The sequence below is a fragment of the Emys orbicularis genome, chromosome 2 (genome assembly GCF_028017835.1).
Source record: "Emys orbicularis isolate rEmyOrb1 chromosome 2, rEmyOrb1.hap1, whole genome shotgun sequence".
In the NCBI taxonomy this organism is placed as follows: Eukaryota; Metazoa; Chordata; order Testudines; family Emydidae; genus Emys; species Emys orbicularis.
Window position 1 is genome coordinate 100,699,821 of NC_088684.1, and position 72,089 is coordinate 100,771,909.

General features: G+C 42.5%; 1 protein-coding gene across 1 annotated transcript; it reads right to left on the reverse strand.

Annotated features, from left to right (window-relative positions):
* Positions 1 to 22,684: 22,684 nt before the first annotated feature.
* On the reverse strand, positions 22,685 to 52,828 carry FBXO15 (F-box protein 15). The gene is made up of 9 exons (XM_065399959.1): positions 52,716 to 52,828; positions 50,385 to 50,489; positions 46,886 to 47,128; positions 46,389 to 46,598; positions 41,673 to 41,802; positions 40,574 to 40,656; positions 38,566 to 38,711; positions 28,406 to 28,530; positions 22,685 to 22,954 (listed from the first exon to the last, which is right to left on the reverse strand). Exons 1-9 carry the CDS (start codon positions 52,808 to 52,810, stop codon positions 22,685 to 22,687), a joined length of 1,407 nt encoding a protein of 468 aa, XP_065256031.1. The 5' UTR covers positions 52,811 to 52,828.
* Positions 52,829 to 72,089: the final 19,261 nt, after the last annotated feature.

Genomic DNA, 72,089 nt, shown 5'->3' on the forward strand with positions numbered 1-72,089 from the left:
CCCCACAGCTCAGCACCTAAAAAATAATTTTTCTAGAGTGACAGTCTTTTTACAGCATAGTTTCTCACGAGGACATAATTGGGTTTTCAAAATGACCCATAGCAAGAACACCTCGGATAACCACTTGTGGAAAGCCATAAATCTATTTTCACAACACTGATGGTAGTGCCCAAGTTTCATGGCTTAGTAGTTGCTGGCAATATTATTACACACACGTCTCATAAAAATTTCGGAAGTCTTGGGTTACATTCTGTACAGTGTAAAGCAGAGTACAAACCTGGAAACTAGCTCAACCTTTACCCTACTCTAGTACAGAGCACCCTCATTCTGGCTTAATACTTAAATTCACCTGCCTTTTGGGGGACCTTCTATTACTGCGGCTTTACGTAGGGGAAAACTCACCTATAGCCTTGAGGAGATAAGAAATCATTCTAATGCCTTTATCAGCAGACAAACAGCCCAGGTGCTCCTATGCTCACAGGTGGTGCAAGCTCATAGGGTATGTCTACACTGCAGCTGGGAGAGTGCCTCCCAGCCCAGGTAGTGAGACTTATGCTAATGGCGCTTGAGCTACTGCACTAAAAGTAGCAGTGTGGACATTGTGGCATTGGTGGAGGCTTGGTCCCCAGGGGGTTGGGTGGGTCCGAGCTTGAGTGGCTAGCCCAAGCCTCTGCCGCAACGTCTCACTGCTACTTTTAACATGCTACCTCAATCTGAACCACACACAATCCATAGTGGCCACATGTAGAGAAGCTGCTCTTTGGGCCTGTCCCCAACCTCAGACTCTTAGCCTAACAGCAGGAAATAGAGGTGAGATATCCTGTCAGCTCCCTATGGCTCTGGGCTGGCCCTTTCACCTGTTGTAATGTGGAGCTAGGGTTCCATAAAGGCAATTCAAACACCACCATCTGTTGTTATCTCTCTCCCACAACCTGTCTATCCCAAACTGTTTCTTTCCAGCTAGAAAGCCACTCCCACTTCCATAATCTCCTGGCTAGAGTTAAGGAGCTTTGGTGAGTGAGAAGGAATCAGTCAGCATTTCCACTCAGGGTTCTAACACTTGGTAACAGCATGGGTCAAAGGCACCTGTGCAGTATTGCCAACCCAAAGGATTCCAAAAATATGAGTCAGGCCTCCCCAAAATCATGATATTTAAAGAAAATACATTGGGTGGTTTTTATTTGCCTTCTGGTTTCCAAGTTTTCACAGTTCACTTGGGTCACATTTTCAAGCTTTTCCCCACAAACATGATAGCTAGAAACTTACTTTAAACAAAACAAAAATAAGGCTGAGATTTTACCTGATCACAGGTTTCAGGAACAACATCCAAAATTGCAACATTGCCAGTGTCAGGATAAAAGTGAGCTTAACTTTCTATAAATACAATAAAAACAATGCAGGATCAGTGCCTGTGACGAATCACGTCTCCCTAAGTACTTTGGTTTCGATGGTTTCCTTTTTTGGTAAAATGGAACACCCTCTGGCTAAATCAGATGATTTCCTGCACTGCGTGGGAAAGTTAACAGCTCTAATGCAGTGAGGGTAAAATAATTGTAGATTGTTACGATGTCACTTAAACTTGAATACATGGCAAGTTTCATACTGTAGGTGGGTGAAAAGTTTTAAAATACACAAACGCTTTTGTCTCTGCTCCTTGATCAAAGACCTGCTGGCATAAGAAAAGTATTTCAAAATATTCACTTGATTTCAACTTATTTGGAATTTTTTTTCAACACTAGACATGACGCATAAGAAGAATTATGTCTCTCTCATATTTCATATTCAATTTTAATGTATACATTAGGGTCAAAGTGCAGCCCGCACCTCTATTCACTCTAGAGGCAATGGAAGCCATGTGGTTCCACTGCACAAGGAGTTTGGACCTCTGTGCAGAGCAGAGCTCAATGTGGCAATCTACAGAAGGAGACAGAGTGGGCGGAAGGCTGGATATCAGAAAAAAGGAATTGTGGAGGAGACTGGGACTGGGATAAGGAGGCGGGGGGTCCTGTGTTAAAAATAGTAGATGATTATGTAATTAAAGGCTGTACCATAATGCATATGCACAAGGGGGCTGAATTAAGATTGCACAGTGTGACATTCCCCCGGTGTTATCTGGACCGGTGATCTAATAGATCACTCCAATCCTCAACTCTGGGAGCCAGCTTTACCCTGCTCTGCTGTGAGAACCCCCACTCCCGGGCTGTTCACACACAGCCTCTAGCATGTAAGCTGCTCCCAGCTATGTGAGTGAGCACTTTTGGCCAGCTGCTGCTTGGATTGTGCAACCAGATGACACTAGCCAATATCTCCGGTCCTAGACACAACCCTAGGAACCTCCATCTTGCAGTGTCCAGTTAGGCCCACTGGACACTGCAAGCTTATATGAGTTCGTCAATTTGACAAAGAAATTGATATGCACCAGGCTTGTTATCCCAAGGGGAGTCTCTGACATGCTTCAATCCAAACGCACTGCTTCAGGTAGAATAAACAAACAAATGTATTAACTACAAAGATAGATTTTAAGTGATTATAAGTCAAAGCACAAAGATTTGGTCAAATGAAATAAAAGCAAAACGCATTTTAAGCTGATCTTAACACTTTCATTGCCCTTACAAACTTAGATGCTTCTCACCTCAGGCTGGCTGGTTGCCCTTCAGCCAGGCTCTCCCCTTTGATCAGTGCTTCAGTTGCTTGGTTTGGTATCTGTAGATGGAGGTGGAAGAGAGAGAGCATGGCAAACATCTCTCCCTTTTTATCATGTTTTCTTCCCTCTTAGCTTTGCCCTCCCCCCGCCTTCAGGATCAGGTGAGCATTACCTCATTGTAGTCTCAAACTGACTAAAGGAAGGGAGGTGACTCACTCAAGAGTCCAATAGATCCTTTGTTGCTGCCTAGGCCAGTGTCCTTTGTTCCTGTGAGGCTGGGCTGGGTTTGTCCCATACATGTCCTGATGAGGTGTGAACTTCCCCTCTGCTCCTGGAGAGTTTTGCCTGGGCTTGTTTTAAGCCATGAGGACACATTTTCAGCCTCATAACTATATATATGAAATTACAACCTATAACATTACTATAACAACAATGCTCAGTGCATCATGAGCCTTCCGAAGACACCCAACATGACAAACTTTGCATTGGATACCACACAATCATATTATAAAGATGAACATGGGGGTGCAGGGTGTTCCCCGCGGTACAGAGCGTCACACACAGTCAGCCTGAATTCTGGCATGTCCTAATTTCTGAGTGCTTGACTTTGCAACCGTAATGTTCTTTTAACTGATTTTTGTGTGTGTATGTGTGTGTGTAATAATATATTTACCGTGTCTAGCGCTATGATAACCAGTAATGGTGTCTCAGATCCCACAGGGTGAGTTGCCTCTGCCAGCTAAAGTCTCTCTGGGAGTGTCTATCTTCTAGAGCTAGACCCTAGGCTTCCACTTTTTGCAAGAGGGAGCTCCGCAGCTGCATTACTCCAAGACCAGGCACCAGGGAGTTGGACTAGATGACCTCATGAGGTCCCTTCCAACCCTGATATTCTATGATTCTATGACCACTGTTTTTCACCAGGGCTTCTTCAGAAAGTCCAAACAAACTTGAACTGATGGAGGCTTTACCTTTTGGAAGCAATGCAACCAGCAGCTGTTTGCAGCCTTTTCAATACAAGACAGCATTTTTTAGGCAACTGGAATACAGTGTTTTAAGGTCTTTAGGTTAGAATGGATAAGCAAAGCTTACATGCATGGCCATGCTAGCAGCACAACTTGCCTCTCTGGTCCTAAGAAATCCAGGATTCCATCTCTCCCACTACACCGGGAAGCAGAGTTCTTACTACAGTCTCTATCTCCCATCTCCATCTCCCAGAAAGGCCTACCCCCGCCCCCTGAAGGGCTCTGCATCTCCAGTTCCTGTTTCATCTGAAAATCTCCAACAAGTTCTTCTCCTGACTCCTCCATTCTTTGTTTCAAGCTCTAGACATGCTGATTTCACATGTCCAGCAGTCACTAAAAGTTAATGTCCATTCGTTAGTCTTCCATTATATCTCTCAGGTTACTCCATTCACATGTTGACAGTTCTTGAGAGTTCATTCATACCAAGCCAGGCCTGGCCTACACTAAAAATTTAGATTGACAGAGCTACGTCACTCAGGAGTATTAAAAATTCACACCCTTGAGTGCAGCAGTTATGCCAACCTAACCTCTGGTGTAGACAGAATGCTTCCATCAATCTAGTTACTGCCGCTTGGGGAGGCAGTGTTTCTACAGTGAATGAAAAACCCTTTCCAACGCTGTAGGGTGCATCTATGCTATGGGATTACAGTGTCATAACTATAGCGCTGAAGATATGCCACTGTAGCCCCCTACTCCCAGTGTAGACAAGCCCCCAGACATGCCTACCTGACCAGTTCCCATCTCCTATGCTTCTGTCCCAGAGAACAAATTAACCCCTTCAGTCATAATATATAATACAAAAGTGAGTGGGGAAACTGAGTCATGCATATTTTGTCTTAAAAGTAATGCAGAAATTTCTCATGTTTTCCACACATGGTATTATAAAGTGATTTGAGATCCTCACATGTCGTTACATGGGAAAAAAACAACCACTGAAAATGGAGGGTATGTATGAACAGCCTCATAATACTTCCTTGGACAGTTTCAAAATGGGGGCCAATGGCAAGGGGTGGGATATCATATGAACATTCATCTAGCTGTTCAGACAGCCATAGGAATGGCTGGGCTCCCAAGCCAGCCCAAAAAATCCATTCAACTCCCTTTCAAATTATGTTTCTCAAGTCCAGTGCTTAGAAAATGTACGTTTTGCTTTTTGAGACACACAAAATTATTCCTTTCACAGTAACTTGATCATGAGCCATTAAATGGAGAATGCATTTTACTATTCCAGTATAAAAGTGGTTATTGTAATACTTTCAACCACACAAGAACAGGGTAAGTGATGCAGTGGAGGCAGAGAAAAAGATATTTCATCTGTGTGCATTGTTCAGGAACAAGCTTAAGTAGCTGACTAAACCCTCCCACGAAGACAATGAAGGAGACAGACAAACAAGAATACAAAAAGCAAATGATGTGGCAACAGGACTTTAAGCTTTCCATAGGCAGGTAAGGTAATTTGCTTTACTTTTTTCTGCTTTATTGCTCTTGTGCAAATCCTTTATTTATTTATTTTTAATATCTTAGTTGTGTGTCATATATTGTATTCCCTTTGTGAGCCCATTTCAACAAAGTTATTGGAAGGATGCACTGAAGCCAGTCACTCTACTTTAAATCAAGCTAAGAACCAATTTTTAAAGCAATATCCCAAAGTGCAGACTTTTTAAAGAATATTGTGCTCAAATTTGCACGTTGCCATAAATTAGGTGCTAAAATATTACTTTTGAGCAATTTTCAACTGTAGATGTCTAAGAGTTTTAGAAATCCAGTGCTCCCAGCTTCTTACCAACCTCTCTCAATGTCAACCTTTCATTTTCTCCTAGTTCCTTCCTTTCCATGTATAGACAAACATCTCCCCCAGTCTCAAAAAAACAACTCTAGGCACCGCTTGGTTCTCTGACTACCTTCCTCTCTCTCTTCCTTCCTTTCTCTTTACAGCCAATGTATTAACTTATTCATTGCCATTGCTGGATCCATGCCAATCTAGTCAAACTACTCTCACCCAAGTTTCTAATAATATGTGCCTGACCAGATCTCAAGTGGGTTTTTTTCAATCCACATTCTCATCTGCCTTGACCTTTCTGCTGCCTTCAGCTGCATTATATTTCCCTCTTTATTTTGGTATATAATGTTCACGATATTTTCCTCTTCTGGTGCTCTCCAGCTGCTCTTTTTTGTCTGGTTTTGCTCATTTCCTCCTCTCTGTAGCTGTCCTGCAGTGGTCTCTTCTTGATTCCACATTTTCTCCCTCATCACCTTTTCCATAGATCTCATCCACTTGTTTGGGTTGAATTATCACCTCTGTGCTGTCAGCTCTCAGGTCTACTTCTCCACACCTGATCTCTATCCCATTGTCTCTCCAGCACTTCATCTTGGATAGCTTGCTGTCTTGTCAAACTCAAGATGGCTAAAATAGAGCTCTTGATCTTTCCTTCTAAATCCTCCTCCCTCACCCCACCCAGACCCCATTCTTCATCACAGTTGAGAAAACCTGTCATTCTCCCTAGGCCCAAAACCTAGGGGATCATCTGTGACTCCATACTCACCCTCTACCTAAAGGGATTTAATTCTGTTGCTTCTGCTTCCATAACATCTCTAAAATATATCCTTTCTTCTCTGTCTCTATGGCTAAACTATGTCTCCATGTCCTAAGCATCTCCTGGAATGACTACTGCATACCTCCTTTTCTCTGGTCTTCTTGATACCCTCTAGCCTGCCCATTATATGACCACTGCCAAAAGCCTTTTATTTTTCTCATCTAGTATAGCCATTTCACCTCCAATCTTTGAATCACTTCACTGAAGCTCCATCATTCTGCGTAACAAATTCAAACTTATCCTTCTTTTCAAAGGCCACCTCTTGCTATGTTTCTGACTTATCTGCATTCATCTCCCCCCTCAGAAAGTGCCCCCAAAGAAACCAGCCTTGATACTCCTTTAGTCCTCTCACATACCAATCTTGCATGCTGCCCTCCACTCCTGGCATTCTCTAACCCAGGGGTTCTCAAATTTCATTGCACCGTGACCCCTTTCTGACAATGAAAATTACTACACAACCCCAGGAGGGGGGGGGACCAAAGCCTGAACCCGCTCAAGTCCTGCTGCCCCAGCTGGGGGAGGAGGGCAAAGCCAAAGCTCCATTGCCTCAGGCAGGGGGATCAAAGTCGAAGCCCAGCCTGAGCCTCGCTGCCCAGGGCTGAAGTCCTTGGGCTTTGGCTTCGGCCCTGGGCCCCAGCAAGTCTAAGCCAGCCCTGGCAACCCCATTTAAAATGGGGTCAAGACCCACTTTGGGGTCATGACCCACAGTTTGAGAACCGCTGCTCTAACCAGTCCAAATGATCTTATTTATGTGACACTTTCTTCCCCTTCCTCCCTACACCCAGGTTTGTTCTCTTTGACCCTTATGCTGCTATATCTGAAGTTTAGATTTTCATTTTGAGGCAGGGGCCTTTTCTATTTGTTCTGTTGGGTGTTTAGCACACCTTTTTGTGCACAGTACAAATCATTAACAAAATCCTGCCTCAAGGAGATGGAAATCAACTGGATTTGCAGGTGCTCAGCACTTCTAGGGCTCTCTAATGCAGATGGGATTATACTGCCAACACAGTATACAGGCATATATTTGATGTAATTTTATTTTAAAAAGCCAGAGTTGGAATGCCAGCTTTTCACCTCTACAGTCACTGTTTAAAATGCAAAATTAGCACCTTTCTAGCCAGAGGAATTGAACTGGCATGGGAATTGAGCTATTTTTTCACCCCTCAAGGTTAACACCCCTAGATTTGGAGTTGGTGAACTCTGCTGTCATCCATTTTGTACAAATTCTCTGGAAGGGTCAATTTGTCAATTTGGAGCCTGCCAAGAACCTTAAATTCACTTAAAATGTAAACCAGAAATGTGTCACCTACACAGACTACAGATCCAAATTCTCAAAATTAACCAGTATCAGTATAATTTAGAAAATCCTTATCTATTGAAATGAACTCATTAAGCTACTTTACAAGCTAACTTTTAACTGGCAAAATAATTAGTACAGTAGAACCTCAGAGTTACAAAAACCTTGGGAATGGAGGTTGTTCGTAACTCTGAAATTTTCATAACTCTGAACAAAACATTATGTTTAGTCTTTCAAAAGTTTACAACTGAACAGTCACTTAATACATCTTTGAAACTTTACTATGCAGAAGAAAAATGCTCCTTTTCCTTTATTTTTTAGTAGTTTACGTTTAACACAGTACTGTACTATATTTGCTTTTTTATTTTTATTTTTATTTTTTGTCTCTGCTGCTGCCTAATTGTGTATTTCTGGTTCCAAATGAGGTGTCTAGTTGACTGGTCAGTTCATAACTCTGGTGTTTGTAATTCTGAGGTTCTACTGTTTATGTTTCATACTATTGAATTAGTAAGCTGTAGTAAAGTTTTAACAAAGTACACTTACCACTCTACTCTTCCCCCTTTACTTTTCACTGCAGCGCGTAGCTACACATACCCTACACCCACCGCCAGTGGTGTGTAGTGTTGACATAGCCTTAGTCTCCAAGGATGCTATTCAGTAGCTGTAATGGAGGTTCATATTTACACATCTGTGTGATTTGTCTCACTGTACATCACATTTTCAGAGTAATAAGAGTACATGATTCTGTATGTGAAGGGAAACACTTGTGGTGTGATTGATTTATGATTTAAACTTCTTATAGAATATTAATTTAGTCCCTGTTTCCAGATTACAGGAGACATACATATTGTATGTGATAAAATTTGTATCAATTTATGTCTGTCATGGCCAATGGCTGAAATCTCTTCTGTAATATCATTCCTTTACTCTGCCTGCCACTAAAGGTATTGTGCTAAGATGGGAAGACCTCTGCGGTTTTGCAATTTATACTATGGCTGGGATATTTTTTTCTCCTGTATTACCATCTAATGGGAAGCTAGAGTTATGTTCACTACCAACATTAGGAATCACTCTATGATGCCATTAAATATTCAGTTCTGTACTTAGGGAAAGAGATCAAACCGGATTTATTGGAAGCATTGTGTGTGGTCAGACCATTTGCCCAAGGATGATGAAACTAGGAAAGAAATGCAGCAAGACACAAGAAAAGGTTCTGGCATTTCCCAGCAGCAAACCTGCCAAATGTTCAGTACATGAAAGAACTAGGGGCTCCTCCTCTGATCTATTCCTTGAACGTGGATGGTGATGGGAGGAGAAAGGTCAGAGGGTGCTCATCAAGAGAAAAGGGATAGCAAGAGCTAAGTACGGAATGAAGAATAACAGAAAAATGAGGAAAAAACAGGCAAAGATAATGAAGGCTAAAATATGGGCTAGGGATACTATAGGCTAAGGATTCTGTTTCCATCTTCATCTCCCCTCCTTCCCACATCAAGGCTATTCCAAAATTCTGCTACTAGTGTCCATGACAGCTCTAGGAGGAAGTGGAAGGAATTTAACTGCAACAAAGGATTAGAAGAAACAGAGTGAACCAACTAAGACCATGTCTGCAGTAAGAAAATAACCTATTGTTGACAATGGATGTCAGCCATGGATCTAACCCTTATCCCACACCCAACTAAGGTGGAAAAAATGTGGCCATTAACATTGGCTTGGCCAAACCCCTTTTCAAGAGCTAAATACTGCACCCCTGCTAGACATTCTTGTGCACCAGGGATGAAATTCTGGCTCTACTGAAGTCAAAGGGAATTTTGCCATTGACTTCAATGAAACCAGGATTTCACCCAGTGTCTAGTTCCCTTCTGTTTTCACTGCAGACACTAGTTTGACCAATCTGTTTTCAAGCCCGTTGAGGGCAATGCCATCCAGGGAAGGGGAAAAAGCCCAAGGCTGACTCCTACTGTCAACAACAGGCTGTATTCATCATACAGTTCTTGAGTTCCCAAAAAAGGAGGACATTTCCACAGCTCTCACACCTTTTATTCAATCAGGAATTATATTCACCCTCTCTGCCCAGATCTTGGTTCCTGGATTTGGGGGCTTTAAGGGGAAAGGTTGTATTTAATGAATTGGTCTTCTAACATTCTTTCCATGTTTGCACTCTGACCAAAATACTCCAGAAGACAAGTCAATTTCAAAATAGAAAAGGAGCAGTGGTGAACATTTTGTATGTCTGATGGTTTATAGACTCACCGTTATAGTGTCTAAGCACTCAAACAGGTGAATGCAGAAAACTAATAAAGCAGTGGCTACAGCAATTGCCATATTACAGGCCTCACAATTGAAAAAAAAACTGTTTTAACCAACTGGCGCCAGGAAAATCTGAAAGCCTAACAAATATCTGAGCTGCTGAATACTCACAAATCCAGCTGAAGTCACTGGGAGCTGCATGCTCAGCACCTCTGAAAATTAGACTCACAAGAGATCAACCTCAGTGTATTCTACCACATTGGAAAAGCCTAATTACAGAAGCCAACAGGTTAAAAAAAATACTAAAACTGAGCAAATACTACACAAACAGTATTCAGAATCAGTCACTGAAATAACAACCGCAAATTCACTTCAAGAGTATTTGCAAACCTTTTTATTAATTTTCTATAAACATTTATACAAATGGAGGGGAGGGATTTCTTACAGGAATGTTAATAGAAAGTGCAAGTCTCATGAATACTTATATGAATGTACTTCATGTGACAGACGTGCACCTGAAGTGTTCATGTAGCCATTATTGACACACATGCTTTTCACACCTGTTTATGAAAGTTTTATTCATGTAATAAGAGAGCAGAAACAATGTCATGAGTTAGATGACTAGTCACACACCACAAATAATGAATAGCAAATAATCAATCACAGAGTTCAGTAGAATAATTTGTGAATAACTCATAAGCAGAAATATTTTTACATAATGTGTTTGGCAACAATTATGAACAAATTCATAAAAATAGACAATTATTTATGAGTGGGGGAAAAGAGAGGCTACACTAATCAAGAGAATTCTCTGGATAGTTCACCCCAGCTCCCACCTGTTTTTTTGTGTGGCAGAAGTTGCCCTAAGGAGAGTAAAGGCTTTCACCTACCACACAGTTGAATTTGGGCACCAGTTTCACCTATTTCCCATGTTTGGTCCATCAAAGCTTTAACACATCTCTCTTGAGCTCTGGTATGTTCATACACAAAGCAGTGCCCCTAAGGGTTGGATCCACTTGTTTCTTTAAGTGTGTGTAATATAGGACAAGCGGGCCAAGAAAAGGCTGACTTGTTAAATATGGAACAGCCAAGACCTGGATGCTGCTATTATTTTCAAAGGCTAAGACCTGCCCCAACCCTGCAATTCTTTACCTTCTGCTTAGGCTCAGGGTGCAAAATCCAGTTTAACAAATGGGGGAAACCCAGGACAGTGGGGACCTGAGCAGTACCTTATCCATCAAGCTATCCCACATTATTACTAACAAGGTTTTGTTTTTCACTAAAACAAAAACCTTTATCAAAAGTGTATGTGGTGAGGAAAGGGGGTTATGGGCACAGACTAGAATACAAATAACGGAAATTGTGATTTGCAAGGACAGCTAGACTGCTAGTCATTTTGATGCCTTGGGAGAAAGCAACCAAATAGCAGGAAATAATACTTTACTGAAGATAATCTTATGCAAATTCCAGTCACTAACAGTTCCTTGTATGGGGAAAAATAGGGTGAACAATCACAGTTTATTCAGTCTGTACAAGCTTCTGTTTGTCCAACTCAGCATGTGTCATTTTATATATCATACTGAAATGAGAAGGGAAAATAAAAAGGATGAGGTGATCACTTCACATGCTACCTGTCTGGAATGCCAAATACTCAACAAGGTTTGCAGAAGATTATGTGCACTACCTGGGAGCTGGAAATAAGAATAAAGGATAAAATGAGAAAGCGTCGTGTCTGAAATTTGCTGCAGTGCTTGCGGCATAGGTGTTGGGAAAAGTCAGTGCATTAAAATCCTCTTTGGGTCAGTTTGTTTCCAATTCCATTGTTTCAAAAAGCTTAATCCTTGGAAGACAGTCAAACTGCAAATTTCAAAAGGAGGCAGGGAGTCACAGCGCCAGTCAGTCATCATACATTTTGTGGCTGTGGAAAAATATTATTTTAAGCCTGGATAGTATGTCTGCCTTATAGCCTTATAATTCACTACCATCTCCTAAAGCATTAAGGAAAGAGGATCTAAATCTATTTGCATTACTGTATATAGGGAACATGGCACAACCAGATTACATGCAGTTTCCAATTAGCTTTAGCAGCCATGCATTTGGGGCATGCTTATAAGGCCAGAGAATTGGTTTCAGAACAGATTTGTGGTGAGAGATAGGGATGGAACAACTGCTTGTATCCTAATTCCAAAGCATTAGTTGTAGCCTGAGGTTAATTCATATTTTAATAGTCAAGGCTAACTATCAATATGAATCACAAACTTTAAATCCTCCTCCCTTTGAAATGTAATTTTGCTCAGTTTCACTGCTTGAGAAATCAAGGCAGCATAAGTATAGTTAATGCATTTTATTTAAAAATGACTCCTATCTTGCAAAATGTTACCCGTGAATTAGTACGGTTGGGTGTAGAGTGCTGAGCCTGCTTAGTACCAACTGTGATAGATTGAAGATCCAATTATAATGAAGTACTCCAGAAAGAAAACCCCCAATTGTTTCAATGCACTGAAAAACACACTTCTCGATGGAAGGTCTGAACTGTAGGTGGGCCTCCACCTATATTCTAAATTTACAGACATCTATAGATCAGGAACTTGTGCTCACAGAGATAAAAAATTCCACCTGTGAGAGGGCACTATGACGTAATTTGAATGGAAGGCACCTACACATCTGAGGACAGACTACGTATTTGCATGGAGTAATGCTGGGGAATTTGGGTAAAAGGCTTTTTATTAAGAGCAATCTTCTGTACAAGATCTACTCAGTGATGGGGTTTTTGAGGGGTTTGCAGAGGGGCAGGTGTTGGCACTCTCTCAACCTTTACATTCACATTATTGAGAATGTAGCTAACTGTTTGAAAAGGTATCAAAACAGCTGCGTGTTGCACTGATCTAAGACTGCATGTGGTAAACTGTGGCTTGCCAGTCCAGCCTCAAATCTGTCCCCTACAATGTGCAAAAACACATACAAAAGGTGAACATGAAAATTTACCAAGAAATTGTAAAATCCCATTGTCTCTTCACCAAATCCACTTCCAATATGATGTCACATTAAGATATTATTATTGTATATTTAACGTGTTCATTTTGGTAGTGCCCAAGGGCCAATCAAGACTGGGGGTCCACTGCGCTAGGCGCTGTACAAACACAGAGTACTAGACAGTCCCTGCCCCAAAGAGCTTACAATCTGACAGGCAAGAGAGACGCAGGGTGGGGGAAGGAGTAGAACACACCAGCAGAACAAACAATGCGATGGCAGCAAGCGGCATAATAGTGCCACAGAATAAATAAATAAAACGTTATTTATGAGTTTAGTTAGAAGGGGATAAGCTAGATGGAAAGAAAAGGGAAGGGGGACCAGGCAGGGGACAAGAGGGTAGGAGGGTGTGGCGTGAAGCTGAGGGGGCAAAGACTGTGAAGGAGAAGAGGAGGAGGAGTGTTGGAGCAAACAGCTCATCAGCACAGGGCAGAGGAAGTCCAGTCAAAACTGTAGAAAGTTCTCTGAATATCCAGAGGTCCCTGCTTTGGCTGCTTCTGCCTCGACCAGCTGGAGTCTCTGGCTGGTTCTTCTCTGCAGCCCACATTAGGGGGAGATAGCATCTGGGTCATAGTGCCCCCAGCATGAAGGGATGTGTCTCCTCTGTGCAGTATTGGGTAAAGGGGGATGCTGAGGAGAGGGGTGACCTTGGCTGGGTCCCACTTTACCTCCTTCCTCAGCGCAACATTCCCTGCTTTGGCATATGTAGCTTTATACACTACAAAATCTTCTGCCCCTGTCCCCCACACACATTACAAAATACAGTTAAACATATAAACGGTAAGGTCTGCACCCACTTACATAACCAAAGAACACCAGTATGATGAGCACCTTTTGTAACAGGACAGATTCTGGTTCTATTCCCAAAAGCAATCTTCTGCTCAACACCACACTAACACAGAATTTACGGAACTCTGCCATAGGCTCAGGCTACAGCCTCCTCGTTTCACACTCTGTATTACACATTTAACGAACAATATATGAAATCAGAAATATACATCCAGCCGCACATTTCTATTACAAAGAAAACAAGAGACAAAGCTGTGACTGGGTGGGTGGTGGTCAGGTGAGGTCAAAGTGACAAATGAATGGTTATAAAGCAGTAGGGAATTGACTTCATCCCTTAATTGTTCATTTCCAGATTGTTTTAAACAGTGAGTTTTTCTTAATGTAAATTTATCTTATTTTATTTATTTGCAAAAAACGGGCAGTTATGGTTGGGTGGGGGGTTGTAGAACTCCAATACTACACATATTTGGTCTGAATCGGTTTTGTTTGGAAATAATTAATAAGCACTATACACGGAATTGCTCTCTCAAGGCTACATTGATTTACAGTACTTCAGCTTGCACTGAAAAACAAATTAATAATTTGAATAAAGGAATGTTACTTAGTCAGCTGGTTATTAACCATTTTTCTTGCTCTGATTTTTTTTATTTTAATGAGCTCAGCTGTTTTGACAGATTCTCATCATCAAGAACCCAGAGAAATGAATATAATTGGAAATTATCCAGATGTAGAACAAATGTAACGTTAACCACTGGTATCTGATCAATACTTCTGACTTGTAGTACATGTATTTCCCTCTCATTGGGTCTGCACTTTCAGACTTTGTTAAGCTTTGGTGCTTTGTTCTCTCACAATATACTTTTGAGAGATGAAACAACGTCAATCAAATCCAGGGCCTAAGCTCTTCAGTTCCATCTTCCCTCCGTGTGTTTACAAGCCTTATAGTTTTCTCCTTTTATTATAATCATCTGTGTTGACCAGACCTGCTGTAAGTACAAAGTATCTCTGCTCCTTCTCTGCAGACATTTTAGAAATGGTACAAGATGAGAACAATTCCCAAGGGGATTTGACCAAGTTTGAAAATGAGAAAAGAACAAGTGATGCACTGACATTCAATATATCTTTCCTTATCACAGACAGCTTACTACAAATATCCTTGCTACCACCATTTCCATTTTGATTTATAAGGGAGGTAGAAGAAAGGAAGTTAGCTGATCAAATTTAACAGTTCACAACAGCTATAAAAATAACCACAAACTGTAGTTTAGAAACCCTTCTGTTGTGTTGTCATCCCAATTCTTAGTGATTTGTGGAAAAACTATTTCATCTGTGCAATTTTAGTTCAGCCTTATGTAGGATTGGTGTGAACACATACTAAGCCATTTCAAGTCACCTTATTCCCATTCTTTTAAACATTTCTTCTTTCTGCTCATAACCCTACAAATAACTAATTTTAATCAATAAACAAGACACAGGAATAATCTGTTGCCAGAACTCAAACCATAATTCAACAAAAACAAATTAAATCTGTAGACATTAAACATTTTATTGAATATGTTTATGATTTTCTAACAGTCAAACAAGACTTTTCAGCTTTCTAGTTTTTGCATTCAGATGACTAAAAAGCAAAATATATTCACTTAGTACTCCAAACAGTGAAACTAACATGTTTTATCATCAAAAATAAACATCTCTGTGACAGTCATTTTAAAGTGTGTTTAAGTGCATGAGCTTACCACAATTAGAAATATAATTATGTTTATTTGTTAAAATAACACACAAAATTTAGTCTGATCCTGCAAACGTGTACATAGCTAAGTATTTGAGTAGTTCCAGTAAAATTAAGCACATGCCTGAGTGTCTAAAGAATCAGAGCCAGAAAGATTTTGATTTGCACAGCACAGGAGGAAAAATGTAACAAGATAAACTTATTACAAATGCTATGTACTATTTCCAACAAGCTTACAGTATTGAGAACATTATGCATTGTGGAAGCAGATTTGGCTCTCTCAGTAGCCACTGCAGAAGATGCAGTGGGAGAACATCTCTGGGGTAAGCTGAAGGGAGAACACCTTGGTCCCCAGGCCACACTCCAAAGGTTCCAGTGATCTTCAGCTCCTGTAATAAGCTCTCTGAATGAAAAAATGACTGAACAAAGTACTTAAATGTTCCAGCACCACCTTGATATTTACTGTTAAAATTAAGAGGGACAAATCCTTAGCTGGTGTAAATCTGTATAGCTCCATCTGAGTATGCACTGTTGTTGTAGCTGTGTCAGTACCAGATATTAGAGAGACAAGGTGGGTGAGGTAATATCTTTTATTGGACCAACTTCTGTTGCTGAGAGAGACAAGCTTTCAAACTACACAGAGCTCTTCCTCAGGTCTAGAGTTCTGTGTAGCTCACAAGCTTGTCTCTCTCACTAACAGAAGTTGGTTCAATAAAAGGTATTACCGCACCCACCTTGTGTCTCTAGCTCCATTTAAGTCAATGGAGTTACACTATTTTATACCAGCTGAGGATATGGCACAAGAGAATTTATACATTATTCATTAAAAGAACTACAAATCAAGGAGGACATTCTGCAGCAAAATGTACAAAAAACCAAGATCATAGGAAACAAATAAAGTAATTTATTTAAGCAGTAGGCCACCAATGACAACAGCAGGGTTTACATTTTGATGTAGCTTTCTTTAAAAAAGACAAATTTCTGCATTGCTTCAGTCGTTTTGGGGGAAAGGCCCTTTGGTTAAATCACTCTTTCATACCCATCGATCCCTTTTCAAGGCAATTTAAGCTCATTACATTAAATGAACACTATTATACATGTAATAAAATAAACATAACTACTGTTTTTATGCTTGCCTACCAGGTAAATTACCCTTTTAAAAGTTCTGTCGCATAGTAGTTAAATATACACATTTAAAATTGTTGGCAGTTTCTCTTTTTCACTTAGATGAGTTTGTCTTCGAAAATGTATAAAAACAGAAAGCTTTCTTCATTTTTGGATTTGCTTTTACTTACTAGTAGCAATATGTCATAGAGATTGCCACAGCAGATCAGACTAGTTGTCCATCTAATCTAAACCAAAAGCACAACTCCAGTACCAGATGCCTTAGAGCAGTGGTTCCCAAACTTGTTCCACCGCTTGTGCAGGGAAAGCCCCTGGCGGGCCAGGCCGGTTTGTTTACCTGCCACGTCCGCAAGTTCGGCCAATCGCGGCTCCCAGTGGCCACGGTTCACTGCTCCAGACCAATGGGAGCTGCTGAAAGTGGCGGCCAGCACATCCCTCAGCCCGCGCCGCTCTGCCAGCCACTCCGCTTCACTCCACTCCACCAGCCGTCCCGTGAGCCCCTCCAACCATCCCACAAACTGCTCCGCTCTGCAAGCAGCTTAGCAATATATCTTCAGCCCCCCCCCCCCCCCCATTAGTTAACACAGCACTCAGTAATTTTAGCTCTTTAGTGATTTCAGCTTGTAGTAGGGGAGCCCCAGTGCTGGTGGCCCAAATTGAATTCAGCTCAGCAGCCTGTAACTAGATTCCTAATGGAATCAAAATTAGGTCTGATATTCAACAGGGGAGAGAGGAGGAGGTGCAATTGGTGTTTCAGGCCCTCAAAAGGGGCCCAACACCACCAAGTACCTGTCCCCAGCCTCTCTCAATTCACTGGGTTTTGGAACCCATGTCCCTTGTCTAGCGAGTGCTACTTAGTTGATGGCGAGTCCCTCTATCATAAAACAGTTCCACTGGCCTTGATTCACATAATCAGGGTAACAACATTTTATTCTTCCTGCCCCAATAACAGACAAACTGGGGATCCCATAGCAGCCAAAGTGACCATTTGAGCTGCTGTGGGATCATGCTCTGGGCTCATGCTAGGCAGGCTATGCAAACAAGTTCAGCCCCTGAAGTTCTTTTGCACAACTCGCCACAATTCACCACCAGATGTCAAGGTAGAGCTCACCCTGACTCTGCTTTTACATCTACAACCATACGAGGAACTGAAAAACATGCAAGCTCCTATCAGGCAATACATACATCATTATAGGATCCAGTTCATGCAAGCTGGGTTTGATTCTGCTGCCAAATAAATCAAGAGTAACTCCACTGAAGTCCATAGTTACAGCAGTGTAAAACAGATGTAAAGAGAATCAGGCCAACCACGGGCCTATTAATAGAAGGGCATATGGAACCTCAATCTTTGTTTCCAGACAGAGTAAGGTCATCAGCCATTCACTAGAAATTGACACTCCGAAAATGTACAAAAAATAGTTTGATGACCATGTATATCCATGTTTCTTTAGAAGGTGTCAAAACTATTGTTTGTATAATATGCACTTTTTAAATATTAAAAACAAAGTAGAAATATCTTGAGATGAATTTTATTATTCATAATATCACATTCTAGGATGCATATCCAATTTATCAATAAATCTATGCTTAAAGTAAATATTTAGGAATAACTATGATTCTGTATTTTTGGACAGACAAAATCCAGCAATGTATTGCTGCCACATCTAGGAGTGACTGAGATATTTATTATGACTGTTATGCAGCCACCTCTTTGTGAACTTTAAGTTGAGTTTGTCTCATACTGCTAAGAATCAAGATCCCCAACTTGTCCTTTTCTTTGAAGTGAAGAGGCAAACCAGCGAGGTCTGTCATACCAGCCTCCTTTTTCCTTCAGGCTCTCCTCTCCCTTGGTGCTGTTTATAGCTTTCCTATCCACCATCAGAGTGAAATCAAGATGATCCTGGTCAGTTTTGCTGCTATCTACAAGGTTCTGAATAGCAGAGGCAGAAATGGAAATGAGTGTGTTAATTTAATAATGTTGCTAACTCATAAGCAGGGCCATTCCTAGACATTTTGGTGCCCTACGCAGCCTCCGCAGGAGGGGGTGGGGGCTGGCCCCAGGCCACCGCGGGCGGGGGGCAGGGAGGAAACTCCCCCCCAGCACGAGCCAGCAGAGCAGAGAGGGTTGGGGCCGGGTCGCTCCACTTCCTGCAGCCCAGTGAGTGCAGGGCAGGCCCAACCCTGCACTCACGGGGTGGCAGAAAGTGGAGTGACCCTGCCCCAGCCCGCTCCGCTCTGCTCCCCTGGCTCCCAGCCTTGGGACTGGGGAGGCAGGGGGGAATGGCCGCACTCACTGGTGGCGCAACTGGGAGCCGGCGGCACGGAGCAGGCTGGGGCCGGGTCGCTCCGCTTCCCACCGCCTGGTGAGTGCAGGGCATGCCCAATCCCTGCTGCAGTCCCCCGAGACATTGCTCAGGGGATGGGGTGGAGTGGGGGCGGGGCTGGGGTGGAGCAGGGACGGGAAGAATGCTAAAAATGAAGGTTTCTGTTTTGTTTTTTAAGTCAAAAACACTACCAATGAGGATATGACACTCATGCTTTGAAATGATCATTTAACCTATTATTGGCAAACTTGCTTTTTTTCCCTCCAAGAGTTATACAGACTCAAAGACTTTAAGGCCAGAAGGGACCATCATGATCATCTAGTCTGACCTTCTGCACATTGTTGGCCACAGAACTTCACCCACTCACTCTTGTAATAGACCCACAACTTCTGGCTGAATAACTGAAGTCCTTAAATCATGATTTAAAGACTTCAAGTTACAGAGAACCCACCATTTACACTAGTTTAAACCTGCAAGTGACCTGTGTCCCATGCTGTAGAAAACGGCGAAAAAAAGCCCAGGGTCTCTGCCAACCTGACCTGGGGGAAATTCCTTCCCAACCCCAAATATGGTGATCAGTTAGACCCTAAGCATGTGGGCAAGACCCACCAGCCAGACACCTGGGAAAGAATTCTCTGTAGTAACTCAGAGCCCTCCCCATCTAGTGTCCCATCACTGGGATATTTGCTGGTGATATTTGCTGCTAGTAGTCGCAGATCAGCTACATGCCATTGTAAGCAGTCTCATGCCCTCCATACATTTATCATGCTCAAACTTGAAGCCAGTTAGGTTTTTGCCCCCTGCCACTACCCCTAACCTCTTTGTTACTCTTATTAAAAACTGAGGCAAAGTATTTGTTTAGGCATTGGGCTATGCCTAGATTATCTTTAATCTCCACCCCATCCTCAGTGGTCCCACTTCTTCTTTCCTTGGTTTCTTTTTATTTATATGGCTATAGAACCTTTTGCTGTTGGTTTTAATTTCCTTTGCAAGATCCAACTCTGCTTGGCTTTTGGCAGCTCTCGCTTTATCCCTATACTTTCTGACCTCCAAGAAGTAGCTTTCTTTGCTGATCCATCCCATCTTCCATTCCTGGAATGCTTTCTGCTTTCTCTTAATCACCAGTTTGAGATTTGCTCATCCATCTTGGTCTGCAACTCTTCCCTATGAATTTTTTCCCCTTGCTTGGGATGCAGGCTTCAGATAGTTTCTGCAAAGCATGTTTTTCAGCAACAAAGAGTTGGATTAATCAGGATAACTTCCTTTCCTAACCCAATTCATGCAGAAAATGACTTCAGAATATGACAAAGATTCCTGGCTGGACCCTCATATTTGTGATTTCTTATGGTCAGGTGCCCACTGTGTGATAAGATACATTTTGTGGTACATGATAGTCTGAAAAGTCTCACTTCTCAAAGATACCTCATGCTATAGAGCCAAATGCTCTATTTTTAAACTAAAACAGAGAATTAAATATTTCTTTCAATATAATTTAATTTTTATATTTCAGTGCAATTTCATACAGTACCTTAAAGAAACTTTTCTTTGTACTGAAGAAGTAAATGACTGTTTAGCCAGACAGACAACCCATTGGTGTGAGATTGGAACATTTTTCGAGGAAATGAAGTTTCATCAAAGCTGAAATGTTTTGTGAAGATGTACCCATTTCAACATACCATATTTATCGGGTGGCGGGAGTGGTGTGGTGTGGGGGAGAGAGAAGGCTCCCCGTCTTCAAGGGCGTGCGCAGGGATTTAAATGTGACTACTTTTGGGGTCGGCACTTTAAACACTAGCCCCTCACTCAATGCCTCCAGGCCCTGCTGTTTCCCCTACCCCCCTGGCTCCTGCTGCCTCCCCAGGTTCCCCACCTATCCCCAGGTGCCCCACTGCCTCTCCCCTCCCCCTCATTGTCCCAGGCTCCAAATACTTACTGGAGGCTGCGGGCTAGGAAGGGACAGAGCTCAGCAGGCTTCCCAGGCCCCCTCTCACAGAACTCTGCTGCCAGCCCAGCTTCCCTGCTCTGGGCGCCATCTAGTGGGGCTCAGCGGGAGCATTAGCTGGAGTGCCTTTCCCAGGCACATCTCTTCAGCGGAGCTCAGACCGACTCCCACCCTGGAGGGGCTTGGGGGAGGGAATCCCAGGGCGGCGGCCAGGGCAGAAGCTGCGGACGGTGGCAGAGATGATTATTGGGGAGTCCCATGCTCCTGCTTGCACCCCTTGCGCACGCCCCTGCCCATCATTATAAAATAGCCAGGAAGGGCAATGGCAGGGGAGTGGGATGGGGAGGGGGAAGGAGAATAAGGATGTGGCAGGGTCTGAAGCAGAGAAGCAGAAATAATGTTTACTGGCCACTAAAAATGTGCAGACATTTTGTTTCTTGATTAGGCGAGGTTACACAGACGTCAAACTGTAAACATATTGCTGAACCAGACCAGCTTTTCTATTTTCTTTACTTAGTACCTTTGAATTCAAAGGAAACAGTAAACAAGTTTAAAAATTAAATTAACAAAAAGAATCACTATATCTGTAGTACAAAGGACAAATACTTAAACTCAGCGATTGTTTAAATATTTGGCTCATATATGCAGGTTAATATAGAGACAGGAGACAAATAAACACATATTAAAGCAAATCACAATTTGCCACATTTAAAAACAAGTCACAGAAGACAACAAATAAGTAATTATGGTCGGACAACCTTATCTGTAATAGGAAGCACTTAGAAACAACACAAAATGTATCTATTTGTAACAAACTACACATGAACGTTATCCACATTACTAAAAAGACACAATTGTGGCCAGTGCCACATATCTCCCTCAGGCAAAACTCCCAACGGATTTCAAGTAAAGCATACAGGATTGGACTCCAAAAGGTACAACCAAGTAGCCTGAAACATATAAAACACAATTTTCAAACAAGTGCCTACAGATAGATACTAAAAGTCATATTTTAGGTATCCATCATTTCTACTTAAGTAACTGAATCTTAACTATGTCAATAGGAGCTGATGACACTCAGCTCCTCTGGGGGGAAAAAATCAGACCCCTTATTTAGGGGCCAACATATCACTTTCAGTTCCTAACTAAAGGCTTCAATGTTTTCAGACATGGACCACAATACATGCAACCAAATTAAAACAACTGCGTTTTTCCCTCTGACCCAACAGCAGCTTTAACTGTCAACTTTTAAGAAAAGGGTCTATAGAAGTCTTTCCCTTGGCAAAAGCCTTCTTCCCCACATTGGTCATCCCTGTGCCTTTCAATCTAAATTCTTAAAGCCCCTACCACAATGAATTTTAAATGATAAATTATGATTAAAAATACCTCCTCTGCATAAGTTTGGTCATTTAGCAATAGTTTCTCATCATTATCTAAAGGACAATTATCTAGAGGCTCACTCAATAACACTCTGGCACCGTTTTGTTACTTCAGACTTCATGGAGTTGAGTTTTTCAAGGTGGTTTTTAAGTTCTTAGAAACAGTATAGAACATACAAATATGGAGAGAGAACACAGTCATGTTTACAATAGCTGTTTCAGAAGCAGCATTACATATCTGACTATGCCAGATAAGATTGTATTGAGTGACACTGATCTTTTTACCCTTATCATGCCCAGTACTTGCAACAGAGACTAGCACACATCATGGTGCTTCACAGGAAAGCTATTACTTTTTATGTTTAAACTTCTCTCCCCAATAACAAAAGTGAAAACAATAATAAAAATAAATAAGTGACTACACTTCCGAGTTTTCAGTAAATAAAGCACAAAACAACTCATAGCACCTGGATTGTGGGGTTCATTTCAACCTTAATCCCCGCCCCCTCCCAAAAAATCAACTAAATACCAGCAGGGAAAGTAACTGCTCAAATTATTAGAATCAGTATTTTGTTCCAAACCAGCGGTTAACTTTTTCAGTGCTTAGATAAAGAACCAGATTGACTATATAGTATTCCTTGGTTTCTTCTATCCAAACCAGCTCAACGTGGACTTTACCCTCTGAATCCACATAGTTTAAGTCATAGTTGTGGCCCATATAGTCATAAAGGCAGGATGCCTTGGAAGAAAGTTTCATGTAGACTGGGGCACTGAAACACCAGAAGGGTTTTTCGGTTTCATCCAAGAGGGTCACATCCATTACGTAACAGTTCTAAAAACATAAGGAAAAAACATTATCTTTCTATGTGCAACATATATCATAATTACCATAGGGCTACATCTCATAGTCCTTGCACAGTTAGGCAGAATTACCACTGATGTTAGGGGGAATTCTCCCTGATTTAGGGCTGTACAGACTGCAAGATTTGGCACATAGGTAGATAGTCAAAGTAAAATTCACAGCACTTCAACGGCCACTGTAAAAGGACTGCAATCTATTTAACTGAAAAGGTTTCCAACCAATAGGATTATAGTCTACGCATGCCATTGGTAGCCTCCCACCAAGCACATGGTGATACCAGCCAATACCATAAGCAATGTTTTAAACATTTTTTTAAAAATATTTAAAACTATATCTATAAATAAGCACAATTAGTGTGCTATTAGTTAAAATAGTAAGATGTCCACCATTATGAGCAAACATGGGGAGTTTAATCTTTGGCCCAGGACTTCCATGGACCAGGCAATATCCCAAAACAGGCACAAAGAGTTCCATGACTGTAGAAAAATAAATAGAGACGTGCACAAAACAGAGATCAGCCTTTAAACTAAAAATACTGCAAGACATCCCCCTGCTTAACCTTCTAGGAATGGGCAGAGGCTGTAGAGGTCTTTGATTCCCAAAGGGACAAATACGATATTTTAATCTTCCTTTTAAATTATATACTAAAATTAAATAAAATACTTAAAAATGATTCTTTAAAACAATGTATGAAAATATTACACAAAACTATAAAATATCAAGGTGTACATCAGTCAACATATAGAATTCTTGGGTGTTTTGATGCAAGAAGTATTTACAGGCTTGTACATTATCATTCTTCAAGGTATACAAATACTTAGCAGACATACACAGCAGGTGATGTGTTCAGCAATGAGTTCAGAATTGTTAAAACTACTCCTGGACTCTGAACAAGGATATACATTTTCACTTTTATGGGTCACACCATATTAATTATGTTGTGTAGACAAACTATCTGATGTTTCTCAGCCAAACGTACAAAGTAAAAAACAAAGCAATTAAAAAGGCGATTTTTCAAAATATAAGAGAAATATCTGGTTCACACTTGTTTATTCATAGTATAATCAAGTCAGCACAACGTTTCACATACAAGATATACACCTACACCTACCTCATAGAACTGGAAGGGACCCTGAAAGGTCATTGAGTCCAGCCCCCTGCCTTCACTATCAGTGACCAAGTACTGATTTTGCCCCAGATCCCCAAGTGGCCCCCTCAAGGATTGAACTCACAACCCTGGGAAGATGTCATGAGGGAAGTCAGCAAATTTTCCTTTCTCATGCCCTTGATTTTTAACCCTTCTTAGTGACAAAATCCTTGTCTTTCATTACTGATTTTGTTGTTCAATTACAGTGATGTTACATTTAGATACAAAGAGATTAATACTACCTTCAAATTAGTCCGGACTTAGGATGTACTATTTTACTGATATATCATGACACATTAGGCACTCAAGATTATTTATTCTTTAAATCAAACATCTGTGTATAACATAACACTGATGTCTTTTGAAATACATTAACTTTGTATTGTCACTTAACCTGCAAATATGATATCCCATATCATAAAACAATCCAAGAGTTAATGAAATGTTAAGGTGGAGAAATAAAGCATTCAGAAGTCAGGAAATACAGATCAGTGATGTAAACTCAATCTTAACTATGTCCCTTATGAGTATGCCTTAAAATATGGTCTCTCTTCAGATCATATTATTTTATCATATAATATATAGTACAGAGGAGACTAAATTATAGAACCTTACATCCAAGATGTTATAATACAGTACATACAATCTTCAGAATTAGCTTTCTTTGTAGATCTTGATGAGACTTAAAATACAAGCCAAGTTTGAAGAAAACCAGTTCCGTAAATTCAAGGGTCATAGATTTTAAGGGTGTTATCTTCTTGTCTGATCTCTTGCATAACATAGGCCTGCTATGAAAGTTCAAATCTGAACAGCCTAGACTTTGATGTCTGTCTGCCTGCCCCACCCTCCAAATATTAGGGCTTCCATAATTACTACTTGAAGAGCAGAGATAATTTTTCTAAATGGATGTCTAAGTAAGTTGCAAATGGAGATTCTTTTTATGTTTCAGTAATAATGGCTGGACTGCTTTTGCACTGTGTGCATAACATCTCATTATTTTCCAATCAAAATTTATGCACATCGACCCAATTGCTGGAGATAGAAATAAATTTAGCTTATATCTTAAATATCAATGAAATCATCAAAACATGTGAAGGTTGAAGAAAATCACCCACAGCACCACTTTTTCCTGTAACATTGTATATATAAAAAACGTCAGTTGATATATTACACCTCTACCCCGATATAACGCAACCCGATATAACGCGAATTCGGATATAACGCGGTAAAGCAGCACTCCGGGGGGGGGGGGGTTGCGTGCTGCGGCAGATCAAAGCAAGTTCGATATAACACGGTTTCACCTATAACGCAGTAAGATTTTTTGGCTCCCGAGGACAGCGTTATATCGGGGTAGAGGTGTATTTGTAAAAAATAAACGTATGTGAAGATGTGAAAATAAACCTTTTACATCATAGGTACAATGAGGCAGAGTTCAGATGGTTTCACCCTTAGTTCTCTATTTCTTTTGAGAGCTTAATTTCTCATCCTTTGATGTTACATTAATAATTGTTTGCATGAAATACATTTTTAAAAAAAGAAAGGATAACAGAGTACCAGTTAGGTGTAAGTTCCATAGTTTTATGGTCTTTAGCTTGACACTTCCTGAACCCAGTACATTTTTAAGCAAGACCTCCTAAGATCATCTTCCATCAAGACCTTTTTGCCCTGATTCAGTAAATCACGTAAGCATGTGCTTTCGTCCCATTGACCTAAAGCACATGAATAATTTCATGAAGTTAATGGGACTTATACACATGCTTAGGAATTCTACATAAACAGGGTATAAACTCAAGAGCCAACACAAACTTTTAAAAAGCCTCAAAGAAGTTTAAAAGTAATCTACTCTGCATAACATTTCTGACTTAAAATAATCATAGCTCTCGAACTCTCAAATATGGCTATTTCTAGATTCAGCTATTTTCAGTTTTCCAACCACAACATTTCTGATTGATTGATACAAATGGGAAAAATGTATTTTTCATATATACAAAACTTAAAAAAAAAAAAAAAAAAAAAGCTCAGCTGATCTTGCAGATACTAGAACAGGGGTCAGCAACCTTTCAGAAGTGGTGTGCCGAGTCTTCATTTATTCACTCTAATTTAAGGTTTCGCATGCCAGTAATACATTTTAATGTTTTTAGAAGGTCTCTTTCTATAAGTCTATAATATATAACTAAACTATTGTTGTATGTAAAGTAAATAAACATTTTAAAAACCTTAAGAAGCTTCATTTAAAATTAAATTAAAATGCAGAGCCCCCTGGACCAGTGGCCATGACCCGGGCAGTGTGAGTGCCACTGAAAATCAGCTTGCGTGCCGCCTTCGGCACACATGCCATAGGTTGCCTACCCCTGTACTAGAAGAAGAAATCTCACCTCTCTTTAGGGTTGCCAGGCATCCGGTTTTCAACCAGAACGCCCAGTCAAAAAGGGACCCCGGCGGCTCTGGACAGCACAGCTGACCAAGCTGTTAAAAGTCCGGTCGGCGGAGCAGCAGGGCTAAGGCAGACTCTCTGCCTGCCCTGGCTCCGCACAGCTCCCAAAAGCGGGTGGCATGTCCCTGCGCCCCCTAGGTGGAAGAGAGGCCAGAGAAGCTTCATGTGCTGCCCTCACCTCGAGCACCGGCTCTGCAGCTCACATTGGCTGGGAACCGTGGCCACTGGGAGCTGCAAGGGCGGCGCCTGCAGGCCTGGGCAGCACGCAGCACACAACGGGCAGAGCCCTCTGGCCTCTCCTCCTAGGAGCCAGACATGCCGGCCACTTCCAGGAACAGCATGGAGCCTGGGCAGGCAGGGAGTCTGCCTTAGCCCTGCTGCGCTGCTGACTGGGAGCCACCGGAGGTAAGGGCTGACCAGCCGGAGCCTGCACCCCAACCTCCTACCTGAGGTCAGAACCCCCTCCCTCACCCAAACTCCCTCCCAGAGCCCAAACCCCCTCCCGCACCCTTACCCCAGCCCTGAGCCCCCTCCCGCACCCAAACTTCCTCCCGGAGCCTGCACCCCAATCCCCTACCCCAGCCCTGAGCCCCCTCCCACACTCCAAACCCCTCAGCTCCAGCCCAGAGCCCCCTCCTGCACCCTAAACTCCTCATCATTGGTCCCACCCCAGAGTCCACACCCCCAGCCGGAGCCTGCATCCCCGCCCCTGCCCCAGCCCTGAGCACACTCCTGCACTCCAAACCCATCATCCCCAGCCCCACCCCAGAGTCTGCACCCCCAGCCGGAGTAATCACCCGCTCTCATACCCCAACCCCCGCCCCAGCCTGGAGCCCCCTCCCACACCCTGAAACCCTCATTTCTGGCCCCACCTGGGAGCCCGCACCCCAACCCCCTGCCCCAGCCCAGTGAAAATGAGTGAGGGTGGGGGAGAGCGAGCGACATAGGGAGGGCGGCTGGAGTGAGTGGTGGTGGTGGGAGTGGGGCCTCAGAGAAGGGGCATGGCCTTGGGTATGGGACAAGGAAGAGGACGGGACAAGGGTGTTTGGTTTTGTGCAATTAGAAAATTGGCAACCCTACATCTGGGCAAAGACCAAGCGTAAGAAATTTCAGTCAGAAAGGAATTTGAGAATGTTATAAACAATTGAAGAGTGAGGACTCAATGGAAGTTATAATTCAATCTTAACTGTAGTGGGTATTGCCAACAGCAGCTGCAGTAAATCACTAAAAATTAAGCTGAATTTTACACTCACTGTTGCCCAGAACAACTGATTAACACTGTAAAGCACAATGCAGGTAGTTTAACATGTAGGAACCAAATATTAACTCACTCATCATACAGTACATCTTTCTGCTCAGCCTGCCTAACTGCAAAATCGCAACTCCTATTAATTGTATTTGTTTATGTTAAAATAATATTATCAAAATGTCAAATTCAAGCATAAACTCTTTAGTATATATTCATTTTTAGGACTGTTTGAAAGACTGGTGCACAGATTACTTCAAATGTGTACTCATTTAAAGGTTTCCAATCTACAAAAGTTAAGTATGTTAAAAATGTATTTTTAAACACTGTTGCAGTATATTACTTCAATCTCCTTATTAAAAATATGCATGTTTGTAGTTTTTGGACAGCTCTCTTTTAGGAATTTAATACAACAGAGTCCTAGGCAGGCATTTCTCAAGAACAGCATTAGCTTCACAACCTCCATAACATCTGGATTTTATGAGATTTTTACAAGTTAAACTACCCAAAACAACTTTGTAACATATTTAGCATGCATATGTCATTCTTTTTTTTTAAATAAGTATTTCCAGAAACAAAACATTAGTGATTTACCTGTACATTGCCTTCAAACACATCAGTTCTCCAGAAGAAGCCAACTTTCCCAGCAAGAGGCAAATGTTGTGAATTATTTTTTAAACTTATAACTGTAAGCCTCAAGTATCCATTTCGAATGTAATCTGAAAAGAGTAACAATATATGCATAGTTACAGCACAACAAATCAAACTAGGTCAGCCACTCAGGGAATGTTCTTACCTCTACATTTCCTTTCTCTAAACTCTCTATTCACCTCCTGCACATTAATAGGATACTTTCCTCAAGAGCCAATAATTCTTCATACCCAACCAGCTGAAAAATTCAAGCCAGCATGTCTCAAAGATGCAAAGGATTAGTTTATTTTCTGAGGTGACAAAAGATGGGGTGGAGTTGGGATTTTCATTTTATTCAAATACAGAAATCTGAGGCCAACCAAGTAGAGTTAAAAAGAATGCAAATAAAGAGTCCCAAATTAAATGTTTCAATCCCTTCGAATATAACAAAAACATCAGGCTTAACGTCAGAGAAGAAGACTAGTGGTGCTTCATTATCACTCTTTTGTCCACTTTGTCTGATGCATGGTATCATGCTGCACCAATATCGATTCCAGGGTGCATTTATTTATATCAGCAAGTGGAAAACCTTGATTTAAATAAAAGATTTATGTTTCTTGCTTGTCCTGTTTTTCCCCCAAAGAAAGATTCATTTTCATTGGTTAGTACAACCATTAAAACATATTGTTTTGATTACTTACAATTAAATATAGCCTTTTTATTGGATTTGGTACGTCTTTTTGCTAAGAGGGAAAGAATTCCTGGGTATTTTTCCCCCAAATGGGAAGTTTCCTTTCTAATGGACATGGAATATTCAGTGGCGAATTCTGAGGCCTGATTATATTATGGTGTTTATCTTAATAATCCATAGATATCTTACAAGGACAAACTATCACTTCATGAGATAAGTGAACTTCTTCATAGGACACACACCATAAAACTAGATCCCCTTGAAGAAGAGATACTAAGGCTGATAAATCACCATGAGCAAGAAGGGAGGAGGGAGTGTCATTGGAGTTCTTTACCATACTGATGAAGGAAAAGGAAACATCAGGTCTAGCCCTCCATAGATTATCTCAATTACTGACGAATACAGGGTTGGAGTCACTCGTGCTGGCACAAAAGGTGGTGTAAATTATCCTCCCTGCATGGGCCTGACTCCACTACACCAGGAGGGTAGGTGTTTATAGTACTGGCTATCTCCCTGAAGGTTGTTGCTAGTGAAGGGAAAGTGGGAACAGGTTTAAATTCCCCCAGTGTTTCCACAGGACACCACCTTTCACAAACACAGCAGGGAAGTGCTGAGGCAGTGCAGCCATCCTAGCCATATCATCTCTATAACCTAGCTGAACACTTTTGGGGGCTCCGATACCTACCTGCAAAACCCACACACGCCTGAATCTAACTCACAGTATTTCCACCAATAGTTTAGCAAACTGTGGAACTATATATACAGTATGTTACCCAAATGCCAGAAGTGCAAGGAAAATCTCACTATGGTTTGGGTGTAGTAGCGGAATTCACCCACAAAATAATTAAATGGCTAGCACATCGGTGTACCACTACTCTTTACTGGACATGAAAAGAACTGCTTGACTTTGGCATGGGCCCTATGCTGAGAGTAACAGAGATTTTGCATGAGCTCAGGTGGTAGGGGTCTGCTTTAGGTTTAGGAGCAAAATTATTTGACTTCTATCATAGGTGCTGGAATTAGGGGTGCTGAGGGTACCGCCACACCCCCTGGCTTGAAGTAGTTTCCATTATATACAGGGTTTACAATTTGGTTCAATGGCTCTCAGCACCCCCACTATAAAAACTGTTCCAGCATTCCTGACTTCTATCCTCAATGTCACAGTGCAGTTCCAAATGGCTGTGGTGCACAGTATAGTGACAACCAAAGATTTCACAGATGGGAAAGGATTTGCTATAGTACTCAGGAGCTGGGAGTCCTGGTGCCACAGGTGAAGAACACGGACCACACAATCCTCACTCTGAAAGCTAGAACCATGCTGGAGAGAACCCTGAAGGATGCCATCCGCTGCCAGTATGTGGAAAACCTGAAGCGCAAGCCAGACCAGGGCAAGGGGTTTGAGGTGACCTGCAAGTGGGACGCCAGCAACCACTTCCTCCCCGGGGGCAGTTTCACCCGATTTGCTGACTGGAGGTTCATCCACAGGGGCCGGATCAACTGCCTTCCGCTGAACGGAGCTGTCTGCTACGGGAATCGGGACAAGCGATGTAGGACGTGTGGCTATGCTAACAAGACACTACCCCATGTCTTGTGTATCTGCAAGCCTCATTCCAGAGCCTGGCAGCTGCGACACAATGCCATCCAAGATCGCCTGGCCAGAGCCATCCCACCACCCATAGGGAAGATTGCCGTGAACTCCACCATCCCCGGAACCGACAGCCAACTGCGACCGGACATCGTCATCACCAACAAGGACCGGAAGAAGATCATCATGATGGACGTCACAGTGCCCTTCGAGAACAGGACCCCGGCCTTCCAGGATGCCCGAGTTCAAAAGGTGGAGAAATACACCCCTCTGGCTGAAACCTTGAGAGCTAGGGTTACCAAGTTCAGATCATCAGAGCCCTGGGCGCATGGGACCCCAGTAACGAGTGAGTGGTGCGGGAATGTGGAATCATTCAGTGCTACGCTCGGCTGATATGGCAACTCATGGTGTTGGACGCCATCGGGTGGTCGAGGGACATCTACATAGAGCACATCACCGGACATCGGCAAAACCAGGAGGGATAAGCTAGAGTGCCAATGAGAAGTGCAGTCAGGAAAGTAATTGAAATACTTTCTTCATGGATTGTATTTTCTAAATGGACAACCTATCCTAAATGCTCAATTACTGAGGGACAATCTTCACTCATTGATATATTTTGCTTTCCACAACTAAATCTTTGTACAACTTTTCATGAATGATGTACCTGAATACTTGGATGCTAATATCTAAACTGTATTCTTAAATGTATTCACCTAAATTTGGGTTTTTGTTGATTATGTACTATGTGTATCATATGACTTTTAAAAACAAACTTTGTATTTGTGGATAATCTAAGCACTATACCCAGATGTACATACACTTTTCTCAACCTATGTATTATATAATTTTTTTAACATTAGCTTTAATAAAATTGTTAAATTTGTTTTTAAACACTGCTGTTCTCTCCATCCACCCATATCCCAACAAAGTTGAAAACAAACTGATTTAATGTACTGCATGACTGTCTGGCAAGCTACCAAAATTCACATTTGTACTGGCTCACATCTAAAACTTTATGCCAACAAAATCCTCAGTGAGAAGCATATGGTATGCAGAAATAGAGCAGTGAGAGACAGAGGGGGGAAGTTCTCTCCCCCCATTTACAAATGCTTGTAAAGTGCTTTGCGAACCTTAATTGAAAACAGTTTAAATTAAAGAGACCAAGTATTATTACATACAATTTTTAACAAATTATACTCTAGCTCTACTATAGAACAAAATAAAATACCAATTCCTTATGTACAATGGCCAAAATTTTTAAACTTTGGTGCCTAAAGCTATGTGCAATAATACAAAATTAAACTGCTTACCTTTAGGCACCATTTGAAAATTTTGGTCTATAATGTGATGCCTCATGGAATCTGGGGGACACTTGAGAATATTATGAATATGAATATTGTAAAATTGTAATGAGTTATGCCAGATATACCGTGTGAGGTATCTGCAAAAAATGTTATCATTTGCCAGATATGATAATCTCATTTATGTGTTTGTATCACCTTTGTATTATGAGTTATAGATATGTATGTATGTCTGTATTGCAAACTTGTGCTATGCTTCTGGGTGGCACTCCCAGATAGTTTGGCATCAGCACTGCCTAGCCTGCTTGATGGCCCATTAAGGAACATCAGCTATACAATAGACTCATTGAGAGAAGGCAGATACACCTTATGACTCAACAAGGCATGCAGGGGCATGCCTATAGACAGAACTCTAAGGATTTCAAGCCATGTGCGGGTCCGTTTGTGTTTGAAACAAAAGGAAGCACAGGCCGCATGGCAAAAGACTACAAAAGGCAGTTGCATCTTCTCCATTTTGTCTTCAATCCTACTTCTTACCTCTGGAGGAACCTTTGCTACAAACTGAAGCTCTGAACAAAGGACTGAATGACCCATCCAAGCTGTGGATGTATTCCAGAGGGACTTTCAAGCCAGCAAACTCACCAATACTCCTAGGAACCTGAAGTCTTTGTATGTATGTGACTGTTTTATCATTTAACATCTCTCTTCTTGATCTTTCTTTTTTCTTTTTAATAAACCTTTAGTTTTAGATGCTAAAGGATTGGCTGGCAGCGTGGTATTTTGGGTAAGGTCCAAACCTATACTGACCTCGTAATGTGGCTGACCCTTCGGGGTCAGAAGAACATTTGGTATATGTGAGCAGAGTTTTTTAAATAACTTCTCACTGTAGTGGACCTAGGTGCTGATTGGGAGCCAGAGAACTGGAATGCAATAAAGGGGGATGTGTGATTTCTTTTTTTTTTTTTGCTTCTTGATAACCAGTGTGGGGAGTTTAACTTCAGTGTTACCCACCATTCCTGGGAGTATCTGCTCTCCCTTTTGCAGCCTGCCGTGACATTTCTATGATGTGTTATACTATGAAAAAGTTTTCATTTATGGTTAACAATTTTGCTGCTTTTTAAAAACATCATACATTAAGCCAGGCTGAAGGTAACTTATCTAAGGATTTTACTTCGTTTCTCTAGATCTGAAAGGCTAATGGATATTTGAAGAGGTCAAATTCCAAACCTAGGTAATATAAATCCAATACAACAGAGTTTAGATCAGGATAAATACCTACCGTTAGCACAGAGAAAACATTAAGAGTTTCCATTTGAAGCTAAGCTTTTGCAAATGGGACTTTAAAAGACAAAATTGGTTAATAAGCATTTTCCCCAAAGGAATGATATTCACTTATCCACAAGTCAGACTCTATAATGGAATGACTATTTCTACTCTCATAACCCACTCAGGATCAATCACATTTTAATGGAAATAAAATAAAGCAACTGACAGAACCATGCCATCAATAAAGAACGAACATCCAGGACACCAAAGTTATTACAGGATATTAATAAAAGGAATCCCCACATCCTTGATGGACCACTTGGGGAAGCTATTCTGCATGTAATACATTTTCTCTTGGAACTACTTCTCTACTCTCTAAGCTAGAACTGATAAAAGGAGATCTCATGCTTTAAACACTCCTTAAGTGTGCATGCATGCATGAGAAAAATTAAGCTTTACACTATCCTGGAGGCTATAAATGCATCTTTGCACTAGAATGCTGCATAAGGAATACTTCACCCATCACCTGGAACAGTGAGGTCCAGCGAACAATTGAAGAAAAATTTAAACCAAATACCTTATCGTGGTATTCGGTTACTGCATGTCTTTTTACATATCAAACTTTTACCCTCCTCCTGGGGGAAGTTCTGGCTACAGACACTGCACTTAAATTCCAAGGACTCGGCAGCTCTTTTTTTAATTTACAGGACTTTGTAGAGCTCTGAACATTTCTCTGACCTTTTCACGAACACCAGTTGAATCATTTGATGCAAATAAAAGCCACTGAGAATTTATGCTTTTAAAAAATGAACTCGTCATTCATGAATAAATCAATTCATTAATCATCCAGATCTACCTTTTCCACTTCTTCCTTCATTATGGAGACCCCAAGACACACACACAGATTTATAGAACTGTTAGCATTTTAGATGTGTACAGCCAAGCTAGAAAATCCCTGTGCTGATGCTACTGTCATTGACCAGAAAAGGCACACCTCCAAATCCAGACATATTCCCATTCCCAATACATCAAAATTCTGTCTCTCCCCTCGAAATGGATTCCATGTGTCCAAATCTAAACAATTATGCAACCTCCTCCCCACCCTTTTCAGGGCTACTTCCCCATCTCCTCCCAGGTGTGCAGAAAACCTTTGGGCCACCCCGCTTATTGCATCCTCATCCCTCCTGTAGTTCACAGAATTCATGATCTGCTCCTCATTCCCCTCCGATGAGGAATACAGCAGCTCCCCCCTCACTTTGTTGCCCACCCCACCTCCACTCCTCAAAAGAATCAGTGGTACTTCTTCTGCTTTGTCCCGTAGCTCCCTCCTCCTCCCAACAGAAGGAAATAATGGTTACCCAACTCTACCCACACTTGCGCAAGCAATATTTCCATTTGCTCTAGGTGAAGAATAAGTGTGTTTTTCAAGCCTCGATATATAGACAGACTGGAAAAATTCTTACTGCCCAGAAGCTCAGGACAAGCAGAAGTACTATGTAGACAAGTGTACGTTTTTTTGCCTTCCAGATAAGGAAAACAGGAGGCGCGGCGGCCATAGCAGCTGACTGAAGGATATCTGCACAACATCTGGGCACGGCAGTTGAGGGGTTGAAAGGGAGTGAAGCAAAGAGCACTGGTAGGGAGCAGAAGGAGGAGGGGCAGTAGAGCTGAACTGCCAATCAAAGGGATGGATATGGTTGATGTCAGCCATACAAGTAACTCTTTAGGAGAATGGGGGTTCGGTGCCAAGTGCACTGCTCAGCATATCTGAAGTTGAAACTCTGAATGTGACCTCTGCTAGTGCAATGACTGGGGAAGCGAGAGACTGGGCTGGGGCTTTTCAGCTACAGATGGGTTATTCAAAGGGAACTGTTTTGCTATATACACAAATGATGCATTAATTAGTCAACCAAGCCAGAGTAGCCTTTGTTGTAAAATAAACCATCATTTGATTACTTGCTGCTGAAAAACACAACTAGATGTGATTTTAGCACAGAGCTGCTCTCTTTAATGCTTTATTTCAGCTTTGCAAGATTAGCTATTGCTGCCAGAGTCTGTCAGCTTAATTTGCAAACCAATCCTCTATTTGCACACAAGTGTGTTTCAAATAGCTGGTGTAAAAATTATTTACAATGAACTTGGTTAATTTAAAAATACATACCTGAAAAGGGTCTGGAACATATGGAACCACCCTGTTAGGATTCTTGGGTTAGAAAAACAAACATAAAACCAAAACACATATCAACCTGAATCAACAGAGAGCAGTGCTAAAGAGTCCTGGGCCAAGTAAGCAAAAAGCATATGGCACAGGAGAGTATGTTAAAGGAACATGTGAAATCCACAAGTAAATACTATCCAGAATTCAAAGAAAGCTAGATATCCATGGAAACAAAAATGTAGATTATTTTATCCTCCAATAAAACAATCCATCAAGTTATAGTACACAGCCAGCTGCCTGAATAGGGATTAGGGGCCATCAAAATAAAGCTTTGTATGTTGTTGTTCTCAGTTCAAATGGCATTCTTGGGGGTTACCAAATACACGTGCTGAATTAAGATTTCATAACTTTTGGCCAACTCTGCTCTAAGAGCTGCACAAACTTTAAGTCTGAAGCCAATAGTGCTCTCTACTGTCTTCACCAAAAAAAAAGTGCTTCTACTACATTGAATAGAAGCTGTTACCTATCAGGTCTGTGTTCTTGGAGAATCAGGGCGCAGTACCCAGCCTCTCTGACTCACAAAAGACCTTCCCCGGCTCCCCCAGCCTCTGCTTGAACCAAAGCCGATCAGAAGAAAGACTTACAAAAAGCAATGCAAAGGCAGTGGAAGACACACCTAAACCCCTCCAGACAAGGGTGAAAGGATTAAGGAAACTCCCCTAGCCTCATCTGCATCAAGGATGGGACAGAGAGGCATCCCCATTAGCATACAAAATAGAGAACAGAGATTCCAAGACAAGAACCGCACTGAACTCTGGGGGATCTCTGCTCCAGATGTTAATGAACCCACGCCTTCACACACCCAGCTCAGTAGTTATCAGACCAATTCTAGTAATAAATTCTTTATTTGTATCCAATATACTGAAGCTGTCTAATTGCATTGTGAGCTCCCTCGAAGGAACACCACTCATAGCCGGGAATGAGCAGTTCCTAATGTTTAGCTTGAACAAAACAACTTTGGTATACTCCCTTGAGCCATCAGTTTACCCAAAAATAAATCTAGTGTTCTCCCTTGAACCATTGTTCTTTCCCTACAAAAACCCTTACCCACGCTCAAGTAAGTGCTCTGATGCCTGGATCCAAAATCTGCATCAGTTCCATTGGGACTTCATCTTCTCCTGAATGATCGTGCTGGTGGCTCTGCCTGTCTCCACCACTCCGGACCCTCAGCTACCACCACCACCCTGGGAACCCCAATTGATTCAAGCTTCCCGGAGTGGTGAGAACCCATCTCTCTCTCTCTCTAAGTATAGCCTTCTGACCCTGACTTTTGTGATCAGTTATAGTTTTCTAAACCTGACTTATAATCAAATTTAAGTTAGATTTAATATGATCACTGTTTTGTTTGTTTGGCTCCCCTTGTATGATTATTACCTGGCAATAAATAACTTTCATGGTTAAGCTAGTTGCTTCTCTCTCCCTCTCCCTCCCCTTCCCCCCCATGGGTGTTTTTTGGCTTCCCCATTTGCTCTGCAGCAGTGCTCCTCGTACCTAAGCTAAAGATCCCTGCAGCACCCAAAAATCCTGTGGGGTTTCCTCATCAAGTGGGTTACTACCAGAACACTTGTAACGTGAAAGTGGGGATAGGTACATACTGAACCTGGGGCATATGAGGGTGACAGCTTGGAAGTGCTGCTCGACCCAGCCTACTGAGTCCAGGGACATATACGAGGTCAGCTTGGGAGTGCTAATTAACCCGGTCCTCTCAGACGCACTCTCTTAATGTGTGTGTGTCTGTCTGTCTGTCTGATTCTGGAGCTGGAAGAACCCAGCCCTGGGGAACCTAGGTCCTGGAGGATAGCTCCATTGGGAGGGAACTTGCAGAAGGGAGAAGTAGAGCTCCGTATGAGAACACAAATGACACAAGCAGTACATTGATAGAATTACAGAACACCAGCCACCAGAAGAGTAACTCTAATAAATGAGCGTACCCCAAAGTAACGGGAAAATTTGGTAACAAAGCATCAACATTAGCCATTTATTGGAAAAATAATATGAAGCAGTAATAATTGCTTACCTCATTTTTTAAAAAACAACTGTTCATAGGGTACAGATTTTGTTCTCTCTCTCTCTCTCACACACACACTCTCTATTTTTAAATATGTATGTGTGTGTGTGTGATTTTTAAAATTTAAAAAAAGTTTCCTTACCTCCTGCATCCAACATAAAAAGGAATGCATATTTTTCATCATGTAATTTGAGAGGGACTCGGGGGGTGGGGGGGTGAGACGGATGGGGGAGAAAACAGGATTTTCTGATTTTATTTGTTGTCTGGGGAAATTGTTATCTGAGTTTAATTATTTAATGCTGCCAGCTGGCAGCATTTATTTGTATATTATTATTTAATGCTGCTGGGTTGTTATTATTATAAATTTCATTATTATTAGGACACTCAGAGCTTCTGCATGGGCATGCTTTACTGTTAAGCCCAAGGAAATAAATAAAGTAAATAAATATTATTGTAAATTATTTACAAACACTTACACAATTTCTCACAACTTTGTATTGATTGCCATAACAATAATATATCTCAATCTAGAGAAGTAGACCAAACAATTATACTTGGTCTGAATCACAGTATGCTTATTAAGTTGCATTGTATCTGAACAATAAAGCTTTGTTAAAAATCACATCTAGTCAAAGCAAACTTAAGTAATTGCAGAAGAGCAGTAAATTAAAAATAAAACCACACTGAAATCAAGTCTTGGTTATTACATTTGTTTAATACATTATAAAATTAATTCTGTTTTTGGAAATGCTTTGTTTGTTACCAAGATGCTTTATCCTAATTTCAGCCTTGAAACGTAGAGAACAGTTTTATTCTTAATCCAGAAGCCTGCATTTTTTTCAAAGAAACAACAGACATTACAATATCTAGACTGTCAATTTGCCAGCAGTAGCCATCAAAAGAATTCCACAACAAAAATTCAAGAAAGAAAAAACTAGTTTATCCTAAAAGCCAATTTTATTTTCTCCCTTGAACAGAAAGAAGTTGAATACAAATGGGGGGAAATGAACCCAGGAACCATTTTTAAAGGAACATCTAAATTCCATTAACTCTACCTTTTCTGCAGAACAGATTGCGAAATGTACCACACATATAAGTTTGTCCTCCACTGTGCATATCAATATGTAGTTGGTAGCCATGCAGTCCATATTCTCGGTCAACATCATCCAGTATAGGTTTATGAGGGGGCAGGATATATTGTCTTAAATAAAATCAAGATAAATCAGGTGGGGAAAAAACAATTTAGCATGGCAAGAAATGCTGAGTAGTTTCAGCAGAGGAGGTATTTTAAAAAGATTCGGAAAAGGGCAAATGCAATTAGCAGTCAAGGTTTTCTACTTTCCTACTTAAATTTCTGAAGCTCTAAGTTTCACAATAGTTTACCATATTCATTACAAGGTTTATTAATGTGCAGTAAAGACTAGTCAAAGGCAGCTAACTAAATTTACCACTAAATACACCTAAAGTGTGTACATGTAAAACTTCAATAGATGGACGTGTATGCATTACTCTGAATCTAACACCCATCTGGCCATCTGCTTTTTCTAACACAGTGGTTCTCAACATATTACACATTGTGGGCGCATATGTGTGGGCTGCCGCCCCCGGACCTCGAGGCCAGCCGGCTGCCCCAACACCGGGACCCCCGCCACTCAGGGCAGGTCAGCTGCCCCATCCCCCCAACCCCCAGCCGCATGGCTGCCCCAACTGGCCACCCCGGTCCCCTGCCACGTGGCTGCCCCAGCCCCCAGAGCTCACAGGACCAGGCAGCTGCCCCAGACCCCGGACCCTGCGGGGTGGGTTGGCTGCCCTGGACCCCGGAACTGGCGGGGCCAGCCGGCTGCCCCGGACCCCAGAGCTCACGACCCCCTGGGGCCACCAGGGAGCCCCGGAGCCCGATCCCCTCACAATAGGGGGAGGGGGAGCCCGGACCCTTCTCCCCAGGCAGCTGGGAACCTGGAACCCGGGGCACATCCGTGGTCTTTAGCACACAGCTGACCTGGGCCACAGCTGTGTTCTAATTGGGCCACATATGGCCCGCGTGCCACGGGTTGAGAACCACTGCTCTAACAGCAGGCAGGGAAATAGTCTCCCTGTGCCTGAACCCTAGTGGAAGGAGCAGAGTATTGAATCACTGATGTGGGGTAACATTTTCAGAAGCACCTAAGTGACATAAGTCCCAATGAAGGTCAATGAGACAGACTCTTAAGTCACTTACGCTTAACAAACTAAGTCACTTAAACATATTGGAAATTTTTACCCATATAAATGACTGTCCCCGTGGAGTGAAAGTTATTAGATATTCTGTGTGTGAAGAGAATCCCAATGAAGGGGGTTGGGAGAGGGGGAGAGAAAGAGAGCATATTTAGGCCAGATAAAATGCTCCTTCAGCCTAGGAGGAAAGGGTATGAAGAAGAAGAAAAAAGAGCTGCTCATGGAGGCTCGTTGACATAGTAATCATTGTAACCATTATTTTGGCTATTTTAACATGTGTGAGAAAAAGCTCACGCATTAATATATTGCATTAATATACAATGTTATATATACCTATTTAAAGGACATTGTCTACTAGAAATCTAATAACTTTTCCAATAAGATTTAAAAGTAGATTCAGGTTCTAAATTAAATCACCCTGTCACTTTTTTTGGCTTTACAATGACATTTTCCTATTTTTTAAAAATGTCCCTCTTCCCTGTGGGTCTGTCACACATCAGGAGAAAGTGATTAAAATAAACTGAAAGAAAAAAAAAAACCAGAAAAATTTCTAATCTCTTTCAGCTACAGTGAAAGGTTTCAGATACACGTGTAATTAAGTTTAGTGTCTCTTTAATGTATTACTTCACCGCAGTACATTTTAGCATGGAAAACATAGGCCTCTTCCACATCATTTGGTAAACCAGTTGTTGCAACTCTAGTGCACAACAGAGTTCTTATTCTTGGTTAGAGGGAATTACGATTGTTACTGAACTTTCTTTATCACCCATCAATTTTAATTTTCAAACTCAATGCTTTATTTAAAAGATCATCTCTAGCATCCACAGGCAAAGAGAAACCAGTACTTACATAGTGGCAGAGCCCAAAGTGCTTCTCTCAATAAGTTGATGATGATGAAGACTCGCCGTAACAAAAGCAATTCCATTTCCTTTCTGAAAAGTTAATTACAATGAATACATTTCTCACCTGGAAGTATTGTGCATTAAAGCCCACAGATAAATGCTTCTTCTTTTGCTGCTGCAAGAGTACAATTTTAAGAGTAGTTATATGTGGGCCACTATTCACATAGAATGCTACCATACACATTGTCCCAGCACAAGAATACATAAAGCACCACTGGATAGCTACCCAGATAGGAAGTATCAGCAACAATTCATTAATCTTATTTTTCTACCTTATAATTAGCACTCTTAAAAAGGTGAGCAAAAAAGGGGCGAAAAAACAACCCAAACCTTTTTCTGAGCTACTAAATACCCAAACAAACTTAATCAGGCAAATTTAGATACTTAATAAACAGCTAGGGCCATGGTGAGTGGGACTAGCTGAGGAGTTCGGTGCTACTCAGTATCAGTCTAATAGCGGTAGAGCCACAGGATTCCACCCAGAGAAGGATGAAATTAGTGATGCCAGACACCTGAGGAGAGCACTCATAAAGGACTGTAAAGGGGTCTAAGGCACCTCGTGCCCTGTAACTGTGACAGTACAGTGAGAATAAGTGGTGGTGTAGCCTGGTGATCCAGTCTAAAGTGGGGGGAACCACAGAGTAGCACTCTGGGAGAAGTGCAGATCAGGGCCTGTCTCGTGGGAAGAGTGCCAACCGAAAGTCTGGGGGAGAGATCACAGGTGCAGCTTGCCCTTGAACTGTGACACTATGTCAATTAAAAAAATCCCTGGCACATCAAAAACTGGAAGAGAAAAATAAACTGTACAATGCACATCTGAATGTCACATTGAAATAATTAGAAATCTATATTTTTTTAAAGCATAAATAGTACAGGGAGCCTTGACTGTGGATTCCTATTAGGCTATGGAAGTAATTTGCATGCATCTTCTTTATCTGCATATATATGTCTGAACTTTACAAAAGAAAAAAAAACGAAAGATGGAGGAAGCTGTGCCTTGCAGGCTACCATAATGAACAACATACTGTAGCTGAATGTAATCTTACCTTCCAGAGACCCACCAGGAGTCCTGGGTTCAAACAGAAAAGTTGCACAAGCCTGTCAGAGCCAATCATTGTTGTCACTTTAGTGAGGTTAGTAAGGTTGAACTCAGCAATTAAGGAACGTCGCCGAGGTCTTTGACGAGTCATAGCAGAGTAAAGAAAGACACGAGTGCGCCATTATTAATATGAAAGTTCAGCCACTTTTCATTTTCTCCCTGGGCACTAAAACAAATTGTTCTGAAACTGTGCAGTATGAGAAGCAGTAAAAAGTCTAACTAGCAGCTTACCAGCAGGATTGCAAAGCCTAGTGGGAAGAGAATCTCCAATAAGTGTGTCTACCAAAATCTATCACAGGCTGATATAACATATCCACTGTACAGTTCAACAAGAGGAACTGATATGCTCACTAAATTTCTTAAATCCCAGAGGGTTCTTTTATTAACAAATGTGTTATTATAAAGAACATGCTTCCATAGCAAAGGGAATCATGAAATATTCATCAACATGAAGCAGGCAACTTAGGAAGGTAAAGCTTTCTTGGAACAAGTGAAATTTGAACAGAAAGATCATTTACTAGTGAATACAGTTGTATTTTTCAGGTTTTTTTGTACCCTACCAATCTGGGATCAAAAATTGGTGTAGAATCACAATGGTAATATATATTTAATACCATTGACTGCTGCCTTGTTTGCTGTTTGCAGGAATGTATGTAGTGGCTCTTTAGTGTGTTCAATCCTTTCCATCAGAGAAGTCTGGCAATTGCTCATTCTCCACAAAGACCCTTGTAAAGATCCATAATGTCACTCTTCCCATTATTGTTTGTTTGTTTGTTTTAAAAAAAGCAGGATGCCATCAGCAAGAGATTGCAGCTGCAAACACGTCCCAATCACAGCAATATGCTTGTAATACTCAGTTCTTCATTCCTAGAACTTCAACAGTATAATTTTTAGGATATAAGACTACACGTCCTTTTACTGAAATTCAGATTCTGCAGGCTCAGTAACTCTCCCAGTGTGTGACCAAGAACAAGGATCTGATGAAAATGAACAAGCAGCAACTCATCCAAATAAGGAAGAAGGGATGCTTGTGGGCAAGAGAGACATTTAGGAGGAACAGGCAGTAGGAGCAAAGAGTCTGTATTATTGATTGAGGAGAACTAACTTCTGCTAAAATAGTTCACTGCTTCAGGATCCTAATTAGATCCAAAACTGTTCCTGGATTTCCTGATAGTAGCAGTATTACCTTTCTTCATCTAGCAATACAACAGTAGGTGAAGAAAGGTGAACCTTACAACAGTTACTCACACCTCTGCAACCTCCAGCTTCCCTACTGCAATGGTCCACCTACGGCTTCCTATGATGTCCACTCTGAAACTCCAGGAAGCTAGGGAAGAAAAAAAAGACTTCCCATCTCAGGCTGCTGTGAACATAAAAGACCTCCTTTTAATCTCTGTACTGGTTCTCAGTTTGCTTCTGGGACTCGTTCAAGATGTATGGATCATCATCAAAAGGTCTAGGACCTAGTTATTTGAGAGTCTCTCTCTCTCTCTCTCATATGTTAGCACATCACAAAAGTTAAGCAGAGATGGGGAAACATCAAAATCAAAATGGCCAACCAATTCCAAGACCTGAGGGCTTGCACCTCTGGAATTTGCTATCTTTGCAGCCTACAAGAGCCAACACACAGAAACCTCCAGTGCAAGAAACCCTTAGTGCATGGTTTAAAAAACAAAAACAAAAAAACCCACACACAGCAAAGTAGTGAAGACCTTTTTAGTATTCATTATCGTATAATTTTGACAGGTTTCCATGCCCCTACTTGCTTTATGTCCCACCCTCTGGCCTCATTTTTGGAAGTGTATACTTTTTGATATGGCAGGCATTTTGAAAAAAATAATGTTTTAGTTTTTCTTTTATGGGGTGCATTAGGACTGCTTCTGTGTGTTTTTTCACACATTAACGTTAGATTTTCAGAAGAAAACAGGTTTTTACACATTTTAAATAAAGTTTAGTAAATAGAGATTAGGCCCTTTTTCAACAATTTACAAAAGAAAGTGGATTATTGCAAAGTGAGAAAAAGGAAAAAAGAGAAAGTTTTAAAACTGCAGGAAAGGAAAATACAGAACGTTTTAAAATGGCAAGAAAGGAAAAAAAGAAAGAGAAAGGTTCAAAACAGCAGAAAGGGGTAAATAACACTTCCTTATTCACTTTCTCCACAACATGCATGATTTTATAGACCCCTATCATATGCCCTCTTAGCTGTCTCTTTTCTAAGCTGAACACTGGAGTCTTTTTAGTCTCTCCTCACATAGTAGCTGTTCCATACCGCTAATCATTTTTGTTGCCTTTCTCTGTACTTTTTTCCAATTCTAATATATCTTTCTTGACATGGGGCGACCAGAACTGCAATGCAGTATTCAGAATGTGGGTGTACCATGGATTTATAAAGTGGCATAATGGTATTTTCTGCCTTATTTTCTCTCCCTTTCCTAATGATTCCTAATATTCTGTTAGCTTTTTTGACTGCATCTGCACATTGAGCAGATGTTTTCAGAAAACTATCCACAACTCCATGATCTCTTTCTTGAATGCTAACAGCTAATTTAGACCCCATCATTTTATATGTATAGTTGAGATTATGTTTTCTAATGAACATTACTTTGCATTTATCAACATTGAATTTCATCTGCCATTTTGTTGCCCAGTTTTGTGAGATCCTTTTGTAACTCTTCGCAGTCTACTTTGGACTTAACTATCTTGAGTAATTTTGAATTGTCTGCAAAGTTTGCCACCTCACTGTTTTCCCCTTTTTCCAGATCATTTATAAATATGTCGAACAGCACAGGTCCCAGCACAGATCTTTGGGATATCCCACTATTTACCTTTCTCCACTATGAAAACTGACCATTTATTCGTACCTTTTGTTTCCTATCTTTTAACCGGTTGCTGATCCAAGAAGGGACCGTCCCTATTATCCCTTGACTGCTTACTTTGCTTAAGAGCCTTTGGTAATGGAACTTGTCAAAGGCTTTCTGAAAATCCAAGTACATTATATCCACGGGATCACCCTTGTCCATATGCTTGTTGACCCCCTCAAAGAATTCTAATAGATTCGTGAGGCATGATTTCCCTTTACAAAGATCACATTGATTCTTTCCCAGCATATCATATTAGCCAGGATGGGTAAGGAATGGTGTCCCTAGCCTCTGTTTGTAAGAGGGTGGAGATGGGTGGCAGGAGAGAGATCACTTGATCATTACCTGTTAGGTTCACTCCCTCTGGGGCACCTGGCATTGGCCACTATCGGTAGACAGGATACTGGGCTAGATGGACCTTTGGTCTGACCCAGTATGGCCGTTCTTATGTTTACTCTTTTATGTTTTTGGCTTCCCCCATTTACATAAGAACATAGCAATGATCAAGTGATCTCTCTCCTGCCATCCATCTCCATCCTCTGACAAACAGTGGCTAGGGACACTATTCTTTACCCATCCTGGCTAATAGCCATTAATGGACTTAACCACCATGAATTTATCCAGTTCTCTTTTAAATGCTGTTATAGTCCTAGTCTTCACAACCTCCTCAGGTAAGGAGTTCCACAAGTTGACTGTGCGCTGCATGAAGAAGAACTTCCTTGTATTTGTTTTAAACCTGCTGCCTATTAATTTCATTTGGTGACCCCTAGTTCTTGTATTATGGGAATAAGTAAATAACTTTTCCTTATCCACTTTCTCCACCTCTTGATGGCTACGGCTAATAAACTAAAAGTGTAAGATCCTAGGACTACAAACATACCGCCTTCCCTAATAAACCAGATTGTGTAGGACAGGCTCAAAAAGTCTTCTTTCCAGACATAAGAAAATTTACTTTGTAAACTATTTCAGTTAACAGATCAAAAAGAGTTAGATCACCAATTTTAAAAAGTACATGAGGTTGTAGGGAGTAAGAAAGTTAATGGGCATATTACCAATAACATCAAAGAATTTAAATATACATGTATATAATTTTCTCTTCTCCACGTACATCACTCACTCTTCCTGGACAATGACACTAGACCAACACGTTTGTGTTCCGGGTTTTATGCACTACCATACTGTTGTGTGCAGTTTCACAACGTCACACATTTAAATTACTGACTAACACTCTCAAGCCCTTCCACTTACACCAAAGAAATCCTTTCATGGGTTTTTTTAAAGATTTTATTAAAACCTCCCTTTTATTCATATTAGGTTTTCTAAACATACACATTTGTTTTAAACAAAAAACATTCAGATTAAAATATATTTTAACAACATTTCCTTACTTGTGTCTTAGATTTATATATATGATTAAATAGAGACAAAGAATTGTTCTCACTGGATTTTAATTACAAGTTTTCCATGGGTCTGGATTTACCATTCTGTCTTATTTATATCTATGCTTAGACTGTCAGTTTTCCAAGGCAGGAAGTGTCTTTATTTTTCTGTATTGCACATGGCCAATCACTATATCATACTGGCTCAGTTCATAAAATAATGTGATAATAAATAAATAATATATGATTTTGTTAAATTCTCTATTCTCCCTGGAGCCATTGAAGGACAAGAAATAGATTTCCTAGGATAGGCTGTAGAAGGAATAAAAATAATTCACTGGTTGGGTCAGTTTTAGGTCAGGCAATTTCCACACAGACAAATCCAACAATATTTAATTGTATAAAAATACTTTAATTTAAACTCACCCATTCTTGGTGGAAACTTTACATTGGTCAAGAAGCAATGGTGTCACTCCACATAATTCCAGCGTTGACAAAGTGTCTAAACATGGCCAGTTTGTACCATACCAAAATACAGTAATAGATGTGTCATTATAAGAGATGTCCACCTGCTCCATTACATGTTCCTTTCCATTTCTGTCCTTCAGTACAATCACCCAACTCAAACTATATGTTCTGTTATTGAGGAAGTAAAAACAATAAAAAAGTTTTTAAAACAACCTGTCAGAAGTGACAAGAACAATGTATGGAACTTTAGAAAGTCAGTCAGCAATGTCCCTTTTATTTTCATTAAGTTTTACCTTGTGACTAAATCACATTAATCAGATCGTGAGAGCATCTCCCCATCATGATCAGAATTCACAACTCTATTTCGCCATACACAGATACCATATAAAACCACTAGGCCAACATTCTGAATGTAGCTTGGGAGTAAACACACTTTATGACAAGACAATACTTACTTGATAGCTTCTTTGGTTTTAAGTGGAAGGCCAGTGTAAGGGTTTATAGGTTTCAGAAGCTGAATTATTCTAGTTTTGCCAGTTGCTATTTGTTTCATGATATATTCATTCTTCCAATATCCCGATTCTCTGTCCTGAATCATAGCATGGCTTAGTAAGACAGCTGTTCTTTCAACAGATTTAGTTTTCCAATTTGTTCTTTTAGGTGGAAAAAAACTGGAGTAAATTTTGAACCAGATCACACTGGAAAAAACATTCAAGAGAAAAACAAAGTAAATCCCATAAAGAGTTATTACCAGTGAGGGCACAGACCAGTAAAGAACAGACCCACCACCATCAGAATTAAAATATACAGTTACATGTGCATCTCAGGCATTATTGAGAATCTTATTAAGAAAAAATATATTATCCAACTTTAAGAACAAGTTGGGTTTGTTTGATTTAGGTGGAGAAAGGGAATACAAATCATTTCTAGAAAGTCCCAACATCTAGGTTTTGCCTCAATGGCTGATGTCCTTCTGTATTCATAATTTCCCCTTCTTTCAGTTTGTTGTTAAACCCTATATTCTGTATTAGTGTGGATATGCTAGAATTTAGATTGCTGGGGGAAAGACGAGTCACATAATGAGAACCAAAGAGCATTTATACACATCTTGATATTTTTATTGGATATAAAAAGTTTTACCTGACATCATAATACATAAGATACATCCTATTTGTTACTCATTACCTTCTCAATCAATTCTCACTGAGATCCGTGGGAATGTCTGAGCAAAGATTGAGTAAGGACATCATAATCATAACCAACAGGGAGATGCAAAAGTGCCATTTGTGCTGCACTCCCCAACCTGTCCTCAGCCAACACCATGCCAGGGCAGTCACCTGGTACAAATTAGAAGGATGCTTTAAATTGTGCTGGCTGTTAATGTCCCCAAGGGCTAATCCAGCAGCTAGGCCATACTAGGGATGTACTGAACATGCCCTTTTTGTCCCAAGCCACATCCCTTGCATCATGGCTAGAAGAGGGTGGCATCAAAGCTGCTACAGTGGTTCCTCAACACCCAAGAGTCGCCACTTTTCCACATCAAGAGTGTTTTATAAGTGTTATCTAGTTAATCCCCACTATACCCCAGGGAGGTAGATAAGTATCACTTACGTATGGGGAAAATGAGACAGCAAGGTTAAAGGATTGCCCAGTGCCTAAAAAAGTCAGTTTCAGGGCCAGAATAAGCTCAGGACTTCCCAATCCCTAGTCTTGTGCTGCAGCACTAGACAACATCTCTCTCTCTTTCTCATGCATTTTTGTATTCATTTAAAAAGCATCCTTCCTTCCTCATGTTCTAATTCTTTTCCTCTGGGGCTGTACTTTCCTCATTAAAACATGTTAAAATCATACAAATTAGAGACGATGGGAAGGGAGAGGGGGACAGTATGCAGTAAATATGTTACCATTTATCCTTTGAATACAATTTTACAAATGATGAACAGGATGTGCTACCACATATCAACCACACAATCCATAGTAATTATACCAAAGACACATTATGGTGTTTTATTTCTCACTTAGAAATTAGCCTCACCACAGGATTTTCACATCCACTGGCCAGCCAGGTCTTCCTTACCAATCCCTGCTTTTTCCCAGATTAAAACTATGTTATCTTGCTCTAGTATGTTTCTCTGGGTCTTTTCCCATAAAATATTCAGGGCTTAGATGGCTCCCAGGCTGACCTCTGTCCAAGAAAACAGTCAGTCTCTCTCATAGCAGCCTGTTTCCCATGCCCTCAGTGGCTGATGTAAGTCACTACACATCACTAACACCAAGCTCTCTCTTCTTATGAGTACATAATTCCTTTTGTAGGGGCTTCTCTGGGAAATCAACATTAGTCTGATGGTCTAATTCATGTAAGATTTATGTGACGCTTCCTCTCTTCAACTCTTTGAGCTGAGGCTGTGTAAGGCACACAGCCTGGGAGGCACAACTGGGGAGCTGCAGAGAGGCCCCCTGAAAGAGGTTGCAAAGATCATACCACCAACAGCCCAAGCTTTCAAGTCTCCTCCTCTCCCCTCCCCCTCCTAGATTCTGATTTGAAAAAGGAATTCAGGATGGAGAAGTTAGATTTCAGAGAAAATCCCAGAGAAGCAGGATAGAGAGCTGAAAATGTTTAGCACTGGAGGCTGAGATGGGAAAGGAGACCTTGTTCTCAGAAAGGTCCAAAACATCCCTGAGGCATCAAGTACAGCATTTACCAACTAGGAGGGAGGCATGCACCAGACTAAGCTATTGCAATCTCTCCCACTGGCAGTAGTTGCAGTCATTCATGGTGTGAGCAGAAGAAAGTAGCTGGGAAAAGACAAAGGAGTTATTACGGGCCACAAGCTCCCTAAACCAAGGGTGCCCCCTTGCATTTATGTGGCCTGTGTGATATAATCACATTTTAAAATGAAATGAAATCTGAGGTTATTTACAAAGTATATTTCTCGCCCTCATGGTTGCAAAGTAAATCTACCATATGTAAACCAAATGCAATCAATGCAGTGAATGTCAGCAGATGCAAGCAGACATTTCAGACCGTAACTCAGAGGTGTGGATTTCCCTGACTCCTTAATCTCACTGGAGTGTCCGCTCCAAAGCCCAGTGATGACACTTCAATGACAACAGTAACAATTTCAGTGCATATCATTTTAGCAGATGGGGTGGGAAATGGAATGGGAGAAACTGGAGAAATAGTGGTGGGTCTAAAGGCAAGCAGATTCTCTCCCTAGTGATGCTAAATACAACAATACGGTACTGAAAAAATGATACCTAAACATTTTAATTACTACACAGAGGTTGACCTCTCCACTTGATCCATCTGCAAAGCTCCCAATGACATCAGTAGGAGATCACTATGAATTGAGTCTTAAATTTATACTCTGACCCATGGACCATAATTAAACATGGAATTTAGCCCTTTGAACTGATACCCCTGCGATAAACCTTTTTCTATTTGTTTTTTCCTCCTGTTTTTATCAAAAATAAATTCATTGCATTGTGACAAATGAAAGCAGCTGAAACCACCACCAGAACTGCCTGCCTACGTAAACCCCCTGCAATAAAGCAGGAGAAAAACTGGAATGAAAAAGGAGGAACCTGAAAGGAAGGTGTGAAAATCCCTGCCTGTGAGGAGGGAGCTCCGCAGCCTGTGCTGGTTTATCTAAATCAGAAAGAAAAGTACAAATGGATCTTATAAAGCAATAAATGCAAACGGGTAAGTTTTCAAAGCAGTGTGCTTGGTTTTAGCCATGTAAGTCCCATTAACTTTAATGGAACTCACACAGCTAAAACTGCATGCAATATATTGAAAATTTACCACACAGATTACAATACAACAGAAAAATAGCTGCTGGGTACTTACATCAATTCCCTGGCATCAATGAAACTAAATTAAAAAGTCTCATATAACTCAGGTTAACTTGACTGCTGTGAGATTGAGATTACTATGTTTCCCCCCTTCCTTACTTGTCATTGGCCAGATGATAGAAGCGTTTATTCGCACAACCGATACACAACAGGGATACAGCATCCAAATAAGAAAATATCTTCAGTAGTATCTCTGATGGCATACTGAAAACAAAAAGGAAGGGAAAATATTACTGGATTTATGTGCAAAATAGAGTTGACAAGTGGCTAAAACCTTTAACCCCTCAGCACAGGAAAGTGAACAGAAGAGAGAGAAGCCACCACTTCATAAATCCACATGTCAAACCTGTCTTTGTAAAACGTTGTGTTCTCACCTAAAGCATTAACCTGCAGCCTTATCAGTTTTGATTTGTTGCTCTGATCTAAAGCCTTTGCTTACTGCACTTCACAACAGCCTACTGAAGTGGCACAAGATGTTAACTGCAAGCTTAGTTCCTCATGCATTCATGTTACTTTTTTTGAGCTTTAAGCCAATTTAGTTGTGAAAAGTAACAGAGAATTCATTCAAATTATGTGAAATTATTCTGTTCACCCCTCCTCACCCCTCTCACCCCCCGAGGTTCACACTCTTTTTCATATCATGGCTCCACATTCAGTCACTCACCACTAATACTTCTCAAATGTATCCCAGAATCTTGTGTGTTCATTATCACCTTTCAAGTGTCAGGTCCCAAGATACTTTACCAACAGTGCCTACTCCAAGCCAAACTTTGGTGGGATGCTGTATCTCTCCTCAGCTCCATGTGTACTTATAAAAGGTCTAATCTAACTGCCATTAAAGTCAACGGAAAGACTACCGCTAACTTCAACAGGACTTGCAGGCACCCTTGGGGCACTTCTGAAAGCGCAAATCTGTCTTCCACTGTGGCTGTCAGGCTGTTCAGTGAAGGGCAGGTGCCTTCCCTGAAATCCCATTGCTGCTGCTGCTTTGCAGTCACCTGCCGGAATGTGCAAACCATAGCCTGGGGCATGAATTCTTTGTCTAGACTCTAGGGGTTGGAAGCCCCAGGCCATTAGATTAACATTTGCGCATGGTACAAAAATTTGAAATAAACTTATTCTATTGTCCTCATTTTTCTGAGTTTTGCAGTACCCTGGTGTCAGATCTGCCACTGAACAAAGGAGGTACTGTGGGAATCAGCAACCTTAATGTCTTTCCTGACGTCTATGTCCATTTGCAAGTGACCGAGCAAATCAATTGTGGGTCAGAGCAAGTCAGCTGTGGTTCTTATGAAGAAGCTGGAGGTTTAATACTACCGTTTACTCCAGCAATTTGTGATCTTCCAAACACAGGTTGATAAATACCACTAAATACTAAGGGAAATATGTTAAAAATTCAACATCTAAGGGTATGGCCACTTGCAATCCCGGAATCTGATTGAAACTCATGCTCACTTTAATCTAGCTAGTTCAGATACTGAAGCAGTAAAGCCCATGGCAGCATGGGCTCCAACATGGGCTAGCCACCCCAGTAATTACTTGGGGTCCCAATACAACTTCATACCTAGTAAGATACAAAAATAGTATCAAGTAATTCCCTTGCTCTAGAGTCCCATCCACCAGTTTTGGATTTTATAACTACATTTCCCCCCCCCCCCTTTTTTTTTTTTTTTTTTAGAAAACGCTTTTCCCTCTTGCTGTGTGAAAGACCCACACAGACAACAGGGAAAAGTGATTAAATAATTAGCTACATATGGAAATTAGGAAAATGGCTGCACACAAAGTGCTATTAAATGTACAAACTAAGCAAAATCAAAGAAGTTTCTCTAATCTTCCAGTTATAATAATCTCAGATGTTACTTGTAACAGGAGGTACAAGATTTTTCAGAGAGAAATGTGATTTTTATGTTGAGGGTGTCCCTGTAAGATTACCAGACACAGCGGTACAGTTCCATCTTCAAGACCTAGTCTGAAGGAAGAGGCCATCCATTTTACACACCCCATCATTCTAAAATTCCCTGTGCTAAATATACTTCTCACCATGAAAAGTATTTAAAAGTTTAATTACAAACTGTCATTTATTAAACTAATGCTGTAACAACCTTGATTTTAAGAAGCGATATAGTTCATTCATCAAGACCATGGGGTTGCACACAGGTAACTGAGGGACTAACATGGCCTGCAGAACCTTCATTAAAGGGCGAAAATGCACGAGAAAAGACACAGTTTAATACTCAGGGCCCAATTTGAAGCTTCAAGGTAGGCTGGTAAAAACCACTCTATTCACTTTTATACTAAGAATATTTGGTATAGAAATCACTGAGATACAAACATGGAACTCCACTAGGCTATTTTTAAACATGATTATATTTCAGCGCAGAACAGCCCTTTAAAATTTGATTATCACATTGAAGCCACAGACATACTCACCTCTCAATGCATAGGCAAAATTTTGATTTCATAAAAGTCTTCTGATAAGGCCTTTGAATGCAAATATTTTGGGTTTCAGGTAGTTTCGCAGACATGGCAGTGAAGATTCCTGACCTCTTACTACAGACACAAAGATAAGGCTGTTAATAGTCACATGATCATTAACTGGAAAAAAAAATATGTATCAATGTGTACTATGCATCACAACAGAAACAAGATTCAGAAGGACATGTTATATGGCCAATATTTCACTTCATAATCAGCACTTAAGTAATGTGAAATAATTAAGCTGATGGGAGGAAATGGGGCTGGAACATATGGCCCTGCTATGACCACTCAGGTCAATCTCTACTGACACTCAGAGATGAATGATGCCACGACAATACCCAATCAGTTTTACCAATGAAGACAATCCATTCACCTTGTTACAAAGAGCAACTCCACCATGGCCATACTCCAAAAGAGACTGCTAAGGACTCAAGCTGCTCAGACTGTAAACAGAGGTTTAACACCAAGACATAGGACATTTTTGTTGACCCACCTAATGCTGGTATGTTAATAAAAATAAAAATCAGTGTAACTTATGCTTTGAATTTGTCAGAGCCCAAGAAAAATTTCATAAAGCTATAAATCTGGATCATATCTAAAATGTGCAAGTATATTACCACTTCAGATCTGCTTTTGTGTAACGGTATATATTTTGCAGTCATAGGAGTACTAAATCACTAGATAGGTGGATTTTGCTGCTGTTTTTATGTATTTAGTTTTTAACATGTGCTGGAAGTGTGAGACAAATTGCTGTTTCTTCCCACAAAACAAAAAAGTAGCATGCTTGTGCCAAGTGAAAATAAAGCCACATACCTTAACCTGCCACACATTTTATACCCAAGTTTCCAAAACAGTAAGTATATTTGAAACTATCTATATATTCATAATATTCTTAATCATCATCAAACCCCACAAAAACTCTGGAAGAAATAGCAGAATATGTAGATGGAGCCTCAGAAACCTAATCAGACTCTGACAACCAAGCACCCTGTAATGCCATAGAGTAGAGCTTCCTATATTCTCTCTGTTAACGCTCCAGAGTTTGGATTGCCAGCTGGCATTCAAATATCTGGTCAATCCAACTCTCTGTACCTAGGCAACCAACTGATGCTGGGGATGCTTAAAAAGAAATCTAATTTGGATGGACACGGATCAGCAGAACATTTAATACACATGGGTAATAAATAAAGAACATTTTATGGTCATGGAGCAGAAATAAAACTTAGATAAGGAACAAAAATTAACTTTGACCTCATTACATACTGTGCTACCTTCACAAATTACTATCCCATCATAGTAGAAATCCCTAAGATCCCATTGGGCACCATTAGAAGCATATTTCCTTCTGATCTAAAAGTCATACAGTTCACACTTCAGAAGCCAATCCTCTAATGCAGTGATTCTCAACCTTTCCAGACTACTGTACACCTTTCAGGGGTCTGATTTGTCTTGTGTATCCCAAGTTTCACCTCACTTAAAAACTACTTGCTTACCAAATCAGACATAAAAATACAAACATGTCACAGCACACTATTACTGAAACATTGCTTACTTTCTTCTTTTTATCATATAATTATAAAATAAATTGATGGGAATATAAATATTGCACTTGCATTTCTGTGTGATACTTGAGCCTGTTTTTCACTTGTGAGCCTTGTCATTCCGGGAGGCAGTGAAGCAACACCAACAATTATGTTTTTCTCCATATTGAGTCTATTCCTGTAAACTGTTGTAAAACTAGGCAAATACTGTAACTAGATGAGTTGACGTACCCTCTGGAAGACGTCTGTGTATCCCCAGGGTTATGTGTACCCCTGGTTGAGAACCACTACTCTAATGGACCAGCACGATCAGTAATAACATTTCTAAATGTATGTCACATATGATCCTGAAGGTCAGTTGTATGTGTGACTATGTCTACTACTGTTAATAGGTAATTTTGGATCAAAGCTGACATTTTTGATTGTGAAAGGGAAAAATGTCACTTTGCATTTTTCAGTAAAACTGCTCAGCAACTGGAACACAAAACTCCACCCTTAACAGGTTAAAGAAAACACCAGTCTTTAGCTGTGCACAGGTTAGCAATACTGCTGTCTAGAAAAAGGGATGAAATTACATCATCTTGGATGAAGCAATGTCATTACAATTTCTGTGTTCTGAGGGAGGTTTTCAAAACCGCTCAAGGGATTTAGGAACATACATCCATTTTAAAGCCAATGGGATGTGTTCCTAAATCCCAAAGGTGCTTTTGAAAATCTTCCACTCTACTTCTACACCTTTCTTAAGTCTTTGTTTTTAAAAACTTGTATTCCATTTATTATTTTTCATCTTTCAAAACAAAAAGTCCACAGTTCCCTAATTCATCAACTAATTCAATCACTTTCCCATGCACTGTGTGCACGAGGATAAGAAATCAGTCCAAATACTAGAAAAACTTTCATGACAAAATAGATAAGGCTGGCCTGACACTTAAAATCTAAATGCCAGATGTTAATCCCACACACTTTTTTTTAGAAGTGTCACATATCATTATATTAAGAGGCTCGAGCTCAAAGGCACAACAGCCTCAATGGTTGATTCAATAGCTGTTCAATTTGTGGCACTCAGTTTTGTAGCTGTATTTTCACCTCAATAACCTGTAGTATATGCAAAGTGGAGACAACCTTTTTTTAGAGAAGGAGTAATCTAGTCTGTTTCAAAGAACATAGCAAGTTGTAATTAAAGTTGTGACAATATTGATTGTTTCCAAAATTTTAAAATATATCTAGTCATAAACAAAGACAATAATAATTTAAATGGCTATTCCTCATGTCATCTGATGATATCCAAGTGCTTTACAAGGGGAGGGGGTATTACTAACCCTCTCTTAGAGGTGGAGAAACTGAGGTGAAGAATGGATAAGAAACTTGCCAAAAGTCACACAACAGAAGGGTTGAGAACACAACACAAGTCTTCTGACCTTGCTACTAGGCCAGCATTTCTCAAACCTTTGGAAGCTGAACCCCACTCCAGAAAAATGAAACCTGACACACCCCCACACTGCAATCACAGAAAGTGTATAAATTATATTCCTGGGGGAATTCTGCACCACTGCGCATGCGTAGAATTTATATCCCCCACAGATTTCTTTGCTTCCCCTCAGAAAAATGACTTTCTGACAGAGAAACAAAGGGAAGCCACAAGGGCGGTCATGCGACCATCCCCAGCAGTATGTTTTGGGGGCCCAGGGCAGCCAGCAGAGGCCAGGAGGAGGGACTGGGGAAGACCCGGCTGGTGGCTCCTACCCTGCGCCGGGCTCAGCTGCTAGTCCCAGCTGGGCTGGGGAGGACGGGACTTCCTCTTCCCTTGCACAGCATCCAGGGCCGGGTCAGACCCACTCCCAGATTTCTCCCCCGGCTGAAGGAAGTTCTGAAAACTCCCCCTCTGCCCCCCCCCCCCACTGACTGCACCCATTGCTCCTCAGCTGCAGGGGGAGGGACCCTCTACAGGGAGCTTCTCCCCCATCCGTGCAACCCCTGTGCATCCAGACTCCCTTATATCCAGACACTCCCGCCGAGCCTCCCCCTCCCGCACCCCTCTCCCTCAATGAGCCCCGCTCCCCCTGCACCTGGACCACCCCGATGAGCCACCCGCACCCAGATCTACACCCCACTGAGCCCCAACCAGCTGCATCTGGACCCCCCCACTGAGCCCTCACACCCAGACTCCCCGCCGAGCTCTATCCCCCATACCCAGACCCCCACCACTGAGCCCCAACCACCTTCACCTGGACCCCCTGCTGAGTCCCATTACCGTTGCACCCAGAACCCTCCAGCAAGACTCTGTGCATCCAGATCCTCCCTGCACCTAGATCCCCCACTGAGCCACCCGCACCCAGATTGCCCCACACAGAACCCTCTCAACCCACACCTGGATCCCCCCACACTTGGATCCTGCCTTGCTGAGCATGCCTGCTGACACCTGGTACACCTGGCGCAGAGGGGAATAACTATATAAATCAATCAATCAATCAATGTGGAGGCTCCAGCATGGCAGTAGGGAACACAAGCCACTGGCTGCACGGAGGTGGGAGATCACCCTGCAGTCCCCTCCCTCCCCTACCCTCCACCCCAGACACGGACTCAGTGGTGAGGCTTGACCCGACCCTGACACAGTGCAAGAGCTGGGATTGCCCCAGAAACATCCCAGGCTAGGTCTACACTACCCGCCTGAATCGGCGGGTAGAAATCGATCTCTTGGGGATCGACTTATCGCGTCTCGTCAGGACGCGACAATCGATCCCCGAATCGACGCGCTTACTCCACCAGCGGAGGTGGGAGCAAGCGCCGTCGACTGGGAGCCGCGGCAGTCGATTTTGCCGCCGTCCTCACAACAGGGTAAGTCGGATCTGATACGTCGAATTCAGCTACGCGTATCTTAAATCGACCCCCAGGGTCCTGCCCCTCCATGCCCGGTGCACCAAGATAGCAAGTGAAAGGGACAAAGTCTCACATGTATGCCCAGCCCTGACCCCCAATCCAGGTGTGAGGCAAGCAGGCTCTGGGTGGCAGGATCCAATTTTGGAGGGACTTAGTGTGGGGGGGATCCAGGTGTGGGGTGAGAAGGTTCTGTGTGGGGCAATCTGGAGCAGAATTCCCCCAGGAGTATCCTTTGCATGCACACTCTTACCTATGCCCATAACACTTTTGGAAATGCTGGTGTAGATATTCGTAATGTCATGCTTCCTCTCCTTTCTTACATGTACTTTCATGAACAGTGAAATAACTAGTTAATAACATTCTCAACTATTACTTAGTCCTGCCTTGAGTGCAGGGGACTGGACTAGATGACCTTCTGAGGTCCCTTTCAGTCCTACACTGCTGTGAGTCTATGATTTAGAGCAGTGTTTCTCAAATGCAGCCACAAGGGGCTTTTTGTGCGGCCACAACAGCCTCCTGGGCAGTGATGGGGGGACGAAATATCGGCATCTCCCCCTCCCTCCCTCCCTGTTCTTCCTGGATGCGCTGCCCTACACCACCTCTGAAGACAGGTGGGGCACAGTGCTGCAGGAGCAGGATGAGTTCTCAACCCACCTGGGGGTGGGGGCCAGCAGTGGGGCTTGGGCTTCAGCCCTGGGATGGTTATGCGGCAGGCTCCAGCGGCAGGACTTCAGGAGCCAGGCCGCGGGGCTATGGGTTCTGGCCCCCAGCTCCAAATGCTGGCCCCCAGCTCCAGTCCCGAGCTCCAGCCACGTGGTAGCGGGAGCTGGCCCTGGTGCTGACCCCTGGCCCAACCCGTGTGGCAGCAGGTTCCAACCCCTAGCTTCAGCCTCGTGGCTCTCAGCTCTGACCATGCAACTCCAACCACCTCCCAACACCCCAGTCCCCCACTGCCTTCCCCATCCATTACCCAATCGCCCTGGGCACCCACTGCCTCCCACCAGCCCCACATCCACCCCCACATTGCCCCTGGCCTCCACTGCCTCCCCCTCTAACTCCCCCATCTAGGACTTAATTCGTCCTGGTGCTTGCTGAGAAAAGTGATATTAACAAACATGCAAGTATCAATTTTCACAGCAGACTTACTAGTTAGCTGGGAGGCTGTGATACAGTGATACCTGTATGTTTGTTAATATCACTTATCACAGCCTCCCAGCTAGCTACTAAGTGTGTTCTGAAAAGTGATATTAATGAGCATACAAATATCACTTTTCACAGCATTATTTTTATTACTGTGTCTGGAGAAAAAAAAAAAAAAAACCTACGTAAAATACAATGATTTGGATGGATGGATATGCATATTTATCTGTTTTTCCTAAAGCTAATTAAATATTTTAGGAAAAAGTGTCAGTGCGGCTACCAGTGAGAGTTGGTGGCTGCACGCAGAGGCTGCAAATTTTGTTGTGAGAACCCTGAGTATTATCACTGCTATTCAGAGATAGCACTTATTGAAATGAATGGCCCAGTTCATGGCTCAGAACTATTGTTTCAAGCTCAGTGCAAATTTGTCTTTGCATCAGCCATCATCACGCCTTGTTTTTGAAGGTTTTCCTCACAACCATAACAGCTAGAGAGACATCCTTTTTCTCTCTTTCTTTTTTTAAATGAAAGCGGAGACCCTGGAGAACAACTGTCCACATTCCGATAGCTAGTCCTTTGCATTCCCGAGACCTGTGCCTCACACTTTGGGAAAAACTGCACAAGACCATGCCACTTCCCTACCATTAGATCGGATCTTCTTCTCTGAAGCACTTTTGAATTTGCTGCATTCCAAATGTCAAAAGCTATAGTGAAACCAAAGTGCCTTTAGTCAGTTCAGTCCTTTTCTTATCATTCAAGTCAGCAGCTGCAGAAGAAGAATACCAAGCTTCCGTACTAGTGCTTTACCAGCACCTCCTGGCATTTGACATTTACCAGGATCACCAGTTGCCAGAGACAGCTGTCCTAAACATGCAAGATGATGATGGAGGAGAAAGGGTGGGGAAAAGTCTCATCTGGTTAAGATGTATTTTAGACAGGTAAACTATATCCCAGTCCTAATGGATGATTAATATATAAACCTGGGATTTTCAAAGAAGCCTTAGGGATTAGGCACTCAGTTCCCTTAGAACTTTAACAGAGTTGGGCATCAAAATCTCTTAGGCTCCTTTGAAAATTCCAGGTTTAAACAGCTCCTAAACAGACAGGCAAACACCCAAGAATGTTGTGTGACAGTTATTTCATAATCTGTACAATCATTTCACCCCAACACATTCTCCATAATCTGCCAGATAAATTTATTACTTCACTGAAGCTTGTTTTCCTTTTCATGGCTCCTTTTTAGTCCCTTACAGTCCATTAAACCATCCCCACTACACAGCCACAGACTTTGGCCTTGTCTACACTAACGCTAATTACGCTAGGTAAGTTACGTAAATTACATAATTTAACTCAACGAAATTTACACTGACTGAAAGCGGTGTTTACACCACACTATGTTGATGGGACAGCTTCTGCCTCTCATTGAGGAAGAGTACTGAAGTTGACGGTGTGACAATATGCCTTGGAGGCACGTCCTGTAACCCCCATATTCCTCATTTATAGATAATTGTGATATTGCATATAAAGCAGGCTGTGTGAGGCATCAGGGGAAAGGTTATGATCTGCTGAAAGTCACTGTTCCATCTAAATATGTATATCATTAATGCATATGAAGTTATGAGAATTGTGTTGTATGGTTGTCATTAAAATATGCTGTGGATTTGGGAAGCGCCCAGATACTAGCTCTCCAGAGACAATGCCAAGGAAAGTAACCAACACCCAGATGGGTGTCAAACAACCATCAACAGCCATTGTCCTGCAAGGGAGCTACAGCTCAATGCAGGGATCGGCAACCTTTGACACGCGGCCTGCCAGGGTAAGCACCCTGGTAGGCCGGGCCGGTTTGTTTACCTGCCTCGTCCGCAGGTTTGGCCCTCGGCACGCGCCGCTTCCCACCACCCCTATTGGCCTGGGACGGCGAATCGTGGCCAGTGGGAGCCGTGATCGGCCGAACCTGCAGACATGGCAGGTAAACAAACCGGCCCGGCCCACCAGGGTGCTTACCCTGGCGGGCCGCGGGCCAAAGGTTGCCGATCCCTGGTTCAATGACTCAGCTGCACAAGGCCACACCAGGGGAATTGCTCAACCTTTCCTGGTAACTCAGCAATGCCCACCAGACATTCCTGGACTTGTGTTCTCCAAGCTCATTGGACTGAGGGTTTAAAATAAAACACAGAGGTCCCATGCTCCGCCTTTCTCCTGCCCCCACCTATGCTATTCCCTGCTTCCTTATCTTAGCAATCATGCAACTGGTTGAACTTGGCAAACCTCAATTTTATAAATGTCACAGAATGTGAATGTTATATGCAATAAGGGACTAGATATTAATTTTGGAGATTCCTGTATTCGATGTTTGGCGTTTACCTTCATTAGAAATGGGGAAGGAATGGGTGGCAGCATGTCTGTTAGCAATTATTATGAGAAATCTTGTTTAACTGTCTCATATTTTTTTCCTTTGTTTCCCACACTTCCATTGGTGAATACCAGTTAAGCTTCTGTTCGCTCAGATTTCTCTTTCCCATTCTTTTCCTGTACAGTTCATTCAGTAATGCCACAATCTATCTTTTGTGACAAATTTCATGGAGATGGCCTCCGATGTCAAACACACTGAATTCTGTCATTGCTGAATGAATCAGGCCAAACGGAAAGGAGAAAGCTTGTCCCAAATATTTCAGCAAATAACACTTTGGAAAAAAAAAATACCGAAGAAATAAATAAAATTTAATAGAATTTTATCCAGTTATGATTTACACGTCCAGACTTCGTAATTTTAACTGTGCAACTTTACTGCTGCATAACAAGTTCAGTGCAGTTTTGGTATTTCATTTTTTTTTTAGAAGTGCCATTGACTTTAAGTCTTGTTTAATATTAAGCATCCTGACAATTGTCACTCACACATTTGCCCCTGTTGTCATTCTTTCACTCTTGCCAGCTGAAATGTCATAAGCAGTGATGCAGGAAATGAGAAGCTCACTTTTTCTGACTACTAGAATTTACTTCCAGGGCTTTGGCATAGGTAGTCTCCCCTACTCCCCCTTCTGGATCTCTTGCCTCCACTATGCCTCTGAGCCCTGATCTTCACTACAAGTTTAGGTCGAATTTAGCAGCGTTAGATCGATTTAACCCTGCACCCGTCCACACAACGAAGCCATTTTTGTCGACTTAAAGGGCTCTTAAAATCTATTTCTGTTCTCCTCCCCCACGAGGGGATTAGCGCTGAAATCGACATTGCCGGGTCGAATTTGGGGTAGTGTGAACGCAATTCGACGATACTGGCTTCCGGGAGCTATCCCAGAGTGCTCCATTGTGACCACTCTTGACAGCACTTTCAACTCAGATGCACTGGCCAGGTAGACAGGAAAAGCCCTGGAAACTTTTGAATTTCATTTCCTGTTTGACCAGTGTGGCGAGCTGATCAGCACAGGTGACCATGCAATCCCAGAATCGCAAAAGAGCTCCAGCATGGACTGAACGGGAGGTACTGAATCTGATTACTGTTTAGGGAGACTAATCCATGCTATCAGAACTCCGTTCCAAAAGACAAAATGCCAAAATATTTGAAAAAATCTCCAAGGGCATGGTGGACAGAGGCTACAACAAGGACCCGCAGCAGTGTCGCGTGAAAATTAAGGAGTTCACGCAAGCCTACCAAAAAAACAAAGAGGCAAACTGCCGCTCCGGGTCAGAGACCCAGACATGCCGCTTCTATGATGAGCTGCTTGCAATTCTAGGGGGGGCCCCTACCACTACCCCACCCCTGTCCGTGGACATCTGCAAGGGGGGAGTCTCAAGCAACAGGGATGAGGATTTGGGGGACGAGGAAGATGAGGCGGTGGAGGAGGATGGGGATAGCACACAGCACGCAAGCAGAGAAACCATTCTCCCTGACACCCAGGAACTGTTTATCACCCTGGAGCCAATACCCTCCCTACCCTCCCAAGGTGGGCTCACGGACCATGAAGCCAGAGAAGGCACCTCTGGTGAGTGTACCTTTGTAAATATAATACATGGTCTAAAAGCAAGCGTGTTTAATGATTAATTTGCCCTGAAGACTTGGGATGCATTCGCGGCCAGGACAGCCCCTCCTTTTAAATGGCCAACCCAACGGGTGCTTGGTATGGGAAAAGAGGGCGCTGCTGTTTGAAACCATTCCAACATGTTATGAAGGTTGAAGAAGCTGAAAGACTGTGGCTTATCATGGCTGCCTGCAAGTCAAATTCTGTTGCCTGGCCCTGCGTGTGTGATCTCACACCAAACCGGCAGGCCCTCAATATAAGAGGCAAAATGTGACCTTGTACCGAAAGCACATGTGCTATGTAATGTTAACAGCTTGGTTCACCATGAAAGAGTCTACCCATTGTTCTCTAAAATGTGTCTTTTTAAATACTACTCTCCCTTTTTTTCCTCCCACAGCTGCAAATGTTTCAACAGTACCCCTATCATCTCCGTCCCAGAGGCTAGTGCAGATAAGAAGGGGGGGGAAAAAAACACACTCGCAATGAAATGTTCTCTGAGCTCATGCAATCCTCCCGCACTGAAAGCGCTCAGCAGAATGCGTGGAGGCAAACAATGTCAGAGTCCAGGAAAGCAGAAAATGAACGCAAGGACAGGAGGGACAAACAAGATGAGAGGTGGAGGAAGCAAGAAGAGAGGTGGCGGGAGCAAGATGAGAGATGGCATCAGCGCGATGAGCAGAGACAGGATGCAATGCTGAGGCTACTGGGGGATCAAACTGATATGCTACGACGTCTGGTGGAGCTGCAGGAAAGGCAGCAGAAGCACAGACAGCCGCTGCTGCCCCTGTGTAACCGCCTGCCCTCCTCCCCAAGTTCCATATCCTCCTCACCCAGACGCCCAAGAACGCGGGGGGGAGGGGGAAGTCCAGGCACTCAACCACTCCACCCCAGAGGACTGCCCAAGCAACAGAAGGCTAGCATTCAATAAGTTTTGAAGTGCAGTGTGGCCTTGTCCTTCCCTCCTCCCCTCATCCACCACCCTGCCCGGTGCTTCCCTCCTCCCCCACCCCTCCCGGGCTACCTTGGCAGTTATTTCCCTATTTGTGTGATGAATTAATAAAGAATGCATGATTTTGAAACAAGAATGACTTTATTGCCTCTGCAAGCGGTGATCGAAGCGGGGAGGGCAGTTGAGGGAAGTAGAGTGAAACAAGGGGGCGGGTTTTCATCAAGGAGAAACAAACAGAACTGTCACACCGTAGCCTGGCCAGTCATGAAACTGGTTTTCAAAGCTTCTCTGATGTGCAGCGTGCCCTGCTGTGCTCTTCTAATCGCCCTGGTGTCTAGCTGCGCGTAATCAGCGGCCAGGCGATTTGCCTCACCCTCCCACCCTGCCATAAACATCTCCCCCTTACTCTCACAGATATTGTGGAGCACACAGCAAGCGGCAATAACAACTGGAATATTGGTTTTGCTGAGGTCTAACCGAGTCCGTAAACTGCGCCACCACGCTTTTAAATGTCCAAATGCACATTCTACCACCATTCTGCACTTGCTCAGCCTATAGTTGAACAGCTCCTTACTACTGTCCAGGGTGCCTGTGTATGGCTTCATGAGCCATGGCATTAAGGGGTAGGCTGGGTTCCCAAGGATAACTATAGGCATTTCAACGTCCCCAACAGTTATTTTCTGGTCTGGGAAGTAAGTCCCTTCCTGCAGCTGTTCAAACAGACCAGAGTTCCTGAAGATGCAAGCGTCATGTACCTTTCCCGGCCATCCCACGTTGATGTCGGTGAAACGTCCCTTGTGATCCATCAGTGCTTGCAGCACCATTGAAAAGTACCCCTTGCGGTTTATGTACTGGTTGCCAAGGTGGTCCAGTCCCAAGATAGGGATATGGGTTCCATCTATCGCCACACCACAGTTAGGGAATCCCATTGCAGCAAAGCCATCCACTATGAGCTGCACATTTCCCAGAGTCACTATCCTTCATAGTAGCAGCTCAGTGATTGCATTGGCTACTTGGATCACAGCAGCCCCCACAGTAGATTTACCCACTCCAAATTGATTCCCGACTGACCGGTAGCTGTCTGGCATTGCAAGCTTCCAGAGGGCTATCGCCACTCGCTTCTCAACTGTGAGGGCTGCTCTCATCTTGGTATTCTTGCACTTCAGGGCAGAGGAAAGCAAGTCACAAAGTTCCATGAAAGTGCCCTTACGCATGCGAAAGTTTCGCAGCCACTGGGAATCATCCCAGACCTGCAACACTACGCGGTCCCACCAGTCTGTGCTTGTTTCCTGGGCCCAGAATCAGCATTCCACGGCATGAACCTGCCCCATTACCACCATGATGTCCAAATTGCCAGGGCCCATGCTTTGAGAGAAGTCTGTGTCCATGTCCTCAACACTATCGTGATCGCACTGTCGTTGCCTCCTCGCCTGCTTTTGCAGGTTCTGGTTCTGCACATACTGCAGGATAATGCACGAGGTGTTTACAATGCTCACAACAGCAGCGGTGAGCTGAGCAGGCTCCATGCTTGCCGTGGTATGCAGGAGAGCAGAGTTGCAGCGGAATCGGTGGATGACGACGGATGTCACGAGAATAGATACTTATACCGAACGACGAGAGGTGGATTCATGGCACCAGGAGAGCAGAGTTGCAGCGGAAGCGGTGGATGACTGAGCTCATTTACTCTATTGAGCTCAGTCATCATTTACTCAGGCCTTGGCTACACTTGCGGATTCACAGCGCTGCCGTGAAGCGCGAGTGTAGTCGCGCCGCCAGCGCTGCGAGAGCTCTCTCGCAGCGCTGCAAGTACTCCACCTCTCCGAGGGGAATAGCTTGCAGCGCTGCGAGGGAGCGTGCAGCGCTGCAGGCGCTGATTACACTGGCGCTTTACAGCGCTGCACTCGCTCCGCTCAGGGGGGGTGTTTTTTCACACCCCTGAGCGCAGCAAGTGCAGCGCTGTGAATTGCCAGTGTAGCCAAGGCCTCAGTTGAGACTGAGCTCATTTACAACAGCAGGAGAGCAGAGTTGCAGCGGAAGCGGTGGATGATGATGGTTTGCAGACCTACTGCACCGTCTGCTGCCAGCAGCACCCAGGACACAACAAAAGCGGTGACAGTGAACTGAGCTGAGTGGGCACCATGCTTGCCGTGGTATGGCGTCTGCATGGAAAAAAGGCACGAAACGATTGACTGCCGTTGCTTTCATGGAGGGAGGGGCGACTGACGGCATGTACCCAAAACCACTCGCGACAATGTTTTTGCCCCATCAGGCATTGGGAGCTTAATCCAGAATTCCAAGGGGCAGCGGAGACCGCGGGAACTGTGGGATATCTACCCACAGTGCACCACTCTGTGAGTCGATGCTAGCCACAGTATTGAGGACGCACTCCGTCGACCTACTGCGCTTAGGGGGGGATATACACGATCGACTGTATAAAATCGCTTTCTAAAGATCAACTTCTATAAATTCGACCTAATTTCCTAGTGTAGACATACCCTTATCTATTTAGGAATGTAACTTAACAACATTAAGTACTCAACTACTTAGAAAGGCCAAAAAAGAATTTGAAAAACAGCTAGCCAAAGACTCAAAAAGTAATAGCAAAAAAAAATTTAAGTACATCAGAAGCAGGAAGCCTGCTAGACAACCAGTCAGCCAGTAAGCCTGACTTCTGTACTGGGCAAACTGGTTGAAACTATAGTAAAGAACAAAACTGTCAGACACATAGATGAACATAATTTGTTGGGGAAGAGTCAACATGGTATTTGTAAAGGGAAATCATGCCTCACCAATCTACTAGAATTCTTTGAGGGGGTCAACAAGCATGTGGACAAGGGGGACCCAGTGGATGCAGTGTACTTAGATTTTCAGAAAGCCTTTGACAAGGTCCCTCACCAAGAGCTCTTAAGCAAAGTAAGCTGTCATGGGATAAGAGGGAAGGTCCTCTCATGGACTGGTAACTGGTTAAAAGATAGGAAACAAAGGGTAGGAACAAATGGTCAGGAGTCTGTACTGGTTCCAGTCCTAGTCAATATATTCATAAATGATCTGGAAAAAGGGGTAAACAGTGAGGAGGCAAAATTTGCAGATGATACAAAATTGCTCAAGATAGTTAAGTCCCAGGCAGACTGCGAAGAGCTACAAAAAGATCTCTCAAAACTGAGTGACTGGGCAACAAAATAGCAGATGAAATTCAATGTTGATAAATGCAAAGTAATGCACATTAGAAAACATAATCCCAACTATACATATAAAACAATGGGGTCTAAATTGGCTGTTCCCTACCACTCAAGAAAGAGATCTTGGAGTCATTGTGGGTAGTTCTCTGAAAACATCCACTCAATGTGCAGCGGCAGTCAAAAAAGTGAACAGAATGTTGGGAATCATTAAGAAAGGGATAGATAATAAGACAGAAAATATCATATTGCCTCTATATAAATCCATGGTACACCCACAACTTGAATACTGCGTGCAGATGTGGTTGCCCCATCTCAAAAAAGATATATTGGAATTGGAAAAGGTTCAGAAAAGGGCAACAAAAATGATTAGGGGTATGGAACGGTTGCCGTATGAGGAAAGATTAATAAGATTGGGACTTTTTAGCTTGGAAAAGAGATGACTAGGGGAGGATATGATTGAGGTCTATAAAATCATGACTGGTGTGGAGAAAGTAAATAAGGAAGTCTTCTCATAACACAAGAACTAGGAGTCACCAAATGAAATTAATAGGCAGCAGGTTTAAAACAAAAAAAGGAAGTATTTTTTCACACAACGCACAGTCAGCCTGTGGAACTCTTTGTCAGAGGATGTTGTGAAGGCCAAGACAATAACAGGATTCAAAAAAGAACTGGATAAGTTCACTATTAGCCAAGATGGACAGGGATGGTGTCCCTAGCCTCTGTTTGCCAGAAGCTGGGTATGGGCGACAGGATGGATCACTTGATGATTACCTGTTCTGTTCATTTCCTCTGGGGCACCTGGCATAGGCCACTGTTGAAAGACAAGATACTGGGCTAGATGGACCTTTGGTCTGACCCAGTATGGCCATTCTTATGTTCTTATGTTCTAACTACAAATAAAATATTATTTACAAGTATGGCCAAGACAACATAGGAGAGTTCACAATAAAAAAAAAAAAGTCAAATGTTAGGCTAGCCACCAAACCATAACAGTGACCCTTTTTATCTTGGGTGGAGGGAAGAAATAAACAAACAAAATAGTGCTACACTGAGCAAAAGTAGATCGCAAAGTCCATAGTATGACACCAGAGATCATGGCTGGTTCAAATAATTCTGCCAAACTTGCAGTGTTTTCCACACTTTCTGTTTAACAGGAAACCTCCATCTGCTCTAACCCCAGCTCTCTCCACAAACTCTGCAAAAGTTCTGAACACAGTACGTATTCTCTTTCTTCAACCCCTGGGACTCAAACCCATGCAATTTGTGTGGCGTAAGAGTCTGGACAGGTGGAGGGAGAAAGTCAGTCATCAAATCTCAAGTCTGGCAGACAAAGGCCTTTATCAAGTTACCTTTTTGGAAGTTCCTCATGGTGTGGTGGTGATTTTGTTTGTTTGGTTTTGGGTTGTTATTTGTTTTGCGGGGGGAGGCCCAAATTTGTTTGAACTGGTCTTGCCTGAGGCTCCTGTCGCATGCAGTACAACAGTTACATTGTGTGGGAGAGATAATATCTTTATATCTGCAGCACGGAACCTGCATGTATGCATTTAAACTGGCTCAGCAGCCTGGAGACATCACAATTAAACTTGGATAGTTTTCAATGTGGAAAATGGTATATGCTTAAAGTGGCAGTGGAAGAGGACCATGGGGTGGGCACCACAGTTAAAACTGGGCTGTTTTCCATGTTGAATTTCTGATGCAATAAGAGGGCACGACTTCAGTTTTATATCTCATCCAAGAATGGCACCTCTAGCAGCCAAGTAACCACTTCTGATGCCTTTTGTTCAAAGGCAACTCTCTCTCAAGTATCACCTACTAAATCACCAATACCACTTCCTACAACACCCTGGGTTTTCATTTAGAGGTATTCCATCCAAAGTTCTCACCACCCAGACCTGGAATAAGGTCCTTCAGGACCAGAGAAGATTGAAGTCCTACCCCATACCCTTACCCGACCCAGATCCTCTTCTGTTTTTCCAATATAAATTAATTAAACTAATTGGACATAACCTCACACTCCCTTCCCCACTTCATATTATTTATATTTAACCTTTTAGAATGTACTTTACTCCCTTTCTTACTCACCAATTTAATATGAAACTATAAATGCCTATTCTGGAGGCCCCCTTGACTACAATGTCCCATCTAAGATAGCACCCCAACCACAGAGAAGCTGAGGTGTTCCTTAGCAACACTTATGTGACCAGCAGCAGTCATCCTGAACCTGCTTCAAAAATGGTTTGATTACACTGCCTTGGCTTTCCATGTGGACAGCTTTCTTGGACCTACATTTGCCTGTAATGGAAAACTGCAATTTTGGGAAGCAGGAAGGAGAGAATTACATCACATACATATTTAAATTAGGAATAACAATATATTCTCTATGTTAAGTGAATACATCTTTTTTGCAATCTGCTTGGCCTTTCACCTTCTTTAGTCCTTTACACCCCTTCTAAATTAAACACCTCCGACAGTAGGAGAGGAGAATTTTGATTTGTTAGCTTTTTACAACTACTTTACATGTAAATAACTACACAAGGTTCAAGACACTTTATTCCCCATACATTTTATTCAAGATCACTTTCACAACTGAAGTGTCACATACCCTTATGGCCCTCTATGATTCTGTTTCCCCATCTGCAAAATAGGGATAATAATATCATCTTTGCAATACTCCCTTGAGATAGGAAAAAATACTAATTGTTTGTGAGGCGCTCAGATGCTACAGTGATTAGTGCCATAGAAAAGACTTTAAATAAATATGTCATAATCTCAGCATGAAATTTTCAAATAGCCATATTTTGTTAAATCAAACCAGACAAAAGTACATCTTCTCTGAGCACAAAATCCATGCCAAGTTTCAAACTTCTGCCATTTTTCCCACAGGCATTTATGAGAGTGGTGTTAGAAATCTTCTTTAATAGAAAAAGAGAGTTTCATTCTCCATAACCCAAAAACAGTTCACAGAATTTTGCTCAAGCTTTCAAACCAAAAACAAACAAAATATCTTTGTGCCATGAACAAACATGAAAAATGCCACCTTTGAGAGAGAATATTCCAGAAAGATTTGAACACATGAGAAGAGAGGCTTGACTTGTGCAAGAGAGTATCACTAGATGATCATGATGGTCCCTTCTTACCTTAAAGTCTATGAGTCAATGAGACTTGCAATATTAAGGCCCAGTCCTGCAAGGATTGGATTCTCAATTACTGTGGATACTGGTACCAACCAAGATAGTTTTGACTGACTAACATGAAAACAGCCAATGATTCCCAACAGTGACTAGCAGCTGCCAGTACAGTTTCTTCACTTGTATTACTAGCCCCAAGGGATCAAAAAATCACAAGTCAGGCCTTCCCAAATCATCAAATTTTTAAAATTACTTTTGGATGGGGACTATGGAAGACGTTTATTTGCTTCTGTTTTTGAGCCTTTAAAGTTCATGTTTTCAAACTTTTCTACACACCAATTATGGCTGGAAACTAGAAATGTTCACATAATTGCATGACTCCAGGAGCTAGGACCTTTAAGAAAACAGCATATATTGAGAGATTCATGATGAAACCACAAGATCCAGCAATTTTACTTCACACTTCTAGGGCTAGTTTTACAAATCTTAGATTACCAGACCCAAAAATACCAGATCTAGCTTCCTCCTTTATTCCCTTCTAAAAAGCCTTTTCACTAAAGATTGATTAACCACTGCTGCCTATCTCTCATTGACTGACCTGTGGTGTCCTAACCCCTGATGAAGTTTTGGTTTCAAAGTGGCCCGAGGTACAACATGGGCAGCAAGACCAATGCATGACATACTAGGGTTCTGAAGCAGTACAGTCAGTGTCACAATGACTGAGAGGAGAAATAAGAAGGGCACTGTTCTCCTTTTGAGATTGTTCTCCATTGTCATCCTATTGGAGTCCCTCTCATGCACTTACTTCCCCGAAACTTTTCTATGCAGTTGCAGTAATGGGTCCAAACTATGCAGCAGGTGACTGCAGCAGACAAACCCTGGGAACAGGGACTCCGATCAGGTCACACTCCCCAGTGGGTGGCACTGACCCGACTGGGGAGAAATAAAAAGTGGCCACACTTTCCCAAGCTCTGCCCATAGGAGAAGCAGATCTACAAGCTGCCGCTCACAGCAGACTTTGCAGCTCTCCTTCCCCTTGCACTGTGCGCACTAGTGCAATAGTGAGGACGCCATCATTAGGGTTCCAAGTCAAGGCTCCCAGGAGCAACTTCGGCCAGGGGGAAGATCGGGAGCAGGCCTGACTGCATGGGCACCACAGCACAATTAAACACAGCGTCTGGAGGAGGTAGAGGGACTCGCGTGACTCGGCTCTGCGCCCAGTTCACCTGGCACCGGTGCTGAGGGAACCCGAGTCCCGCTCAGCCCGGGGGAACCAGCAGGAAAGGAGAGCGGTTACCTGAGCCGCACGGCGAAGCTGCCGCGGTCCGGGTCTGGAGGAGGAGCCGCGGAAGTCGGGGGGCTCCGGCTGGTGAGGGCGGTCGGCGCCAGGTGCCGGGGAGCAGCCGCTGCCCACGCCAGCCCGAGGCTGTGCTGCTGCAGGATCCAGCCGCGTCCGGTCGCCATAGTGACACCGGAACCCGGACGGCCCGGACCAGCGTTCCAAGCGGCCCGGTTGCCTCTGCCTGGCCTTGCACGGGCAGCCGCGGCGCGAGGGCGGAGTTGGAGTTGGAGCTGGGCAGGAGGTGGCTGCAGCCGATGGGGTCGCTGCGGCCTCTCCCCAGCCTGAAGTTACTGGCTGCAGCCCATTGAAGGGCCTGGCTCTTCCACACATCCTGGTTACAGGCGTTCAGCTGCCCCTCACGCACACAACACATTTCAACCCAGAGAAGGTCCCAGTCTAGGGTTCTATCTGGCAATGAGCCCCAAACTCTGTAAGGGTTGCAGTTCAGTGCAGAGCGGCTTCACCCCCAACCGCACTCTAAAACATCCCTGGATTCAGTCACCCCCATAGTGGGCAACAAAAAGATAAGCACATTTCCCTAGTTTATAGCCCTCTGCTCCAGAACCCAGTTCAGTGCTCCCACCATTGCTTCTCCCAAATGCCCACTGCCTCAGGCATCTCTATGCTCCCCTGCTCATGCTCCCTCATTTCCTCCTCCTTCCTATCCTCCACTTTCCACAGCAGCAAAACCACCAGTTTCCCATCTGCACCCCATATTCACCTGCATACGCACGGACAGCCCAGATCCCTCTCCCTACAACACCCCACATTGTCCTACACACACACCAGTTTCCCCCTCTTTCCTGTCATCCCTTTGGAGCAGATTCGGTGCAATGGATAAATTTTTGGAAAGAAGAATATGGGATTAATAATGGTCGACTCATTTTTGCCATTTTCATCGCTGAAAGCTTGTCTGCAGAGGCTGCTGCATCAAACCAGGGGCCGCTAACAGGGAGTTTCGAGAGGGAGTTTGGAAGGGGAGTGGGAAGGGAACTGGAGGAGCTAAGGGAGGCAGAGAGGTATGTTGATGAAGCTTTCCGGGACACTGTAGATTTGTCCCACCTCCGGTCAGACAGCCCCTGCGCTGTTAAGGAGGATGAAAGGCTCAGGGAAGGAGAGCAGTCAATGGGAGCAAAGGGAAACCTTCCCATAGT

Coding starts and splice junctions, on each gene's coding strand:
- FBXO15 (XM_065399959.1), bottom strand. CDS start 52,810: ATGTCTGCGAAACTACCTGAAACCCAAAATATTTGCATTCAAAGGCCT. Junction 41,803..46,388: donor AAAGTTTCCACCAAGAATGG/GTGAGTTTAAAT, acceptor GACTCGTCAAAG/ACCTCGGCGACGTTCCTTAA. Junction 22,955..28,405: donor TGTTTGAAGGCAATGTACAG/GTAAATCACTAA, acceptor TTATGTTTTTAG/AACTGTTACGTAATGGATGT.